At 45.1% G+C, this 72,089-nt stretch overlaps 1 long non-coding RNA gene across 1 annotated transcript; it reads right to left on the bottom strand.

Annotated features, from left to right (window-relative positions):
• Positions 1-27,220: 27,220 nt before the first annotated feature.
• On the bottom strand, positions 27,221-62,831 carry LOC144336635 (uncharacterized). Its single transcript, XR_013408824.1, has 3 exons — positions 62,694-62,831; positions 33,640-33,702; positions 27,221-27,434 (listed from the first exon to the last, which is right to left on the bottom strand). It is a non-coding gene; the product is annotated as an uncharacterized LOC144336635 (long non-coding RNA).
• Between the last annotated feature and the right edge of the window lie 9,258 nt (positions 62,832-72,089).

Here is a 72,089-nt window from a genome sequence, read left to right as displayed (position 1 = left end):
TTTATTTGAGATAGAGTTTCACTCTGTTGCCCAGGCTGGAGTGCAGTGGCACGATCTTGGCTCACTGCAACCTCCACCTCCCGGATTCAAACAATCCTCCCACCTCAGCCTTGCAAGTAGCTAGGACTCCAGGCATGCGCCACCACACCCAGCCCATTTTTTTGTATTTTTAGTAGGGACTGAGTTTCTCCATGTTGACCAGGCTGGTCTCGAACTCCTGACGTCAGGTGATCCACCCACTCCAGCTTCCCAAAGTGCTGTATTCCCAGTACAGGTGTGAGCCACCACACCCAGCTAATTTTTTTTTTTTTTTTTTTTTTTAAGTAGGGACAGGATTTCACTGTGTTGGCCAGGCTGGCCTTGAACTGCTGGCCTCAGGTGATCTGCTCACCTCAGCCTTCCAAAGTGCTGGGATTACAGGCATGAGCCACCATGCCCAGCCAGATTCCTTGGTTTTGATTTGTCTACTTATTTATTTTCTTTTAACCCAATTCCCTTCCCTCTGTAGACAATCACTGCAGTGTGTTTAATGCTTATCTGTTCTTTAGCATGTGTTATTTTCTTTGAGATAGGGTCTTGTTTTGTCGTCCAGCCTCAACCTCCCGGGCTCAAGCAATCCTCCTGCCTCTGCCTCCTGAGTAGTTGGAACTACAGGCACACACCACCACACCTGGCTATTATTATTATTATTATTATTATTCATAGAGACAGATTCTTACTCTATTGCCCAGGCTGGTCTCCAACTCCTGGGCTCAAGTGATCCTCCCAGCTCAGCCTCCCACAGTGCTGGGATTACAGGAATGAGCCACCACATCCAGCCTTGTATGTGTTCTTGACCAGTGTATATTGTTAGTGTGCATGTATTTTAATTGATATAAATGCTAAGTTCCCTATTGCTGTGGGAACATATAATCCATTACTCTGAGTCACTACACATTTTCACATTTTACTTACCTTCCCCATACAGGCTTCCAGTTCCTGCCCCCAACAATTAATATTGTGACCAGCATCCATACTGTGCCTCTTGGGGTCCTCTGTGAGAGCTTCTTGGAGAGACATTTCAAGTGGTAGAATTCCTGGATCATAGAGTATGATGGTTACAATTTTGGGCCACCCAGGCGTCCAGTTCAGGACCAAGGGAGCCTCAGCTGCTGCCAATGGCTCTCAACTGAGTCTTTCTCCAGGGGACTAAGAGAGGTCTTGGCCCTAGGTCCTGGGACTTGCCCCTTTGTATCTGGTGGGGCATGGTAGACAGCTTTGAAGGGTCATCCCAGCTCCAGATTTCCCTGTAAGACAACAGAATAGCTGGGCTGAGCGCAGTGGCTCATGCCTGTAATCCCAGCACTTTGGGAGGCCGAGGCAGGTGGATCACGAGGTCAGGAGGTCGAGACCAGCCTGGCCAATATGATGAAAGCCCATCTCTACTAAAAATACAAAAATTAGCCAGGCATGCAGGTGTGCACCTGTAGTCCCAGCTTCTCGAGAGGCTGAGGCAGGAGAGTCGATTGAATCTGGGAGGCAGAGGTTGCAGTGAGCTAAAGATCATGCCACTGCACTCCAGCCTCGGTGACAGAGCGAGACTTCGTCTAAAAAATAAAAAAGATAATGGAATAGCTGAGGCCTCTGTGGTGAGTGCATTTCAGTTCAACTTCTACCGATTTCACTCCCTTGAATGTTAATTCTGAACATGCTCCCTGGGAAATTTCCTGCATGCACTGCATACTCTGCAACCAACCTGAGTCGCAGATAGTGTATGCACTGAAAGCAGTCATGGCTGCCCTCCAGGGTGGATATGAGATACAGCCAGCACTCCACCAGCCCCACAGAAATGTCCTACCTTCCCTCATCCCTGTGACCACTTGGGATTTTCTAGTAGTCCAGGTTATTTTTTTAACAAATGTTTTAGGCATAAAGTAGTATCTTTATATTTGCAATATATAATGCAAGTATTGTTTCAACTTGCATTTCTTTATTAATGATTTTTGGTCTCTCTTTTTATACTTATTAACTTTTGTAGTTAATAAGTGTAATTTTATAAATTGAACAGAATGGGCGTGGTGGCTCATGCCTGTAATCCCAGCACTTCGAGAGGCCGAGATGGGTGGATCATCTGACGTCAGGAGTTCAAGACCAGCCTTACCAATATGGTGAAACCCCATCTCTACTAAAAATACAAAAATTAGCTGGAAGTGGTGGCTCACGCCTGTAGTGCCAGCTACTTGGGAGGCTGAGAAACGAGAATTGCTTGAACCTGGGAGGCAGAGGTTGCAGTGAGCTGAGATCACACCATTGTATTCCAGCCTAGGCAACAAAGCAAGATTCCACCTAAAAAAAAAAAAAAAAAGTAATAAAATAATTAAAATAAATAAATAAATTGTCTGAACATCTTATTTGGTATTTTCCTTTTGGGGTTATTGTCTAGGTATTAATCTCTTTTCAGTTGAAAATACGGCAAAATAATCTCCCATTCTGTCATTGGTTTATTAACTTTATCTTGCCCTTCATTGAACCAAAGCCTTAATTTTCACGTGATCAAATCTTTTACAGTTTTTTGGTCTATTGTTTTTATTGTTGAAGTTTTGTTTAAAAAGTCATAAAGACTGTATTCTTTTCTAATAATTATATATTTTTACCTTTCAAATTTACACATCACATGTTCACATTTAATCAACTTTGAGCTCACTTGACTGTTATATTAAGCCAAGATCTTGTTTTATATTTCTCTATAGAGTGGTTTAACTTGCCCTAGATCAGTGCCATTATTTGTTTATTAGTCTATTTTTTCTTTGCCAATGCCACACTGTTCATATTGCGTTGACTTTGTAATATGACTTTATATTTGATACAATTTTTTCCTCTTTGATTTTCTTTGTTTAATTAGCTATTTTGTATGTTTACCAAATTTTAGAGCAATTTTAAAATCAATGTACATTTTAGAGTAAACATCTATTTTTTTTCGAATCCCAACTGGAATATTCATTTAGATTGAATTAAATATATAGATTTCGTATAGGAGAGTTGATCTGCTTATATTGTTATCTGTCAGGATTATTGAAGTATTATTTCCGTATCCTTTATATGTTATTGCTATTATAAATGGTATTATATTTTAAAATTATATGTCCTAATTGCTTATAGTTGATAAAAAGAAATACCACTGAATTTTGTAGTTTGATGTTCTATCCAACATTTCTGCTGAATTTAATTTTCCCATATTTATTGAGAGATAATTGACAAAATAACTTTATCGTTCATTACAAGAATTTTTCTGTTGAGTTTGGATTTTTCTGCTTGTGTGCCTGCTTGGCCGATGATCATGTCATCTGAAAATGATGATGGTTTAAAGCATCGTCCAACCCATTCTCTTCTAACCAGCTCTCTTTTAACTACTGACATTGTGGAAAACCCATACTGCATTCTAATATTTTTTTTCCTCTATACCAAAGTAAATAAATTACCTCTTATTTTTACTTTGCAGAAGAGTTGAGTTATAATTAGGTGTTAAAACTTTCTTTAAGAAAAGTGCAGGATGGAAGCAGGATAAATCCAAACATATTAATATATGCCTTTCAGTACTGTTAGTGACTTCCTCCCAGAGTGTTTCTGTTCCATTAACTCTATCCTGGCCACTCAACGTGACATTTACTCCCAGTTAGGACCCTCAGTCTTAGGCAGCCTCCTGGGTTTCCACTTACTTTCTTGTGCTTCTGCCATGACTATGAGAAGGCCATGCTGGGGACAGTGAGCATGAGAGACTGGTGGAGCTGAACGGCCCCAGCCTGGTCCACCAGGCTAGTCTAGCCAACTTGCAGATGCAGTCATGAGCCAGCCCAACCAAAATCAGTGGAACTGCCCAGCCAAGACCCGCCAATCTTCAGGTCATCCCACAGACATGTGATCTGGATAAATGCTATCGTCCTAGGCATTCAGGTGATTGCATTGTGTGGTTACTAGTTTAGTTACACAGCAATTGCCAATTGCAAATTTGTCACATATTAATGCTCTCTTTAGTCACCATACAAGGTAAGAATTCTGCCAATAGGTATTTGTCACTTGTCACGCTGCTGATAAAGACGTACCTGAGACTAGGAAGAAAAAGATGTTCAAATGGACCCACAGTTCCACACGACCGAGGAGGCCTCAGAATCATGGCAGGAAGTGAAAAGCACTTTTTACATGGTGGTGGCAAGAGAAAATGAGGAAGATGCAAAAAGCCGAAACCCCCAACAAAACCATCAGATCTCGTGATACTCACTCACCACCAGGGGAACAGTATGGGGGAAACTGCCCCCATGACTCAAACTATCTCCCACCTAGTCCCTCCCACAACATGTGGGAACTAGGAGAGTACAATTCCAGATGAGATTTGGGTGGGGACACAGAGCCAAACCATATCAAAGGGGAACCCTCTCCTCTACCCCTGCTCACCAAGGCCCGTGCCCATACCCCCAGTGTCTCACCCAGCTTACAGGACACCATTGCCATACACACTGCCAGCACAAGTGAGATACAGTGCTGAGGCTTGTTGGGGTCCCAGTTATTTTCCCCAGATGTGGACATGGTTCAGTTCCCCAGGGGGCCCAGGAAGCCCTAAATAGCTGGCCCTCAAACCCTGCCTTCACAAAAAAGAACCCTGAGTAATCCACATATGTTTGGAAACACAAATGGATGTATGCACTTTGTTTTTTTCACTTGCGATCCTCAAGTGAAAAGAACAATGTGTAGAAGGCTCATATTTTGCAGATTTTTGTTACTAACCATTCTTTCTGCCTAAACTTCGGCAAGTGGGTTTGCTGCAAGGGGTGTTGTTGGCGCCTGTGGCTGCCAGGATGATGAGCCCAGCCGGCGTTCTTGGCTGGGATTTATGATTTTTTAAACTAATTCTTATTGTTGTCCACTTCACAATTTTGCTGCTGCGCTGTAGACCCTAGTATCAATTTTAGTTGAAAATGCAGCAAAAACAAAAAGGTAATGCCACTTCCCGCACTGTTTCAAAAGGTTTTTTAAGTGGAAAAAGGTATTTAGTATTTTTAATAAGCATCTTCAATACTATTGAGTTGGTTTCTTTGTTAATATCACAAGATTAATTATGCTGTCAGACACTTTCAAGGCCTGCTTAACAAAGATTCAGTGATATAATGGTTTGCTTTGCACTGCCTTTTTTCTGCATAGCAATCACAATCAGCATTAGACAATTTAAAACCCTTTCACCAGCCGGAAGTTCTGAAGAGCCTTTTAATCAACAAAAGTAATTTTGCAAACAACTAGATACAGCATTTTTCATATTAACTAACTTGCATTTAAACTCTGCAGGCTTGATTGTTCCTGGATCTTCGATTCCAGGAAACTGGGATATTCCGAAGGCCTAGAATCCAAAAGTGAGGGTCACACACACTCTCTGCCCTGGGTACCCCCCAAACGTTAAGGTCCTGTTACCCCATTCTGCTCGTTAAAAAGATAGCATTGGTACTCAAATGTAATTCATTCATTTTAATTATCCCTTAATATCTATAACTCATCTAATCAGCTACATCCTTTTTTTTTAATATGGTTACCTAGAGAGCTTCATCTTGTTATTTAATAAATACAATTTGTGTTCATGTGTTGAAATTTTATATAGTTTTTAAAATTTTGCTTTTTTTTTTTTTAATGTGTGAATGCCTTGGGTTAGAAAATTCTATTAGCGCCACCTTTGAGATTTTAAAATTCGATTTTTTTGAGATTGACGGTAACTGAGCCGAAGCTGAAGTTCTGTGCTCACAAGGCAGCTGCCCCCTACAAAACTAAAGGTTTTGGGGTTCTGTATGTGAAAGAGCCTTAGCAGGGAGACACATTTTGCTTTGTTTTTTTTTTTTTTTTAATCAAGCACATTTTTTAAATGAAACTAACCTTTCACTGATACCTTTAAAACATTAATTTTTAAAAAAGAGGAAGAAATAAAGGCCCAGCCAGCAGCAGTAATTCGTACCGTTACTGTGTGTAGTAATTAACAACTGCAGCAGTGATTCCCACACCCTAAGTCCTCGTGTGTTTGACACGATTTCAACCCTGGCGAGAAGTGACCCAGGGATCTGGAGCCACAGGACACGAGGAGCAAGTCCTGTCACAAGAAATAACAGGGTCAGGAGACACGACTAATGAAGTCACAGCAACTGGTGCACAGAGCCAATCAGAGGAGGCGCCAATCTGTAAATGAGGATGTAATTAGCAGAAAAAATAACATGCTTTGGTTGAATTCGAGGGGAGCCTGTAATGACTGGATATTGAGAAAGATTCCGAAAGATTAGAGCAAACATTATGCAACAAAGAATACCTAATTAGGGGAAAAAAGTGAATATGCCTTAATTAGAGGGAAATACATGATTGAAAGACGCAAAGTTGTCTTTTAATATGAATGTAGCCACGAAGGTTAGCCTGTGTTTCCTGGTTCGGCATAGCAAGTCACTCTGTGAATTAGTGGGAGCAGCACACTCACCTCTCTTTGCAGTTGGTGCTTTCTGTGGGGAGACACAAAGGAGCTCCTGAGCACCTCTTGCTCCTGTGAGTGGATGACCTGTGGTGCCTACAGCACAGGTAGTTAGTTACCTGCCTTGGCCCCAAAACACTCCTGCCTCCTGAAGCACAGACACCCTCGCATACTTGTCCCGGTGCTTAAAAAGCAGAAAACAAGGCCGGGCGCGGTGGCTTAAGCCTGTAATCCCAGTACTTTGGGAGGCCGAGACGGGCGGATCACGGGGTCAGGAGATCGAGACCACGCTGGCTAACACGGTGAAACCCCGTCTCTACTAAAAAAATACAAAAAACTAGCCGGGCAAGGTGGCGGGCGCCTGTAGTCCCAGCTACTCCGGAGGCTGAGGCAGGAGAATGGCGTAAACCCGGGAGGCGGAGCTTGCAGTGAGCTGAGATCCGGCCACAGCACTCCAGCCTGTGCGACAGAGCGAGATTCCGTCTCAAAAAAAAAAAAAAAAAAAAAAAAAAATTTGTCCATGTGCCAGCATCTAGGCACATAGCTTACCTTGGATGGTTTCCTTTCGGATCTGTAACTGGCAAGGTGTATATTTTGCTGAGAGAATTGAAGCAGAGCCTTCCTCCTTCCAGACCACCCAACCCTAGTAGATCTGTCTTGTCACCCCAACAGGGGCGTTTTCATGATCCACAAAAACGAGGAAAAAAATGCCACCAGGAGCCCTTCCTTCACGATAGTAGACATTTCAAAACTACGAGCAGCTACTAATTTTTTCCCCTAATAGACAAACTACATGTTGTTTTAGTTCCTCTCTTTTTTCCTTTTTGTCAACCTGTTCTTAGTATTGATTTTCATTTATTTTACACGATTCTTAATTGTCATTATTAGCACATCCATGGCGCATCCCTCGGCTTAAATATGCCCTGTCAATTTTGCAGCATATTTATAGATTAATTTAAACGTGTTTGTAAATTTATGACTGCATACCTTTGGTATGTTTGTAACATTAAAATACTTATGGTACAGAATTTTTTAATTAAAACTATTCATCAAAGAAAGTCCAGGTAGCAAGCTTCTCCTTGTTTGCGGTGGGGGATCTGGCAGCTAGAGCCAGAAAATAATAGGTCAATTAAAAAAAATCTAAAGATAGCATTTTCAAAGACCGAAATGTTTAATGAGCATTTGGCAACCGATCCCCCCAAATTAAATTATGAACTTGATTTTTAGTTATGGGCATCAGGGCTACACATGGCAGAAAAAAAGAAGAGGCCAGGGAAGGGAGCCACTCCTGCCTAGGTTTCCTGCCAGCAAGGTTTGCTTCTCAGAGTCTGGTGGGAAGGGCAGCGGGGACCGCATTTTGGAAACTGACACCAGGAAACCGTGGGGAAGACTGCATAGAGTCCCCACACCTCTGGTCTGCCCTACCATGCCAGCTTTGTTTGTACCTCTTAAAACCCACAGCCCCAACTTGGCAGGCTTCTCTTTAGGAGATAGCAAGGAGGTCTCTGAGCTGCTATGAAAACAACCTTTCATATGGCACTCATCAAATAGGGAAAAAGAGTCTCTTCGGTTCTTTGCCCACATGTGCTGCTAATTCCCTTTGCTGAACTGTCAGCTATCAGGAGAAGAGGAAGGCCATCGGAAACAAACAGCACATCTGTGGTTCCCTTAACTGATGCGTCCTCCCCCGATGCTGCTATTACTGGTGCTGTATAAGGTGCAATGCTGAACGGGACCACTGGCCTCAAATTCCGAGGAAGCAAACATGTAATTAACATAATCAAAAAGCCAAGCAGCAGCCCACCATGGGATTATGGGGCACTGGGTTCAAGTCTCAGAAATAACTGGACACTTTGGGGTTCTCAGACAAGGAATGGGTAAAAAGATATGCTCATTTTCCTTCTAGTGGGCCAGGCACGTCAGAGTACGGACTTGATGTTGGCTTGTTGAAATTCATGTCTTCCTATCTTATTCTCTTTTGAATTTGCCTTAATTTTTAGTACTTTCCTCCTATTTTTTTTGGCCAGTTTTTTAAAAAAAATAGCTGGTCGTGGACCGTAGATCCCAGTAATCAATTCTGCATTTCTTATACTTTTAAAATACCATTTCCTAAAAGTAAAAATGGTGTTTTTCATCAGCACCCATATTTTCACATTCTTTTATAAATCCTTTTTCTATTTTCCACTCCCTACAATTTGTAAGTCTACCTTCTTGCTCTGATTATCCCAGATCCCCCCAACCATATGCGAATATTACTTGCAAACATATATGATTTTTTAAAATTAGCAAATTATTTGGGGTACTTCTCACAGATATGGAATGAATAACATTGACTGATGCCCTATTATTATTTTCTAGTTTTAGAATCCTGCTGACTTTTGGGGTGGAAATTTTAGTGATAGAGCTAAATCTCTGTCCTGAAATAAACAATGTAAATAATAAAACATTTTTCAGCCATCTAACACTAAGCAGACCATGTCAAATGTATTTCAAGTCAGATGCTAGAAAAATGGGAGAGTTGTATACATTTACCAGCGGCATCTTGAGTGGGTTGGATGGCTGGATGCAGGGATGCCAGGGGAACCGTCCACTCGGTCTCCTTACCAGGCCTGAGCTATTCCTGGGCATTTCAGGGACAGAGTGGCCTATAGGAAAGTTATTTTGTTCATGTCTTGCCATTCAGTCCCCAATTTATTCCCGATGTGAGCTTTTATCAAAATGTCCCCACTGACGGAGGAGGCAAAGGCAGATAATAATAGAGATAGCTAATGGAGCAGGGTTGCATTGGAATTGGACCAAATCCTCCTTTTGCTCGACTTTGAATGCTAAATGAATCACTCAGATTTATATGGAGGTAGAGGCTCCGCAAGGTCCGCATCAGGGCAAAATAGGGTTACAATTCAATAAAACGCATGGCAATGCTTTATTGACTAATGAACCTACCGTGCCGCCAACTGCTGTATTTTACTGTCGCAGCCCATAACTGCCTGGCAATTACATTGTGAGTGTTTGCTAAAGATGTGTCTGTCTTTTTCCCAGATCTGGAAACAGGTTCAGCAAGAGAAGCTCCGGAAAAGCAGGTCGGACACCTTTCCCAAGTCTTCTGGGGCTAGAAGCCAGGCACAGATAATAACAATGCAAACAGTTGATGCTGCTATTTTTAAATAAGCTGTTATTATTGACTAACAGAGGTTGTCGTGGGTGGGATGACAAAGCCTCCAGTGCCAGAGAGTTGCTGCAAAGACATCCACCAGAGAGCTCGTTAATGAGCAACGGCTAAGTGCAGAGTTAAATGCCTGCCGCCATGCTTTGTGCTCCGTCTTCTGCGGAGGAGAGCTGACTGCTGGCCGGGTGCTCCAGCCATAATCCCTTCAGCCCCTACCATCCTCCAAACATGTTGCCTATGGGCATATCTTGTCATTAGGTAAGGTGGGGAGCCCAGGACATGAGACTTTCCACAGCAGAGAAGGTGGCTGTTTGCCAGTAACCAGGAGTGTTTTTTAATATTGAAAAATACAGTGGCTGCCACTGTAGGTAGCTCTGCTCTCACAACACACAGTCCACATGTGCCCTAATGCATGAACTAGAGCAATTCCGAAGGGACTCTTTGCACACTTGCATGCATGCACACATTGCACACATGCACGCACGCGCACACACACACAGATGGACTAAGTTTCCTCTGAATTGTTCTTTGCCTTAGTGCATTTAAAATGAACTTCAGTTTAGGAAAGTTCAGTGCTTATGGTCCCAGGTCCCTACTATGATGTAAGAGGCACTTGGAGGCCCCAGCAGGGCAGACTCAGCAGAGAGAGCTTCTGTAGTGCTGTGCTCTGAAAGGCTGGGCGAGAGAGGACCAGTGGAGCAGGAGGAGGATGAGCCAGCATCACTCTTAGTCTCGGCTCTACATGTCTGCTTTTGTTTGTTGGTTTGGTTCGTTGGTCAGATTACAGACAGGATCTCATTCTATCACCCAGGGTGGAGTGCAGTGGTGTAATCATGGTTCGCTGAAGCCTTGAACTCCTGGTCTCAAGCAATCCCCTGCCTCAGCCTCCTGAAGTGCCGAGATTGCAGGCACGTGCCACTACGCTTAGCTAATTTTTGTATCTTTTGGTAGAGACAGAGTTTCACTATGTTGCCCAGGCTGGACTCAGACTCCTGGACTTAAGCAATCCTCCCACCTTAGCCTCCCAAAGCGCTGACATTACAGGTGTGGGCTGCTGCACCCATTCAAATGCTGCTTCACATCTACTTGGCACGTATGTAGTGATGTGTTGGGGAGGAAATATGGAAGCTCATGGATTATTTAGAGCAAAGGCTAGTAGCAGAATGATTCAGGAAGTATGGTTGCATCTTTAAACATTTTTTAAAACATCAAAACATACTGAATATATTTGCACATTAGTAAATGTGTACAAATGATCTGGAAAGAGCCACATCAACCTGAGAGTAATGCTTGTTTACATTACATGTGCTAACATAGTGCCAGGCACTGTTCTAAATATTTCACATACATTAACATGCCTATGATCCTTGCAGCAATTTTACAGGGGCAGTTATCATCCGAGTTTTATTTTACAGAATGGAGAGTTGGAGCACAGAGTGGTGAAGTCGCTTGTCCAAGATCACACAGCACAAAGCAGCAGAATGATGACTCCACCCCAGGCCTCTGGGCCCTAGAATCCATCCTGAGAATCCTGCAACATCTGCCTCCGCTTTGGACAAGGTTGTACTTAGATGGGATGAAGTTCATGGCAGTGATGAAAGAGAGTTTCAGCCCGACCTCTATGTCTCAGCTTTTAACTGGTAGATTATAAGCTCTTATTATTTGTGAATTGTATAATGTTATGTTGACAAGGATTATGGAAGCCCAGCCCGAATGCCACCATGTGATGTCAGAGCTGGTGTTTGATTTTATGGTTTGATCAGTTTGGCAAAGCAGTGCAGTCCCAGTTGTTGCAGACTAATGAGAATTGCTGACAGAGACTTGCTATGAATAGGTGATGTGTTCTGTCCAAGGATAGGCCGCCTGGCACACAGTGGCTGGATGTGTGAAGGTTTCACTGTGTTAGGTGAGGGGATCAGCCCATAGTCCACGCCAAGGTGGGCTGGCCAAACAGGACACAGCGCACTGGGTGGCCCTGATTGCCACTCACACACTGTGAACAGCCTTTTGTATCAGAGCAGGACAAATCCATTGTGCTGAATTAATATTGCTGATTTAAATTCCATTGTTTTGTAAACCTTCTATTTAAATGTAATAGTTTTGTGGTTTCGTTTACATTTAATTTGCAAATCTGTTTTGGCTGCCCTTGTAGAAAATCTTTGAGTTTCAGTTGTGTAAAATGGTCAGATGGGAAGAAACTACCAGGGTGTTTCCCTAGCTTATATTTTTCTCCCCCACCTCCCCCAAGGGGCATTTGGCCTCTAAGGCTGCTCATACTCCATCCTCATTTTGCCCACTTGCTTCCCTCCTTGGTGGGCCTGCAAGTCCCCACCTTGATCAGTTTCTCCCCCAGGGTGGGACTGCCCCTGATTTACCTTTGGGTCCCCTCTCCATGTCTGACTGTTTTTTTTTGAAGGCAAGGTCTTGCTCTGTGGCCCTGGCTGGAGTGCCGCAGTGTGATCTTGGCTCACAGATCCGAGAGAGATAATTCAGGTCCACTGCTGCAACCTCTGCCTCTGGGGCTCAGGGGATCCTCCCACTTTGACCCCCCAAGTAGCTGGACTACAGGCACACGCCACCATGCCCAGCTAATTTTTGTATTTTTAGTAGAGATGGGGTTTTGCCATGCTGCCTAGGCTGGTCTCGAACTCCTGAGCTCAAGCGATCCACTCACCTCAGCCTCCCAAAGTGCTGGATTACAGGTGTGAGCGACAACAGCCGGCCTCATGTCTGACTTTTATTAGATCTTAGCTTAGTGTTTTAAAATGCACTTTACAGAGGTAATTTGAAAGCTCGTTTATGCTGAAGAGTTGATGGCTTGTGTTGGAGACAGTATACATTCTTTAAAGAGTATGGCATATTCCACATAAAAAGTCTAAAGGCAGGATTTCAAGTACCATAGAACTTGAGAAATATGGCATCCATCTCTCTATGTATCACATTGACTTTTGGGGTGGTGAAGATGGGGGAGGTCGTTAGCTGTCTACATATTCCTGAGATCTCCAGCTTCTACGGAAAGGGAGTTGTCGGAAAGAGGTCCCAGAGAGGGAACATGGCTTATGGGACATTTGGACATTTGGCTAAAAAGGACCTTTCTGTAGCTAGGTGTCCAGGCTTCTGTGTCTAGGGCATGCCTCTGGCATAGCGGGAAGGTTCAGGCATGCAGCTGTGGTCCAGAGACACACCATACATGCTCTCTGCAACTCTGATTTCCCAGCAACAAAATCAAAGGTTTGAAGATGTGATTTCCAGGGGCTCTCCAGTGTGATATCCAAGAGACTAGAATTTAGGATGATGCCTGGGGAGGGGAGCTGTCCAGTTTCAGTGGCTCAATTCCCTTCTGCCAGCCAGGGCACCCCATCAACAGTGTGTCTGCTAATGAGTTTTCTGCATCTACCAGAAGGAAGGCTGGCCCAACCCCGCCTCATTGCCAAGTCAACTGGGAAACATCTGGCTGTGCAAAGGGGACCATTCACCTCTGCTCACATTCTAAATGCAAAGCCCAGCACTGGGGACATAATGGGAATTTGTGACACTCGGTGGAGAACTTTAGGCCCATAAACCATAGACAGTATGTAGTCGCTCATCTGTGACAGACATAATAGGGATAATTGTCACTTAATAAGTAATCCAAGGCTAATTAAATGTTACTAATATACATTGCAAAGATTCTTTTTTTGCTTCTCACACTATTCAGAATGTCCTGCATAAAAGGGTGCAGGGGATACTCCTGCAGGTAGAACATGAGGAAAACAGTGAACAAATTCTATTGCAATGGGGCTGAGAAAAAAATCTGTCACTCCCTTCTTGGGATCCCTTCAGCACCTTGAGAAAGGAAAATATCCTGGGTCCCCAAAATCACTAAGGAAAACTCAAGCTGGAAACTGCCTGGGGCAAACCTGCCTCTCATTCTATTCAAAGTCACCCCTCTGCTCTGTGGGATAGATGCATATCTGATTTGCTTCCTTTGGAAAGGCTAATCAGAAACTCAAAAGAATGTAAGGGTTTGTGTCCACCTATCTGTGACCTGGAAGCTCGCTCCCCACTTCCAGTCTTCCTGCTTTTGCTTCAAGTTGTCTCGTCTTTCCAGACTGAACCACATGTTTCCCTAAAATGTATAAAACCAAGCTGTGCCCCGACCACCTTGGGTGCGTGTCATCAGGACTTCCTGACGATGTGTCATGGGTGCATCCTCAATGTTGGCCAAATAAGCTTTCTAACTTAACTGAGATCTATCTCAGATTTTCTGGGTTCACCACCTATAAAGGCAGATAGGTCCACAGAGCTTGGGGAGGGCATGGGGAGGAAAGGCCTGGACCTCCCTGCGGACATGCAGTCAGTGCGGCCAAGGTATAAGCCGTGCCTTGCCCACCTCTCTTCCCACATAGTGGTCTCTTTACAGGCAGATGCCATGTACCTGATGGATTCACCCGTACAGCACTAGGTACCCAGCAATTCACTGGAAATTCTGTTGCAAAAACTGAATCCTTTATGTTTGAGATAAATTGACTCTGAGGGAAAGCTCTGCTTGCCCCAGGATGGAAGGGCGTAGTAGCTACACCATCCTTTAGGAAGAAGAGATGCATTCTCCGGCTCCTGAGAAGGCTGGTCCCTGACAGCTTTCAGCTGAATTCCTTCTAAGAATTGACCTCTGCTAGAGAAAGCTGGCTCCCCAAGGTCATACCACTCCCTGGGGGCAGCCCACACCCAATTACTGGTTGAGACAGGATGCAAAGATGGGGCCCTTCCAAAGGTCTTAGTCCATTTTGGCTGCTGTTGAAAAAAAAAAAAATTGTTCAGACTGAGTGGATGCCAAACAATAGAAATTTATTTCTTACGGTTCTGAAGACTGGGAAGTCCAACGCCAAGGTTCTTACAGATTTGCTGTCTGGTGGGAACAGTTTTCCTGGTTTATAGATGACCATCTTCTCCGAATCCTCCCATGGCAGAAGGGATGAGGGAGCTCTCCCGGGCCTCTTTTATTTATGTATCTTACTGTATTTTGTTTATTCTTTTGAGACAGGATCTTGCTCTGTCACCCAGGTTGGAGTGCAGTGGCGCCATCATAGCTCACTGCAGTCTCCATCTCCCCTGCTCAGGAGTTTCTCCCCACTCAGCCTCCTGAGTACTTGGGACTACAGGCATTCACCACCATGCCCAGCTGATATTTTTATTTTTAGTGGAGACAAGGTCTTGCTATGTTGCCCAGGCTGGTCTCGGACTCTCCAGCTCAAGTGATCTTCCTTCCTCAGCCTCCCGAAGTACTGGGAGTACAGGCATGAGCCACTGTACCTGGCCATGGGGCCTCTTATAAGGGCCCTAATCCCACTCATGAGGACTCCACCCTCATGACCTACTCCCCTCCCAAATGCCTCAGTTCCTGGTACCATCACATTGGGGGATAGGATTTCAACACAGAATTTTTAGAGGACATAGATATTCAGTTCAGAGCTGCCTGTGGGACTGGCTGAGGTCTCACGTGTGCCTGAATCCCAGTTCACCTTCTCCCTCTGCTCAGTACTTTCCTCCTTTCATTAAAATGTTGACTCCAGAAATCCCTCTTTTTTTTTTTAATTTTACTTTAAGTTTTGGGATACATGTGCTGAAAGTACAAATTTGTTACATAGGTGTACATGTGCCACGATTTGCTGCACCCATCAACCCATCATCTAGGTTTTAAGTTCCACGTGCATTAGATATTTGTCCTAATGCTCTCCCTCCCCTTGCCCCCCGGCAGGCCCCCTATCCCTGCATCCGTGTGTTCTCATTGTTCAGTTCCCACTTATGAGTGAGAACATAGGGTGTTTGGTTTTCTGTTCCTGTGTTAGTTTGCTGAGGATGATGGTTTCCAGCTTCATCCATGTCCCTGCAAAGGACATGAACTCATTCTTTTTTACGGCTGCACAGTATTCCATTGTGTGTATGTGCCGCATTTTCTTTATCCAGTCTATCATTGATGGGCGTTTGGGTTCAGGGAACCCTCTTAAGGAGATGTCTGCACGTGAATCTACAGTGCAGAGTTTGCTTCCAGGCTCCCCTACCCTATGCCCTAATACAGTGGCCCAGGCATGCAGAGGACCTGGCTGAATGAAAATTCAATCGAGTGCTCCTGCACTCACTTCTCTGCCTGCTGCCACTGTATGGTGGGCTCTGATAAAGCAGGGCCTGGCCCAGGGATTTTTATGAGATGACCTCTGAAGGAGTATCCTTGTGCAAGGCCTATTAAGAGATGGAGGGACAGCCAGGCACTACAGGTGGTATGCACCTGTAGTCCCAGGACTTTGGAAAACTGAAGCAGGAGGATCACTTGAGCCCAGGAGTTCAAGGCTGCAGTGAGCTATGATCCTGCCACTGCACTCCAGCCTGGGCAACAGAGCAAGACCTTGTCTCTAAAATAATAAAAATAGAAAAAGAGATAGAGGGTGCAGGATAGGGCTTGAGAAACACCCCAGCAGGACATGGTCTCAGGGAAAGCCTCACCTTGGATCCACGGGGAGAGGGTTCTGGAGCACAGCCTGCAACTGGTGGCAAGGCCCTGGCCTTTCATCTCAGCCGGTCACTGACTGTGGCTGCCCTGGGAACGGGTGACAGGGACATAACTTCTCAGGCATGGCATCTCTGATAGCAGAGGCGGTTATCCACAGAAGGGGCACCTATGAGCTATGGCCGTACTTGCTGCACTTGGAGGAGGAGGGCACTGGCTGCCAGGAGCCATCTGGAGGGGACCATACTGTTTTCCCCAATGCCGGAGAGCATGTATGTCCCCTATGAACTGTGTCCACCTGGGCCAGCTGACTCATCCACCCATTTCCTGTTTCCACTGCTGAATCTATGTCCGCTTTTCACTCCACAGATTCTTTTTTCAAGAAAGATAACTTTTACATTTGCATGGGGCTTTTGTGTTAAAAGCCCCTTCTCATCACAATCATCTTGTTTCCTGAGCACATGGAGGGAGGTGGGACTGGGATTGCTATTCCATTTCACAACCAGCCAGCACTGAGCCCTAAGAGAGGCAGGGTTCCACCTGAAGCCACCCAGTTAGAGGCAGAGCTGAGCTCAAACCCAACCCTCCAGTGTGTGACCTATAGCCATGGTTCTGGAAGCCAGGCAAAGGCTCCCATAACGCTGCCACCAGGAGAGCTGCCCATGTCATAATTTGTGCAGTGTGCAGCTTGTGCAGTTGTATACCGCAGGCCTCCTCCTGTTCATACTGACTTGAGCTGGGGTCAGACCCCCGTGGTGAGCTGGATGATAAATGCTAGCGTAGGCCGGCCACATGGCATGGGTCTACTGCATCCTTCCCTGCATCCCACTAGCCTTGTTTCCTTCTCACAGCTTCCGTTCCTCAAAACTCCAGCTCTCATTGGTTGTTGGCTTGCCAATGTGGCTCTGGTTTTAACTGGATCTGTCTACTTGAAACTGGCCTGCCACCTAGAAGTCCCCTGCCCTCTGATACTGATCTTAGCTCCCATTCCTGGAAGGACGGTGGTTCAGCTTATCTTTTGCTGCTGGGCCAGAGGTCACTGGCCAGTGTAGGGATTGTTCCACGTGGGAACAATGCAATGAAGGGCGTGGCCAGGACACAGGGCAGGCGTATCTGGTACAAAAATGTGGCCGGTGCCCTTCAGGAGGTCTGTGCATAGGACAGGGTCCATGCCCTCTGTAGTACAGGGAGACCAGAGCATCACCGGTCAAGAACTTTGGGAGAAGATTCTTATGCTGATGGGAGGCTGAATGAAGGCTCCCTCCCATTCCGAATTCTGTGATTCTAGGGCCCAAACTGTACCCCTTAGAAATAAACAGAACAACAACTCACCATCTAGATAACTGGCCCATTTGGCGAAGTCTTTCCAGTCCAGCCATCCAAGAAACAGTCTGCCAACAGGCTGTAGCTAGGATTCTAGCAGGTCTCGGTGATCTACCATGGCCATGAGGGCCAGACACATGGTTTTCTATAGGATTGGAAAGAACAGCCAGGTGCATGTCACCGTCCTCTATAGTGAAGTGGGCTTTAGACTCAGGCTGATGGACCTACGTTGAAAGAGAAGAAGAAAGAAGGTTTTATTTAAAAAAATAAAATAGGGCACTGGATTTTAGGTCAGAAGACCTGCACCATGGCATTGGCCAACTAGGAGGATCTCTCCAAGCTGCTGTTCTTTTGTCTGAAAAAAAAGGGGGGCATGGTGATTCCATCTGGCGTGTCTCCCAGGTGGTTTTGGAAATCAGATTGTGTAGATGTTTGTGGAAGCTGAGTATGCCCATGGGTGCTCGGCACAATTGAGTGTGTGCACGACAGTGACAGAACTCTGGGACTGCACCTGCCCTGACCCTCTCCCGGGTTGGAGTTGAAGGAGGCCCGGGTGTCACCTCTGTCCAACTCCTCACTCTTCATGTGCCCCCAGACCCTCCCTCCTGAGTGCAAGCAGGCGTCCTTCTTGTTGGAGGGAAGCTGCCCCACCACCTCTTAGCTCCACCCGCATCCCTCGGGCTTCCTGGAGTCAGTCATCCTCATTCTGCTTTTTTTCTTTTAAGGTTTGCTTCTCTTCAAATCCCCGCACAGAGTAGGGGGGAGCCCTGCATAGCTTCCACCTCTTTTATATACAGTAGCTTGTTTTATGACTTTGTTTTAAAAACTATTGGCTTAGGGTGCAATAACACAGATGTCTTTGCCTCACAAGAGAACCGTGAATTTCCACTTCTCTCTCCTTGGTGACAGCTACATTACCTTCCATGGATAGTCTTTTCTTTGGCCCTGGAATAGGGAGGAGAAAAAAAACCCGCTGTTTTCTCCTGCAATTGTCCCTTGCAATAGGGCATTCGGATCGATAGAGCTGGCGCCCACTCTCCTTCATGGGGCCTCCTACCAAGTCTTCGGGAGGCAGCCGTGTCAGCAGCCTCCTGGTGGTGGAGGAAGACTTAATGTCCCCATCCCCAAAGGAGTGCTAAAGCCATCGCAGGAGAAATATCTGTTTTCTCGCGTGCGTTCTGCAGGCGCTTCCATAAGTGGTGGCAACCCAGTGGCGGGGAAACTTTGTTGGCTGCCTCACTAAATCTTCACCTGCCCGACCCCGGCCTGACAACTTCTTCACACGCGCGGAGAACAGTCAATGCTCTGTGCAGAGCCGAGAGTTCCATCAGCCGCTCTGCAAATGTTGGAGTCCCGGTTGGATGAGAGGAAGGAGCGGGGAGGCAGATTTACACACACATCACGGCCAGGCGCGGCGAGGAGGAGGCGGCCTGTCTTGTGCTCGCATGCAGAGCTCTTCCCGCTCCTAACATGTCAGGCTGTCAGGCTGCCTCTTCCCCGTGTGGAAGCGGTTAAGGTGTGAGTTTAATTAGCATGGAACAAAATTTCTTACTATCTAATCATAACACCTTGGGTTTTTATGTTACCTGCTCTCCAACGAGCTCAGAGCATTCCAAATAAATGTGCTTCCTCATGGGGTTTCTTTGTACTCCAGACGTGAGGATTGATTGCGCCCCCATTTCACAGAAAGGGAAGTCAATGCAGAGAGCTATTGGTGGCTCACAAACCATGGAGGGACCTTAACGGCAGCCTCCTAACTTAATAGAATTTTTTTTAGTTCTGTGCAGAATCTGTGGGTTTACATTTCTTGGAAAGAAGGGTGATGGAAACCACTTAGGGGTTGCAGCCACCAGGGCCTTCAGATGATGGGTAGGTGACCTTCGTGAATGGAGTGGACCCTGTGTGAGACAACATGGAGTGGCAGGATCTGGGCAAACTGGAGAGGGCCGGCAGCCTGAAAGGGGAAGCTTAGCCCAGGTAATTACTGACATGCAAGAATGCAAACCCAGCCTTGCCAGGCCTTCTAATATTTAGATATACACATTTTGACCAAAATGAAAAGGAGAAGGAGAAGGAGAAGGAGAAGGAGAAGAAGAAGAAGGAGGAGGCGGAGGAGGAGGAGGAGGAGGAGGAGAAGGAGGAGGAGGGGGAGAAACAACAACTATCCCTGGGTCGCTGCTATGTCTCCTTATTGGGCATAGCCCCAAGGCCTCCAGTGTGTGACTTCTAGACTAAAGCCATGTTTAAACTAGATGGGCACGCTGGCCCTTGCTTGGCGGATGAGGGTGGGCTGAAAATGCACTGACTCGGGAATAGTTGGAGGTTATGCTGCTAGGTGAGTGGGAGAAGACATGTCTCTGAATTGCAGAGTGGCAATGGCATAGAGAAAAGGAGGAGGAGCCCAAAGAAGTGGAGGAAAAAGCACTAATGAATGTGATCCACTGAATGACGGGTGAGCTCACGATGGTTCCTGCAGGAGATTCCTGGGTCAAGAGGTTAGAGGACAGACGAGCCCAGAGACCTCCCTGTGGGATACAGGATCCAGAAAGGTGAATGATGAGGTCTCAGCCTAACGCACTCCAGGTAGCAACAGGACGGGCAGGTAGAAATGTCCCGTGTCCTGGACGTGCTCAGGCTTTGGGATTCCAGGTCAGTCCACAAGATAAAAATGTGAGCATAAATAGCTACCATCTCTGTGTTGTCTCGGAATGAAAATGCTCCCCAAATAACAGATAATCCTTTAAAGAAAATACATTTCGCTTTTTATGAAAAACTTATTCCTTGGAAGGCTGGGCATGGTGGCTCACACCTGTAATCCCAACACTTTGGGAGACTGAGGTGGGCAGATTGCTTGAGGACAGGCATTCAAGACTGGCCTGAGCAACACGGCAAAACCCCATCTCTATAAAAAAAAAAAAAAAAAAAAAAAGAAAAAAAATTAGCCAGGCGCGGTGGCATGCACCTATAGTCTCAGCTACTCAGGAGGCTGAGGTGGTAGGGCTGCTTGAGCCCAGGAAGTTGAGGTGTCAGTGAGCTATGATTGCACCACTGTATCCCAGGCTGGATGACAGAGCCAAATCCCATCTCAAAAAAGAAAAGGAAAAAAAAAACTGTTTCAAAAAATAATTTTTAAAAAAGCTGGCTCCCTGGGCTTGCTTTTTATTTCGTTTAACACAAATGACACAGGTGTGTGAATTGCTGTTTGAGAACCTCTGCTCTGGCTCACAAGAAGAAACTGGGTGGAGTTTGGCCGTAGTCACGAGAGGGAAGATGGGAAATTTAGAACGACACAGGAGCCCCCCAGCACCACTCAGCCTGGGGGAGAGAAGCAAAAATCAGGAGGCTAGGTTTTAAGACCTGGAGGGTGTTCTCAGTCAAGGCTAGAAGAAAGAGAGCAGGAGACAAAGAGGAAGGGGTGAGTGTCAGGGTTGCAGGGCAGCATGACGAGCTCAAGTGAGATACATTCAGAGGGCTGAGGTGGCCTGGTTGACTCCATGGGCATCTCGGACTTCCAACTTGATTCAAAATCACTGGAGCCCCACCCTTTTCACTTTAGGAGCCCAGACACAGGCTCCTGCATCCCTACTGAGCATAAAAGCACACATCCGAAATTCCAGGAACAATCACAGCCGCCTCTGGACACCTAGAACAGGCAGGTAAGCTCAGCGAGGCAGCTGCTTGGGGCTGCACCAGTCTCCCTGCTGCCCAGGGACTACCCCAGCAATGGCTCCACACAATCCATAATCCAAGAAGGCTGCTGAGCAGACGCCTTCGGGAACCATTGTCTGTCCCTGCATTGGGCCCTTGTGCTGACGTTGATAAAGCTTCTCCCGACGCTTGGGCAAGAAGCTTTTCCTGGGATGAGGATTAACCACGGCTATTAGTGTTTGTGAGAGGGGAAGTCTCCTCTTCCTTCATCAGAAGTGCGTGCTTCCTGGGGATTATGAGTTAATGTATCTGGAATGGCGTCCGCCTGTCCAGGTTTTGTGGTCTCCTTGGAAGTCATATTCCAGGGCTCCCACGGGCCACCTGGCTGCAGTTCCACTTGGATCAGGGTTTGCCATTAAATGCAATGAGGAGCTCAGGCCATTTATCACAGTGAATCTCGTGCCTGAATCTGGGAGGAAATGGTCAGTGCTCCAAATCAGAGCTGAGTTCCCTGCCAGGAACTAGGTAGGGCCAGCAGTGCTGGATTTCTGGGACGCATTGAGTTGTCTGTTTGCAAAAATGGTACCATTCATCTAGCCTTTCCTTTGTGTGTCGTCCATGAGGCAATGAATTCCACGGATTACACATCCATTAATTCACTCATGAAATGTTCGCTGAACTCTCACTGTGTACCAGGCCTTATTCTAGGTGCTGTCAAGAGATAAGATTCCTGTTTCATACTCCAGGGGAAAAGAGAGACATAAACAAAAGCCTGAGTAACTTGAGAAAGTAATGAATGCTCAAAAGAAAATTTAAAAGAGGTTACTATGATAGACAGATATTTAAAAGAGGGCTACTTTAGACAGAGTGGTGAGGGAAGGGACTGCTCAAGGCGGTGGTATCTAAGTGGATCTGAATCCAGTCAGAGCTGAGGGTCAGCAAGATTATCCCAGGCAGAGATAACAGCAAGTGCCAGGACTCTGGGACTGGAGTAAGCATGGCATATTTGAGAAACAGAAAGTTCACTGTGGCTGAAACCAAGTGAGCAAGGCAGGACCAGTGGACAATGAAGTTGGAAGGGAGAGGCAGAAAAAATGAAGCCTTATAGGCTGTCATGGGGATTTGAGATTATACCTTAGTTGCCAGGGAAACCACTGAAGAGTTTAAGCAGAGATGTGCTGTGTGGGTCAGCATAGGAGAAGTTGTGCTGCAGTAACCAACAACTATATGAATTCATGAACTTAGAACAATTTCTCCATCTTGGCAGGGCAGGGTTGGATGGAGTTGGAAATCTGTTCCTCATGGTTTCATCAGAAATCTCAGATTGACAGGCAATCTGCCTCCTGGAATGTTGTTAGTCCCCATGACATGAAGAAGGGCAGGTCACACTCTTTCAAAGGTATCCACCATGGGAACAACACAGGTAATGTCTGTCCCGTTTCCTTGGCAAACCTAGCCATTCATGCTTGCCTTTCTTCAGGAATACTTGTTGCTGGCACTAATGGCTATTACATAGGGCATGTGTTGGTAGAAGGAGAGCCTAGGGACCCAGCAATAGTCCCTGTCACCCCAGCATTCATGGGCCCGTGTTCCACCATTGAACCACTTAGAAACATCATCCCCTCAATAAGGCCAATCCAGGCGTGGAGTTTGATTGCTGATGTGGTACTAGAAATTGCAGTTGTTGCTCTGACCTTTTTCAAAATAACCGGGAAGGAGCTCCAGGAATGCAGTTTTTTGGGAGTACAAATGCAATACTGCAAAATACAATGACCCCTGAGCTGCTGCTGGCCATCCCCATGCCTGTGAGCACTCAATGCCACCCACCTCTGCAGCAACCTGGGAAAGACACTTCCTGGCTTGGGTGACCCTCACCATAAAAGCACCAGATGTCCCCACCTTCATGGAAAAGCCTGGGATGGCCCAATGACCCAAAGGCCCCCTCCTTTGCTGTTGTTGACTCTAATCTCTGGTGGCTTTAAATCCTGCAAGGCTGTAGCTACTGTGATCTTTACCATGTGGATGTCCCCGCTGCTGGGTCTTCCCTCTGTTTCCCTGATGTCTCCTTCTGCAGCCTTGGCCTGCCTGCAGCGAGTGGCCTCCTTATGAATTACAACCTCCTGACCATGGCAGGTCCTCTGCAGAACTCTGGATGCCACCAGAGCATCAAGGATCATTGTCCTCCAGTGTGACCACTCATTGACTGAACTCCAAAGAGAGTGGTATTTTCCCAGGCAGGACAGGGGCCCTCCACAGTGACCATCAGACACAATTCTGTCCTTCTGCAATGTGACTTCCTGGCTCACCTCAAGTTCTGCTAAGAGGTGCAGGGGTGCCCTGCCTGGACCACCTGCCTTAGGCAATCCCTTTGTCCTCCCGTACATCTTTCTTGACATCCTTACACTACTGCCAGGACAGAAAGCCATTCCCAAGTCTCATCCACAGCCTCTCTCCTGGCCACCCTGAGCAGTATAGACCTGCCCCTCAGGTCGGAATATGCTCGCAGGGTGTTTGTTTCTGGCCTGCCTGGCCGTGCTCTCCCTTTGCTCTCTGGCTATGGCTTTTGTTTTGTTTTATTTTGTTTGGGACCATCTCTCACTCTGTTGCCCAGGCTGGAGTGCAGTGGTGTGATCTCAACTCATTACAACCTCTACCTCTTGGGTTCAAGCAATTCTCCTGCCTCAGCCTCCTGAGGAACTGGGATTACAGGCACACACCACCCCACCTGGCTAATTTTTTGTACTTTTAGTAGAGATGGGGTTTCATCATGTTGGCCAACCTGGTCTCAAACTCCTGACCTCAAGTGATCCACCCACCTAGGCCTCCCAAAGTGCTGGGGTTACAGGCGTGAGCCACCGTGCCTGGTCGCTCTCTGGCCATGGTTTTTGTCTCCTGGACCAAAGGCAGCACTTTGACTCCTCTCTTTCTTGCTTCCTTGTAGCCTGAGGACACTACTGAGCAGTCAGTAAGAACTCACGAAAGCCTCACTGGTTTCAATTGAGTTTTGTGAAAGTGCAAAATTTTCACAAAGTTGGGTCTACAGTGCAGTGTTGATGGGAGAGAAAGATGGTCACCTGCAAGGCATAGGCAAAAAAGGTGCTCTCAGATCAACCCTAGACTGGGAGACAGCATCAGTGGCTCTACTCTTGGCTCCATATGCTGCATGACCCTGAGCCATTCCTTTCCCCTCTCCAGGCCTCTGCTCCCCTTCTGATCAATGAAGAAGAAGGGCTTCTGGGTTGGACATCTGAGTTTGTAGAATGCAGGTTGCTCAAGTAGAATATATAAACATGGCCAAAGAAAAATGAAAAAATGCTAACCTCACTAAACTCACTAATGATCAAGGAAATGTAAATCAAAACCACAATGTGATATCACCTCACTCCTGCAAGAATGGCCATAATCAAACAGCAAGAAATAATAGATGTTGGCATGGATACAGTGAACAGGGAACACTTCTACCCTGCTGGTGGGAATGTAAACTAGTACAGCCACTATGGAAAATAGTGTGGAGATTCCTTAAAGAACTAGAAGTAGAACTGCCATTTGATCCAGCAATCCCACTAGTGGGTAACTACCCAGAGGAAAAGAAGTCATTATACGAAAAAGATACTTGCACGTACATGTTTGTTTATAACAGCACAATTCTCAATCGCAAAATGTAGAACTAACACAAATGCCCAAAAATTTTTAACAAGTGGATAAAGAAACTAACCTGTGGTACACATGTATGATGGAATACTACTCAGTCATAAAAAGGAATGAATCAATGACATTTGCAGCAACCTGGATGTGATTGGAGACTAGTATTCTGAGTAAAGTAACTCAGGAATGGAAAACCAAACATCGTGTGTTCTCACTCATAAGTGAAAGCTAAGATATGAGGATGCAAAGGAATAAGAACAACACAATGGACTTCAGGGACTCAGGGGGAAAGGGTGGGATGGAGGTGAAGGATAAAAGACTATAAATTGGGTGCAGTGTATACTGCTTGGGTGATGGGTGCACAGATCACTATTAAAGAACTTACTCAGGTAACCAAACACCACCTGTTCCCCCAATAACCTATGGAAATACAATGAAAAGAAAAAAAAGTAGAATAGCCTTAAATTTGACACTTGACTCTCTCCTAAGCCAGGCAAGATCAATGTGTTGGGGGTTACAGAAGGCATGACTAGAAGAATTCACATGGGTTGCAGTCTTCATTCCTTACTCCCGTTTCCCATCAAGCCAAATAGTTCTCTGGCTACCATGGCTGATGCCACTCTGATCACCTTCACCGTCAACCCTATGTGGTGGCCGCTGGGAGGGGCTGCATAGACCTCCTTTCGGAACTCATTCTCCTCTCTGCTGGGAGAGCCCCTGACAGACAGCCCTCAGCTGCCAGCCCCTTTCAGGATTGCCTTGGCTGAAGACCACTGCCTCACCCAAGCTCTACGGCTGTCCCAGGCAATGGCACCTAGTGTCGATTGATGGGGACAGGGTGTGTAGAGGCCCAGTCAGCACTCTCTCCCTTGAGCTGGGCAGCTCTGAAGGCTCATCCCATCTTCAGGACTCTCTGCCGGGCTGGTTGCAGCGTTTGGTAGAGACTTCATGGCAGCCTGACTTCCTCCTCCGCTCAATCCTATTTCCTTCCTTGTCATAGATGGGATCTCAGGAGCACTCATTAGCAAACTCCTGCACACTAATCTCCTTCCCCAGAGTCTACTTCCCAGGAAACCCAGCCTCTGTGCCCCACAAGTGGCCTGCAAAGAGAGAAGAGACTGGGCAAGGGAAGAGAGGTGAGAAGAATCACACACACACACACAGGATAGGCACCGCCGCCGCTTCCTTCCTTCCACCTCCCCAGCCATCCTGGCCAGCATTCCAGCCCTGACTTCGCTCCAGGGAAAGCCCTCGGGCATGAGTTCTGCTCTCCAGTGCTGTCTGCAAGCTTGGGTTCAGATGAGCAGGTCTGCTCTTCCTGAGTTTTACAAGCGGTTGAGTAAACAGCCTTTACTTGGATCAGGCATGTGGCATCTTAAACAAAGGCATGTATCTGCTCTTTTTATCTAATATGGATTATGTGATCTGACAGTGCCAGGGTGGACACCAGGGTTCATTCCCACTGCATCCAGCAGCCTTGTGGCCCTGAGGCCCAGAAAGGTGACAGGACAGCCAGAGATCTCAGCCTGTTGGCCAGGACTGCGTCCTTTTCCTTCACAGCTTTTCCCCCTGCAACCCCCGAACCTCTTATAGACCATCTTTTCAGTTTCTTTTGGCTTCTCTGGTCCTGAAGATGCAGAGAGGCCTTGTCTACTTGTCAGAAGTGTTTCCTGAGTACCCGCTTGGAGTCAGGCACTGTGCTGGACACAGAAGATTCAAAGAAGACCGGAAACATTGTCCCGGTGTTGACGCACACGATCCTATGCAGAGACAGATGAACCAGCTGAGAGGGAGGCCACTGAGAAGTGACTGGAGACCCAGAGGAGGGGACTCCCACCAAGTAGGGGTACATCGCACCAATGCTGGGGGCAGCAAAGCCTTCTGGAGAAGGTAGCATTTGGGCTGGGCCTGGAAGGAGAGTGAGTTTCCTGGGAGTTCACCAACTGTCCTGAGTTGCCAAAAGCCCCAGGGGCTCTTTCAAGTGCTGCTAATCAAGGCTTGCTGATCTGGGTCTCTCCTGGGCAAAGCAGCATCCCCTTATGCCTAGACCTAAGCCCTTCACCTGACACCTGTCCTGGCTTCATTTTAGCCATATCCAGAAACCTGCCGTCAGGTGAGCTCTTGGGGCCAGAGAGGAGAATGGATCTGCGGCAGCTGCTGAGAGTCGAGGGAGCCACAAGGGCCCAACATATTCATGAGGAAAGATCTCTGCCCTTCTATTGGGAGGCCCCGAAGGTCCAGTCTTGGAACTCAAACTCCAGATAAGACTCCCTGGTAAAGACAGAGTGTGGGTGCCCTGTTTCAGACAGCAAGAAGAGGGGCTGGGCAGGGCTTTTACCTGGGGTTCAACAACCCCACCTTGGCCAGAGCCTCCCAGCCGACCATCTCAGAGGCTACAAGCAAATCTCAAATCTCCCTTCTACCCTGGGCCTCCGCATCTCAACTGTAAAACGAAAGCCTTGATCCAGAAAAGCTTCCTGTTTGTTTTGTTTTGTTTTTTTTATTTTGATGTAGAGCCTGTTTCAGTAAACAATGCATAGCGCATTTAGTGTTCCCCACCCTATGTCCAGCAGTGGGGATGAAAGGGTGCTCCAGTTCCAGTCTTCGTCCCTGTGGGGCTTATGCTGATTCATTCATTTCTCCATTCTCTCTTCCACTCATCAGTTCCCTCCACAGTTGTCTGACACGTGCCAGGCTCTGTTCTAGGAGTCGAGGATACAGTGGTGAGCAAAATGTGCAGGTCCCCACCTTCACATGCCGATAGAGTGAGGAAGAAACTCAGAGAACAAACAAATGAAGTGAAATCTCCATGCCCTTCCTCCCCCAACCCCAAGAGTCGCTGCAGGAGCTAATGAGGACGCTATCTCCGCACTCCCCAAGGAGGCCAGATGCTTTAATTGAACTTAACTTTCTCTTAAGTTTAATAGGAAAAAATAGTTTGTTTTTAATTATAAAGAGATAATGAATCCTGAATACGCCTCTTCAAAGAATGCTGCCCTTCCCCACAGATACTGATCTGTTCTGACCCCTGTTTTAGACTCATGTTGGTAAATGGACAACGATTCCGTGCTATCAAGGAGAAACCAAGGCAGTCAGGCAGGGAACTCCCCCATGGCTGACGTCTTGTTGGATATGCTGCCAAAGCCCATCTCTGGGCAGCTTTGGAAGTGGGGGGTGGGGGAATAACCCCCACCCTTCACTTTTGAGCTGGTCTCTTCCTTTCCACTTTGAGCTGGTCTCTTTCTTTCCACTCTGATGCCCTGTCTGTCCCTGGGGAAGTCAGGGAAGGGTGGGGCCATGTGTAGGGAATCTTGAAGTGATGTGGTCAGTTCAACGAAGTGGGTGGTCTGGACTGGCGCAGCTAATGAACATTTTTGTCTTGTTTGGTTTCTCCGTGCTTCTGTTTATTTTTGCCTAATAGAACAGGCTGACTTTTGATGCCGTCCAACAACTGACTTTCTCTCTTTTTCCATCCAGACTTACTTTGCCCTGGACTGGAAATTATTTCTGTTTTTTTCCCTCTACAGGTTCTAGGGTTTCAGGAACTGCTCAACTGAAAATAATTCTAGCTGAGAGGACTTCTCCAGAATACCAGGGGTGGGTTCCAACATGTGCGAGGGGCGGTAGCCCTAGGGCACAGCCCAGCTGGGCCTGTTGCAGGGCCAAGCATCTGCTAGGAGATTGAAATCACCAGTTACTTAGAGTCGTGCAGAAGAAATAACCCTAGGTGCTTGTAAGTTTTAATTTGGGAATATAGAGATATTTTCATTGACCCAGATGTCATAGAAAATTAGATAAAATCCAAAAGATGTGTAGATAATAAATTTAATTCCAAACTTTAGAGTCTAAGACACAGACTGATTTTCAGGCAAAGAAATGAAAAGGTATCTCCAGGTCTGTCCCTGTGGATACTGATGACTAAGACATCTGACCAACTCGACTGGCACCTCCAGAGAAACTATTTGGGCAAGGCATGGTGCTTGGCAGGGCTCCAGCAATGAACACAACAAAGCTTCAACCCGACACAGAGTACTGTCTTCTTGGAGTGGGGCCTGATGTGGCACAGACATGTCATCAAGGCCATGTGATGTGAGCTGCCACGTCCGGCTGTCATGCTAGTAACAGAAACCCAGGCCCCAATCTCTGGGTTGGGAGGTTGGGAGCTGGGGACAGACATTAGGGAGGGCTACAGAGAGGAAGCAACAGTGAAGCTTAAACCTGAGGAGTAAAACGGTAGACAGCAGTGTTCTAGGTAGAGGAAATATCACGGACAAAGGCCTGGAGATAAGAGAAAAATCAGAACTTCAGGAAACTGAATGAATTCAATGTTTCTGGATTAGAACCTGTGATGTGGGTGGGCAAATGAGGACCCACCCTAGGCTGATGTGTCGTCATAAAGGTTCTTGTAAACTGTGTCAAGGATGACACTGTTGCAGTCTGCAGCAGTGTCTCAGCGTGCAAGTGACAAGATCAAATTTTGCTTGAGCCCAGGAGTTCAAGACCAGCCTGGGCATCATAGCGAGACCCTGTCTTTACAAAAAAATTTTAAAAATTATCCAGGCATGGTGGGGCATACCTGTAGTCCTAGCTACTCAGAAGGCTGAGGTGGGAGAATTGCTTGAGCCTAGGAGGTCAAGCCTGCAGTGAGCCATGATTGCACTACTGCACTCCAGCCTGGGCAACAGAGCAATACTCTATTTCAAAATAAATAAATAAATAAATAAAATTGCATTGAGTAAAAGGATGCTGGCTGCAGTGTGGAATATGTTGGGTATAGTGAAGGCTGGCAAGATGGAAGCTGTTGTATTAATCAAATGAGAGAGAGTGGTGGTGGTGGATCAGGGTCATGGCAGTGGGAACGGCAAGAATGGACAGATGGGGGAATCAGTATAATTTGGTGATTGATTAGACAATGGCTGTATTGGAGAGGAAGAAACCCAGGATGACCTCTTGTCATTCATCCCTAGAAAAGAACCGAAGTCCATTGAAGACGGGAGAGAGATGGCAGGTTAGCTTTGGAGATACTCATGAGATATCCAAGAGTAGATGCCCAAAAAGTTTAGGCCTAAAGTTATTTGAAGCCCAAAAGAGAGGCCAAGCTTGCCTATAGAGTATGTAGGGTAAAGAGAAAAAATACAATAAAACCCCAAGGAAATGACATATTGTATGGAAAGAGAGAGAGGGAGAGAGAGAGAGGAGATCATGAGAAGTAAGTCTCTGAAGGAGCCCAAAAAGAAATGGCCAGAAAAAGGTAGCAAAGAAAGAACCCAGGGAGGCTGTGGTGTCTCATAAATCAAATTTTTAAGAGGCAGTTATGCCCTCTTGATCACAGAAAAATAAAACAGGTTAGCTGAAAATTGAAAAGCGTTATCTGTCCGCAAGCATTTAAGCAGTCTTGGTGAGAGTTGGAGGGCTCCAAAGTCAAACAGCAGTATGTTAAAGAGGGAATGGAGCTATGAGAAATGGGTCCAGCAAGAGATGATAACTCTTTAGAAACTTGCTGGTTGTGAGAACAAAAAGGTCTTTAGGACTGTAGGAGATCTCTTTCTTCATAAGGATGGGAGATGTTTAAGTATGCTTAATTGTTGGAAGGAATAAGCAAAGAGAGAGAAAAAGTGAGAGATGATACAATCTAGAAGAAAGCTGGGCACGGTGGCTCACGCCTGTAATCCCAGCACTTTGGGAGGCCCAGACAGGTGGATCATCTGAGGATGGGAGTTCAAGACTAGCCTGGGCAACATGATGAAGCTTCGACTCTACTACAAATACAAAAATCAGCTGGGTGTGGTGGTGCATTCCCATAATCCCAGCTACTTGGGAGGCTGAGGCAGGAGAATCGCTTGAACCCAGGAAGTGGACTTAGCAGTGAGCTGAGATCACGCCACTGCACTCCAGCCTGGGTAACAGAGTGAGATTCTCTCTCTCTCTCTCTCTCTCTCTCTCTCTCTCTCTCTCTCTCTCCATACAATATGTCATTTCCTTGGAGTTTTATTGTATTTTTTCTCTTTACCCTACATACTCTGTAGGCATATCTATATCTATATCTATATCTATATCTATATCTATATCTATATGGAGAGAGAGAGAGAGAGTTCTCATGATTCCTGGTGAATGGCAATAATCCCCATATATATATGAAGGAATAAATCCACCCAGCCATGGTACTCAGGAGGCAGGAATGGGAAGACTGGAGCAGAGGGAAATTGAGAGGCCCTACCTCCAACACCAGGGTACAGGATTTCTGCTGAGAGGGGAGAGAAGGAGGAAGATGAGGGAGGTAGGTAGGGGTAGGAGACCTACTTCCAACATGGGGACAGGCTTCTCGCAAAGAGGGCAGAGAAGGAGAAGGGTAAAGGAGGGAGGTGGCAGTAGGAAAAACATTGGGGAGTTTTGGGATAATCACTCAGAGGATTGATTGTCCTGGGGAGAAATCTCGCAGGAGTGGTCATCAGTGCAGAAGACTCATCAGCACCTAAAGAACTTGTGTTTGTGGTGCCTCCAGTTTGCAAACTTTGCAAAGTTTGTGTGATGTTTCTCTAGAGGTCCTTGCCAATTCAGAGTGAAAATAGAGGTGGGGGATGAAGAGACTGCTTCAGGAATAAGAATTTGCCTGGGTGAGGCATAAACAAGCAAAAGAGAAGTGTCATAGAGGAGACTCGGGTGTATGAGAATGGTTGAAACAGAAGACCATGGAGAAGAGATGGAGAAACAAAGGGAGAAGGCACTGCTCAGAAGGAAAATAGTATTGGCATCTGTATTAGTTCGTTTTCACACTGCTGTAAAGAAATACCCAAGACTGGGTAATTTATAAAGGAAAGAGGTGATAGGGTTTGGGTGTGTTTCTACTCAAATCTCGTCTTGAACTGTAGTTCCCATAATCCCCACATGTCATGGGAGGGACTCAATGGGAGGTAATTGAATCATGGGGGCAGTTACCTCCATGCTGTTCTTGTGATAGTGAGTGAGTTCTCATGAGATCTGATGGTTGTATAACCATCTTTACTCTCTTCACTCTGCACTTCTCCTTGCTGCAACCATGCGAAGAACGACATGTTTGCTTCCCCTTCTGCCATTATTGTAAGTCTCCTGAGACCTCCCAAGCCCTGCAGAACTGTAAGTCAATTAAACCTTTTTTCTTAATAAATTTTCCAGTCTCGGGTATGTCCTTATGGCAGCATGAGAACAGACTAATACAAGAGGCCTAATCGACTCACAGTTCCATATGGCTGGGGAGGCCTCAGGAAACTTACAATCATGGCAGAAGGTAAAGGGGGGAGCAAGGCACCTTCTTCACAAGGCAGCAAGAGAGACAGCAAGTGAGTGAAGAGGGAAGAGCCCCTTATAAAACCATCAGATCTGGTGAGAGCTCCCTCACTATCATGAGAACAGCATGGGAGAAACCTCCCACATGATCCAATTACCTCCCTCCAGGTCCCTCCCTTGACACCTTGGGATGACAGGTCAAAATTTGGGTGAGACTACAAACCATATCAGCATCTGAGACCCAGAAGTCTCAAAAAAATAGAAGTAAATGTACAAAAATCAGTAAATCTTTAAGGGAGCTAGGATAAGACATTGGATCTGAGAATGAGATGGTTCTAGTAATTAAGACTTGAGAGAGTTGTAGTTTTGGGGAGAAGGTATGGTGCACCTAGGGACGCAGGCGGTCCAGCACCTGGTTGGCTGGCTAAAGTAGGGTGAGGTCACTGAGATGGGCAAGTGGATCAGCCATCTGTAACGCAACAGTGATGGGCTACAGATCGTCCTTGTTAAAGCTGAGTTCACCCTTCATAATGACAATATTTGGTGATAAAGGAGGATGTTGACCCAGTTCTCATGATTCCTGGTGAATGACAAAAGTGCCCAGGAAATTGGTAAATGCTGGGGATCACAAGAAGTAGAGGGTAGCAGAGCCAGATGGTGCTAATCTAAAAGGTGCGGAGGCAGAAGTAGAAATACTTCTCAAAAGCCTTGGGATACAAAGAAGATACAAACTCCTGATCCTGACATGCCACCCTTGAGGGCTGCAGGGAAAGTTTCTTCCTAAAGTGTATCACCAAGACCACAGCATTCACTGTGACAGAACAGGGACATTGAAGATATAAGGTGTATTTAAGGAGGTTTGTTTAGCAAGAAACGTGGCTTCCATAGATCAATTTAGAAGGGAGAGGAGCACAAGGTATGTGCTCAGAGAAAAGCAAGCTCTGTATAACATAGGAATAGAAGATGACTAGAGGTCAAAGACAGCAGGAAGGGGAGGACAGTGAAGTCAGCCTGTATTGGAGAGATACTAGTGAGTGGAGGAAGAGCACCCTTGCCCTCAAGGGCCAGCCAGCAGGCGGCAGGATTCATTGATCCATTGGATTCTACCAAGTGTTGGAAACACTTATTGAATCCATCCCTATTGTCTTCAGAGGCATCTAACCTGATATGCCCCACTCCTGTGGGGGCCCTCAGGACCAGCCAGGTGTCCATACCTATGGTGGGCCTGGTGCTGGTCTCAGAATTTCAAAACTCCCACTACTGCTTCTTCTGTGAAGCTCCTACTTCATTAGTGTCAATCTTAGTCTCTCCTGGAAAATTCATTCCACCTCACATAATGAATAAATGATTCTTTTCTTAAATTAGGATTCAACGGAGTAATTGTAAAATTGGTATTTTGCTCAAAAATCCTTTCTTGGAGCTTACAAAAATGACATTAGAGAGAAACTTTCTCAGCGGTGATTTTTATAAAATGTAGCATATTAAACTGTATTTAAATACATTGAACATATATAAATTATCACAAGCAAAAAAAAAAAAAGACAATTATTATGTTTCCAAAAGATTTCAGTGGATTTCACATGAGCAAGACCTAATGACTCTGTCTATTAAAACGACTAATGTTTAGAAAACTGTTTTGTGTACCTTAGGACAGGACATCTCAGCTCTCAGGAAACAGACCAGCCTGCAGGACACACATTCCATGTCCTGGGTGTTGAGAATTGAAAAACAAACAGACAAACACACAAACAAAACACAGTTTTAAAATTATAACAGCTTTTCTAAAATTTACATAATTTTCAAGGGCATAGACCCTAATTTATTGAATCTTTTTGCTCCTAAACTAGTATCCAGTGCATAATAGTCCTGCCAATGTACTTGATAAACTGAACTAAACTCAATTCTCAAGTAGCCAAATTGGAATTCAGTGCAAAAAAGTCATTAGAGTAACTCTTGGGAAAAGGGTGACTTAAGACCAGTATGGATACATAAAATCTGCTTATGGCTATGGTTAAGAATGAAAGGCTTTTTCACTTTCCTCCATATCCACCATGGGGACATCCTGGAGTACCTTGAGAGGGGCTTATCTTGAGATAGATAGCATTTTCCACACTCTCCCTCTGCTCTCTCCCTCTGACCCTCTTGTTCATGCATTGGGCTCATGCCATGCTGCTGCATGCAAAGTACACTGATAATGGATGAATGGATTGATGGACAGACGGATGGATGGATGGATGGATGGATGGATGGATGGATGGATGGATGGATGGATGAATGAGTAAATGGATGGATGAATGAGTGGATGGATGGGTGGATGGGTAGATGGATGGATGGATGAATGGATAGATGGATGGGTGGATAGATGGATGGGTGGATGGATGGGTGGATGGATGAATGAGTAAATGGATGGATCAATGAGTGGATGGATGGGTGGATGGGTAGATGGATGGATGGACAGTTGGATGGATGGGGGGATGGATGAATGGGTGCATGGATGGGTGGATGGGTGGATGGATGGATGGACAGTTGGATGGGTGGATGAATGGATAGATGGCTTGGTGGATAAATTGGTGGATGGATGAAAGGATGAATTGGTGGATGGGTGCACGGATGGATGGAAGGATGGATGTGTAGTAAATGAAAGGAAAGAAGAAATTCACCCCTGAAATACTCTCACTCCTAGGTTCAACATCAGTCTGTAATAACCAAGAGAACATGCTGATAGGTCCCTGAGAGGCGGTACCCCAATGGGAAGCCACCACCACCAACTCCCTACTGGTCCCAGGCTAGAAAGACACGGACTTGTCAGTACAACGGATCCAGGATGAGAAGGAAGAAGTGCCTTCCCCTTCTGCATCCACAGTATGGATGCAGAGAACACAGATTTGTTTGGCAAATCTTAGAGTCTAGAACTGAAACCCACGTGGTGAAGCCTTCCAGTGGTACCAATCTTCCTATTGCTCCCTCCTTGCCAGAGGTGATAAGTATTGAATTTAAGGCCCACCAATAGGTCTTCTGGCAGGCTGAATGAGGAATAAAGTCTGAGAACCCATGACTCTTCTTGGTAGTCCTGGTTAAAAGCCCACACTCCTCAGATGACCCAGACACAGTGGATAATAAGTCAAGTTGGAAAGGTTGAGGAGGATGAGATTCCAGAATCCATGTCTCTTCCTCCCACCCTATGTGTTCACCTCCCATTCTTCCTCCTGTTTTTCTCTCTCCCCTAAGTCTCATTATTTTTTTTTTTTTGAGACAGGGTCTCACTGTGTTGTCCAGACTGGAGTGCAGTGGCATGATCTTGACTCACTGCAACCTTTGCCCCCAGGTTCAAGTGATTTTCCCACCTCAGCCTCCCCGGGTAGCTGGCAGTACAACAGGTGCATGCCACCATACCCGGCTAATTTTTGTATTTTTTTTATAGAGATGGGGTTTCACTATGTTGGTCAGACTGGTCTCGAATTCCTGACCTCAAGTGATCCGCCCACCTCGGCCTCCAAATTGTTGGGATTACAGGCGTGAGCTACCATACCTGGCCCCCGCTAAACCTCTCACTCAAAAGGGGAAGTGCCTTGGTCTGACCCTGTTGGAACCTCTGATCTCTCTCCCTTCCCCTGCCTTCCTTAACACCTCCTCCACCTCCTCCGTCAGCCAGAACTTGTGCAAATGACACTTGGAGTTCCACCTTCCCTGGCACGTCGGATGAGGAAATGACTGGAAACCTGACAGTCTATCACTACCAGGGAGTGACAATTTAAAAAAAAAAAAACGATTCAAGTTATGAGTGTAAGTTTAAAAATGTAACTAAAAGCCTTCATCAAAGTTTAAAGAGCTTCTTGCGCTTTTAGCATTTGCTTATTCTGATTTATTGACAATGACACACCTAGGAACAGTCATCTCTGCTGAGGCAGTGAAGTAATGGACTGTAGGGGGAGAGAGAAAAAGAGAGAGAGGGGGAAAAAGGGAAAAAAAAAGGGAAGGTGCAGCTCACAGAAGAGAGGCCGCTGATTACAGCCCACTAATTTGTTATGCACTCCGGCAAATCAGCGGTGATTCATATGACAAATAAGGAGAAAAAATTAACAGCTGTCATGTTGTGATGTGTTAATTTCCTGACAGTCTCTGCACTGAAGCCAATTACTGATTTAAGGGCAGGGAGAGAGAGCCCTGTTCAAGCTTCTAATTAGGCTTCTTCAAGACTAAAAGGATAAAAGCAAAAATAAGAGCAAGAGAATGAGGCAGGTAGCTGGGCTCCAGGAAGCTCACATGCTTTTAAAGCCCCAGTTAAATAGCTTTAAGCTTAAGTGTGTTTAAGATAAGAATTTAGAAACATTTATTCACTTTTATCCCTGACCTGGTGGTTTAGGCTTTTGTGGACTAATTGGGAGCTGAGCAGGGCCCAGGGCTCTTGTTGCCCTCTTTCTGCACGAGTCCAGCCTCTCAGATGTAATCTACTAATAATACCTTTGTTTAGCCGTGTCAACAACCATTCATCACCGTGGTAGACAAAGGGCAGTGGGCCCTCCACCAGCTTCCTACTCAAGGATCCTGCTGAATGCTGGACCTCCATTGTACTAACTTGTCCTGTGGCACTGGCCCCAAAAGAAGGCTGGCGGTGAGAGGAAGTTATTGGGGTCTGGCTGCTCAGACATCTAGGAAGCCTCCACATAGACTCAAAGGAAAGGAGAACTCATACGCTGTTGGTTTGACTTTGGTTTCTTCCAACATACTGTCATGCCTGATCCCAGTTACCTTATTTGTCATGTCCACTGATCCAGCTATCCAGAGTAGGAATGGATCTTTTCTAGGGACCTGAAAGGTCTTTCATGGGAAGAGTTAAGGGGTGCTGGCTGCTGAGAGAATCATTCTTGCCCATTCTAGACACACTGGGGATTCAACAAAGTTATCCATAGTAGGAGCTCCTCTCTAGCCATCATCATCGGTCAGAAAAATGGGACTTCAAGAGATCATGTGCCTCTGAGTATGACCAGCTACACAGATAGTGGTTCTTGTTTTGATCTGTTTTCCAAGAAAGGCAGTTCCCTTCCCATCTGTGCCCTTAATTCTTTCCTAGGGCTTTTTAAAAGGCTATTTGTAAATTTACTGGTTACTACTCAAAAGCAGTAGTCATGGATTGGTGCTGTGGTCACAGGAGCACAGGAGCCCTTCCTCAGAGGATTCCCGGGAAGGGCTTCTTCCTCAGATGGAAAGAAGCCTTATTTCCCAATGCTCATGGGTTTTTCCTTGTAGGTGGGGGAAATCCATCAGGATTCTTTGATTGCCTGTGACAACAGAGAGACAGAGAGAGAGAGAGAAGTAGGAGAAGAAGAAAGAGAAGAAGAAGAGGAGGAAGGAGAAGAAGGTGAGGAGGAAGAAGAAGAAGGAGGAGGAGGAAGAAGAGATGAAGGAGGAGGAGGGAGGTGGAGGGAGGAGGAGGACAAGGAGGGAGATAAAACCAAGGCTAAGTGGCCACAGTGAAGAGAGAATTTCTTGGCTCACGAACTAAAGAATCCAAGAAGATCTTGCTTGGGGGTCAGAACTTCAGGTAGGAATCCTGAGGCTTGAAATCACTGCCTTAGCCTCTTATCTCAACCTCCTTGGTGTGGGTCACATTTTCACATGGGCTTTCCACCAGCTAATGACCAACCAGAAACACACTCCACAGGTCCATGTCTGCTCGGAAAGAGAGAACAAGGTCTTTCTCTGTTAGTCACCCCATTAGAAGCCCTGAGGTGACACTCTGGTTGACAGGATGAGATTCATTAGGGAATCAACTACTGACTAAGTTAGACCTTGATATCATTGGAATGTTTTGCACCCTTCTTATCTCAGGCTGAAATGAGATCCCCAGTGTTGGAGGTAGGGCCTGGTGGGAGATGTTTCGGTCCCATGGATCCCTCATCAATGGCTTGGTGCCCTCCCCATGGTAATGAGTGAGTCCTCACTCCTATTAGTTCACATGGGAGCTGGTTGTTTAAAAGAGCCTAGCATGTCTCTTGCTCCCTCTTGCCATGTGACCTGCCTGCCCCCCTCCACCTTCTGCAATGAGTAAAATCTTCTAGAGGCCTCTCCAGAAGAAATTCATGGTGCCATGCTTGTACAGCCTGTGGAACCATGAGCCGAATAAACCTCTTTTCTTTGTAAACTACCCAGCCTCAGATATTCCTTTATAGCAATGCAGAACAGATTAATACAGACTTGAATCCTAGGTCCACCATGGAGCTAAGAGAAGAGCACACTCAGACAGGAGCATGAGGAAAAGATGAATTTCCAAAGGAAATCTGGGGATGATCCATAAAGAAGAAGGAAACCATAAATGTGCCTCAGAGTGAATCAGTGGACACAAAAGAGAGCCTTGCAGAGAGCTTCTAGGTCAATTCTTATGTTTCTGGATTCCCTTCAGCTTCCTAATATTTAAATATATTTAAGGTGATGTTAGCTAATTTTTCAGAAATTTGCAGGCTGGGGAGGAGGGAAGAGCAAGGGGTAGGGGCAGAAGCCCATTGGTGGTCACATTTGCAGCCAGCTCCTATTTTTGTAACAGTGACCCTAGAATTCAGATGCAGAGCAGGGCTCATTTATTGCAGGGCTTTCTTTCAATAGAGATTTATCACATGTCTGGGAGTCAAACAGGCCCCTAACCTGGAGGCATTTGCACGGCCCCTGGTGATGCAGCCCTGCTCTGGGACCTGTGCAGCCCCAGCTGAGGTCACGCCAACCCTCTGCCCCAGAGAATTGCTGCCTCTTGCTGCCCGAGTGTCTGGGTCCAGGGTAAGCACATCATTACTACAATTAAAGAATCACTCATGCGTTGACCGGTAAGGGGAAAATAGGTCCCTAGAGCCCCAGCCTCCTCTGGATGGCTTCCTCCTTTTAGGCAGGTGGTCTGATTAAAAGGCTTCAATAGTTTATTTCATTAGGAGTCACTGTTGGTATTGTCTGAGACAACAAGAATCCTTCGACATTGATTTTGTTGGTGACTGCAACCCTAAACTGGAAGGGATGGCTAAAAGGTAATTCACTCTATAAGCTTTGCTCAATACTGACCCATTATCAATTGAGTTGAAATATGTCAGCACGGTGAGATACGGAGCATATTATCTTTTTTAGGAAGGTTCACTGAGTGAATAACACACATGCATTTACCTATCTAAGTGCTGTCCAACAGACTTATGATCCATTGATTTATATAGCACCCTTCATCTGCATCAAGATGCTCTCCAAGAGAATGCCATGGCTGAGGAGAATTCTGTGCTGGCCTTGGGGAGAAGAGGCCACCTCCAGGGTGGGCAGTTTCCACTTTGTCAACCCTTCTGAGCTTGAAGAAACACTTCCCCTGTCAGGGAAACCATGCTGGCCAACTGGGGTTCCTTCTATGGGGTGGAGATGATGGACTGAGCTGAGTTCCGTCAGAGTGGTGGAAGAAGCAGCCAACCAGCTTTGGTCTGGGAAGGCATCAAGATAATTCTGACCTAAAGAGGAAGACAAGTTTGGTCGGGTGCAGTGGCTCACACCTGTAATCCCAGCAATTTGGGAGGCCGAGGAAGGTGGATCACTTGAGGCCAGGAGCTGGAAACCAGCCTGGCCAACACGGCGAAACCCCATCTCTACCAAAAATAAAAAAAATTAGCTGGGCGTGGTGGTGTATGCCTGCAATCCCAGCTACTTGGGAAGCTGAGGCACGAGGATTGTTTGAACCCAGGAAGTGGAGGTTGCGGTGAGCTGAGATCACGCCACTGCACTCCGGCCTATGTGACAGAGTGAGACCAAAAAAAAAAAAAAAAAAAAAAAAGAAGGAGAAGGAGAAGAAAGGGTAGACAGATACGGAATTGAAACAAAAAAGGCAGATGAGAATCCCAGGAGGAAGGCAAAGATGCTTGACAAAAACACAGAGGGAATTCTGGTTTTGATGAAAGCAAGAGTGTTTTTGCAGGCTGAAAATCTAGGCCTGGGATGGGTAATAAAGATAAAGAGAACAACATGAGAAATTCCAGGGTATGAGATCTGAGGCCCTAAAAATCCAGAAAATGGACTGAGCCCTCCATTCCACTGCTCGCCGTGTTGCACACCTGTTTGGCTTCCAGAACTCTTCCAGTGTCTTTGAGAAGGACTTGGAGAGACGCTGCCTCTGTTTCCATGGCCCTGCCTCTTCTCTCCTTCTGTCTCTAGCTCTCGCTCTCTCCACAGGTTCCCCTGTCTGCCTTAATCTTTCTTCCCTTCTCCTCCCTTTCTCACTGTTTCAGGTCCCTTTTACCATAACCCATTCTGACTATTTTAATCTCTGATGGGTTTTAATTACTACTCAAGGATTGTAGGATATTTGTGGGAGTGAGAGAGGTCCTCAAAGGAAACAAAACCCAAACAGACTGCACGAGCAGTATGATCCGATGGGCCAGGCAAAAGTCAAGTTTAGAGTCTGCTCACTCCGAAGGTTGACCAGGTCCCTCCTGCCCTTCTGCCTCCTCTTTTCCATGCACAACCATCCTTGCACTGATGTCCATTGGCCAATGAAGAAGATGCTTCCATCGCGGTGGTCTTGGTGACAATTGTGGGACCTTGACATAGTCCATGCATGAAAACCCTTTTCTTCTTGGCTGCTTCTTTTCCATCCAACAAAAGGTATTTTTCTTTCATCTTCCTCCTCCATAGGTACCTGTAGATATTTTTCAGTGCTGTGATTTAGCACCAGAGTTAGGGGGCTGTTGCATTTAAAAGGCATCATTTTCTGATGAGCATGTGGCCTTATCAGCTCCTCTCTCCCTGCGTGGCTGAGTGTTATCAGTGCACGCTGGGAAGCACTTGTGTTAGGGAAGCGAGCCTCAGCTGAGAGGTGCTGTGTTACTACAAAGCTTTCAGGTGATGGAGTGGCTGGTGCAGAGAGACACATCAAGATAGCAGGAATCCGGAGAATGTTCTCTGTAAGATTAAGCAGCAAGAACAGTTCAAACCAGAGACCCACTGTCTAAATGTGTAGGGAGGGGAGAAATAGTAAGGTCTGTGGTCCTTAGAAATAAAAGAGTCAGAGTTCTCTCATTGACATGGAAGTGCCTGGAAAGGATTCTGCATTTTACAGGTGTGCAAACTGAGCTTTCATGACTTTCTGCCAGGTACCAAGCCTGTCTGGGCTCTTGGCTGGAGAACCTGCCAGACTTGCAGGTGACCTGAAGGAACTGTACACCCAACAAAGGATTAACATCTAGAATCCACAAGGAGCTCAAACAAATCGGCAAGAGGAAAACGAATAATCCCATTATGAAGTGGGTGAACGACATGAGTAGACATTTCTCAAAAGATGACATACAAATGGCAACAAAGATGAAAACATGTTCAACATTGCTAGTCATCAGGGAAATGCAAGTTAGAACCATAATGAGATACCACTTTGCCCTGGTCAGAATGGCCATGTTTTAAAAGGAGGAAAAAAAAAAAAAAAAGACGTGGGGGTGGATGTGGTGAAAAGGAATCGCTCAGACACTGCTGATGGGAATGTAAATTAGTACAACTTCTATGGAAACACAGTATGGAGATTTCTCAAAGAACTAAAAGTAGAGTTACCATTTGATCCAGCCATCCCATGCTGGGCGTCTACCGAAAGGAAAAGCAATCATTATATAAATAAGACACCATCAGGTGTATGTCGATTGCAGCACAATTCACGATGGCAAAGATATGGGCCCAACCTAACTGTTCCTCAGTGGATGGGTGGATAAGGAAAACGTGGATCTGTACCGTGAATTACTACTCAGGTATCTAGTCCTCTTCCAAAGAAGTGCCATGGCGGGAGGGAGGGTAACACTGAGAGAGCGGAAGGATCTGACAGGGGTGCAGAGGCTCGTTACTCTCCAAGTCCCCATGGGCTCAGAGAAAAACAGGTCAAATCCCAGCACTGTAAGAAACTCCCCTCCCCCAAGTTCCACTGGAACCCATTTCAAATTCTGAGTCTGGCAAATCTCAACTGCCAGAAAGGGTTTATGAAGGAAAGGCAGGGCAGGAGACAGAGCATTTGGTGAGGTTGCAATTGATTTAGGCTGTGTACACAACAAAAGCATCTGATTCCAAGCTCTCGTGAGGGAGTTTCTGACCTGGATCACAGAGACTTGTGTTGATCCAGACATGAGCCCCAGCTAATCCTAGCAGATCATAAAATGGTAGGTAAAATGCCGGTGGTGTGAGAAATAGGCACTTCCTGGGGGAAGTGGGTCGGGGCATAGATTTCATCCCATTCTTAAAAGAGATGGTGACCCCAAAGAGCTGAGGATGTGTCTTCTCACTGCTTCTGAACTGGGCTCTAAAGTCAGACAGACCTGGCTCCAACCTCTGCTCTTGCATGTGAAACCTATACAACCAGAGGCACTTATTTGTCCTCCATGAGCCACAGTTTCATAAAAACTATAAAGAGAGGTAACAGTACTGCTACCTCAAGAAACTGCTGTTAGGATCAAAGAAGGCATTGCACGTGAAATGATTCCCCCAGTGCCTGGTGCACGGTAACCTCCAGTTGGCACATGTCTGTGGCAACAGTGCTGGTGGAAGTGGTGGAAGCTGCAGGGCTCTAGCCCTAAGCCTGATCATAACTCAAAAGCCCCTTCTTTCAGGATTGTTGCCTCATCTGTAAAATAGGTACAGTAGTCCCAACCTGCTGCCTCATAGGGATGCTATGATGATAATAAGAAACAGTGGGTAGAAAAGAATGTAAGGCTAGAACAATGATACATGTAGCCTTTCCCCACCGCACAGTTTATTGGGGTGGTTGTTCCCCTGACCCCATTACCAAGCATGGGGGCTGGGTCAGCCTATGCCAGAGGAGGACTGGTGAGCTGGCAGAGGATCTGTAACCCTGATCACCAGGTGGTTTCCCAGAGCCCATAGCTCCAGATCTTCACCTTTTATACAAGCTCAAGGGTAGCTGGGGGCGGGGAGAATTGCCTTTTAATTTAATAGGGAAAATAATTCGCGTGCTTATAATGAAATGCGACAAGCAGAACATAACAAGTAAATACAATACAAACTACGTTGCAAGCCTCTAAGGTAACAGAAAATAACTAGTTTTAGTTGCTTTTTTATCTATTATGAGGAATGTCAAGCATTTGACAACAGAGTATTTAATAAAAAATACTATAATTTGTGTTTAAGCGATAGCAATAGATATTACATTTATTTTATTTCTATCCAAGGAGACAGGTTTGGGATTTCTTAAAGGAATTAGGAAATACAAAGTGAGAGGTTTAATGGGCCTGAGATGCACAGGCCGTGGGCTAGGGCTCCCTGGGGCTTGCATGTGGGGACACAGCCAGCTGGAGGGCTGTGTGACCAGCACGTGCATCCTCAGTGGAGAGCTAAGGGAGAGATGTGACCACATATGCCAGGGAAAATACTGAGGGACCAACTGGGGGCTGTATTGGGTATCTTCACATGTGGTCCCTAGGGGCCCCCAGAAGGTCTCAGTACTGCTGGGGAGAGGGACCATGACACATTTAGAGAGCAAATAAAACTCTAGGCAAACCTCATTAGCAAACCCCAGAAAAGATACAGTGTTGTTCTAGCTTTATTGGTGATAGTAAAAAATCCACAATGCACATGCCCATCAAAAAGGGATCGGGGGTCGGGCGTGGTGGCTCACGTCTGTAATCTTTGGGAACTTTGGGAGGCTGAGGCAGGTGGATCATGAGGTCAGGACTTCAAGACCAGCCTGGCTAATATGGTGAAACTCCATCTCTACTAAAAATACAAAAATCAACTGGGCATGGTGGTGCGTGCCTGTAGTCCCAGATACTCAGGAGGCTGAGGCAGAAGAATTGCTTGAACCTGGGAGGCGGAGGTTGCAGTGAGCCGAGATCATGCCACTGCACTCCAGCCTGGGCAACAGAGTGAGACTCTGTCTAAAAATAAATAATTAATTAATTATAAAGGAGATCAGGTAAACAAAATTATATATCCCTCAGAGGATGGGATTTGGTAAATCCTGCACCTGGATTTACAGGTGCAGGTGGGAGTCGACCTCTGTATTAGTTCATTTTCATGCTGCTAATAAAGACATACCCAAGACTGGGTAATTTGTTAAGGAAAGAGGTTTAATGAACTCACAGTTCCACATGGCTGAGGAGGCCTCACAATCATGGTGGAAGGTGAAAGAGGAGCAAAGGCACATCTTACATGGTGGCAGGCAGGAGAGTGTGTGCAGGGGAACTCCCCTTTATAAAACCATCAGATCTCGTGAGACTTACTAGCAAGAGAATAGCACAGGAAAAACCCACCCCCATGATTCAGCTGTCTCCCACCAGGTCTCACCCATGACATGTAGGGATTATGGGAACTACAATTCAATATGAGATTTGGAGGCGGGGACACAGCCAAACCACATCAACCTAAAAAATGCAATGGTGATGGAAAAAAGCAGAAGTGATTTATGTTGATCTAAACACATGCATGTAACCAAACAACATATGTAATTTACAAACGTGTGTGTGTGTGTGTGTGTGTGTGTGTGTGTGTGTGTGTGTAAACATAGATTAGAAGGATTTGGAGGAAAAGTCACAATAATGCTTCCTTCTGGAAGAAGAGAACGGAAGGGGATCAGGAAGAGATGTGTAGAGACCTTAAGAGTATAATGAAGCCAGCTTCCTGGATGGGACTCAGAATTCCTTGATTTTCTTTGTAAACATCTGCAAGAAATACAGGAAATTTTGATTTTTGGTTAATTTTGAATGTTGGGCATTTAGATATTTCCCTTTTCTCTGTGTTTTTGGTACTTTTTCCCCAAAAGAGCAAGCAAGGTGAACATTCAGAGAGCAATATGATCAGGGTGACTTCTTGGGGCCAGGAAAGGGTCTGGGAATGGGGTCAGTGACATAGAAGGTTAGGCACCCTGTCTCACCTTAATTTCATTACTACAGAGAAGAAGGTTGGATTTAGATGTCTCCAGGGTGCATCTAGCTCTGGTGTGCTCACCTGCATCAACCAGCTGAAAAATCCTTTTGGAGCTTAGGAAGGAGAAGTCAGGCAGAGGAGCTGCTGAAATGATCAGAGCTTGACTCGAAGCCAAGAAAGGCTTGGACAGAGACAGAGAAAGCGTATGGGCAGGACGGTGATGCATGGGTGCCCCAGGAGGAGGGGGCAGCAGTAAGACTGGGTTATGGGAGGGTTAGAGGAGGGCCACCGGGTCATTGAGCAGAGTGAGGATTTGGAGGGTCAGTGTCTCAATGTGTGTACTGGCCAGAACGTGTCTCTAGAGCCTGTGAGAGCTCAGACCCCTTTGAGTGGAGCCAGTATCATGCACCCAGTATCACCACAGTGAAATGTCAGCCCAATGGCCAGATTCCAAGTTTTCAAGAGAAGCCCAAATCTCTTCCTTCTATGAAAGCTTTTAATTTTTAGATGTTAGCTCAACTTATTTTTGTAACCCTTTTGGAGCACAGCACACAGATCTGGGGGCTGCATAGAGCCTCTAGAGATGGTCATGGGTTCTTGGACTCTGAGAACTTTCCATCTGTAGATTTGATAGGAAGAAAGCCCCTAGGTGGTCCCACCCTTCCTGCAACTAAATCTTATGGTGGCTGAGCCACTTCCCAGGCATGTGAACTCAGCCAAGTCTTTCAAACTCTCAGAGCCTCAGTTTCCTTAGGGAGTCGTTGGACCTAACTCATGGACTGCTGGGAAGATTAAACAATATCCCATACACATGGGAACATGTTCAGAACATTGTGAAGTGCTGTTCACACACAGAGCATTAATGCCACCATTCGTGTTGGGTGTTGTGAGTTTTTATAAGCAAAGGATCTGCGTCAAATCCATTCAGTATCCTTGTGTCTTAACAACAAATGGTCAAATGTGCCTAACAATTTCTCTTGCGTGGCTCCATGCAGACGATGCTAGCATTTGGGCTCTTTTAAGAAGTTGTTTCTGGTGTGGTCAGACATGACCCTTAAATAAGCGGGAGTTTCCTGGGATTTCCTGCTGGATCTGGTGCCCAATCACCATCAGGTAGCGGCACTGAGAAAGGAGCTCCCTTATCTTGCTCCAAGTCTCATCTCCAGGAGCCCCACTTGGTACTGCTGCACCTGCAGCTGTTCTCAGCTGGCTGGGACCGCACCACAGAAGAGAGATCAACACTGACCTCCCACCTCCCAAGAAGACCACAATGGCGAGAGGCCTGCAAAGGCTGCCACCGGAGAGGCACCCTGGAGGATGTTTGAGGAGAACATGCTCCCTGTCCTCGGGTGAACAGAGGGCATTGTGTGTGAGGGAGACGTAGTTCTGGTATTCCATAGGATCCCAAGTGGGAGGAGTAGGACGCTTGAGTTGCGCAAATCAGAGTTGCATGTATAAAGTGGGCAGTTTTGCAAATGGAGAGCTGCCTCTCACTGGAGGAGTTCCAGGCAAGGCGAGTGGCCCCGGAAGAGGTATCAGTTACCATCTGAAGTGTAATCTGGCCACACACCCTGGGGAAAGGCTCCTTCTAGCGTAGGCTTCCAAGATACTCCAGCAACCAAGCATCACAAGCATCCCTGTGGAGCACAGACTGGGGCCTCTTCTGCAACCCAAGCTGGCTGATCCTCAGAGCAGGACAGACCCCGCCATATCCATGGCCGATCCCATAGCCCACCCCCCACCCCAGGGTCTGTCCAGGTAGCCTGTGGCATAGCCAGAGCAATTAATAACTTTGGCACCTGGATGAGAGGCCCTGGCAGGTTTCTCCCATTCTCCATTTCCCTTCCCAGTCCCTGTGAATAAATTAATCCCCTAATACATAATTAACTTGGAGTTGAAAGGTGAAGTCAAACTTAACCAATTTACTGTTCTGGAGCTGGTTTAGTTCGGATCATGTGATTTTAATTCTTTCCGTATGACCAGGTGATGGTGAAGGAGGCAGGGGGAGAGGAGAATGCACAGATTAATTTCATTCCTTAACCTCCCTAATGTGCCTGCTTGCTTGCATCGTGTTGCAGACAGCAGATCATCACATGATTTATGGGACTGACCGCTGCCTGCATCTCTCAGGCTAATGACACACACACTAGAGTCATTGATTTGTATGAGTAGCCCCCACTCTTCATTTATCACAATTTAATGTAAGAGTTTGCAATGCAGAAAAAAAAATTCACATGGGAAACATGGACCCATAGGCCCCGCCGCTAACCAGTTATGAATCATTTGCTGCCTTTTAATATATAGACTCTTCTATTCTGGAAAATGCCCCGTAAGGTCATATTCTTCTCCTGAACATCCCGACAATTAAAGTCCCCAAGAAGCTGTTTGAAGATGCATGGCCCACCAGCACCTTTGTTAGCTCACGCTCTCTTGTAATGCATGCTATCGATTTGCGTCTGAACTCTCCGGAACCCTTCATAAGCCATAACCTGCAAAAGTTTCCGAGGGCAGCACTGTGCAAGCTGAGTGTGTGATGCCCAGGAGCTCCAGGCACGAGCCAGCCAGGCCGCATGTGGACATGGGGCCTGGCCCCTTCCCCACACAAGCACTGGGGCCAGCCCAAAGGGGCTTGTAGCTCTGAGGGTCAGATCAACTCCCCCACATTAAGGGCATTTACTTTCTGATTATAAAAAGTGACAAAAGCTAAGAAGTTGGAAGATTTCGACAAGGAACTAAAGACATGATGAGCAACAATACTGGGAGAGCCTGTATTTTTCAAACTGGGGAGAAGGCATCCCGAGCTAACACCTTTGGAACACTCAAAGCCTCAGAACAGCCCAGCACATCTTCCTGGAGGGACACTTTTAGTCCATACATTGGGAAGAAAAATATATAAATGTTAATTAAAATATACATAGCCCTGTTATATAATGAAATGGAAAACACATTTTTTCAAGATGAAACCTAAGCCTTCAAAATAATGCGCTTATTCAGGATCCTTGACTATTCCCAGAGCTGGCTTGACTGTGGAGGGGTGATCTGTGCTCTAGGGTATTAAGGGGGGAAGGTTGGGAAGCATAGTTCTTGTAAACTAGGGTCACAGACAAAGAGGCCTAAAGAGCAAAGCAGGCCAGGTGAGGACCCAAGCAGGCAGCACCTAGGAGCCCATCTGCTGGGGTGAGCATGGCTCAGCTCTGGTTGGAGAACTATAGGCCCAGTGTGGCCTCGCTTCCTAATTTTCCAGTGATGTATAAAATCCTGATTTTTTTAAATGAAAAAAAAAACCGTATATTTTTAAACTAAGGTAGTGGAAAGAACACAGTTTAGCCCAAACTGAATGCTGGAATCCGTGAGCAAGTCGCACCCTGTAGTGTGATCCGCTCATCGCATGCATTCTCCCTTCCTTAGGAAGTACCTCTCATGCCACAGTCAGGAGCAGACTTGTTGCAAGCTGTAAAGATCTTTGGAAAGCAGTATTATTACCCCCAGCAGCAATAGAAAGAGCATTTTCTCGGGCAGGGCACGGTGGCTCTCACCTGTAATCCCAGCACTTTGGGAGGCCAAGGCAGGCGGATCACTTGAGGTCAGGAATTCGAGATCAGCCTGGCCAACATGGTGAAACCCTGTCTCTACTAAAAATACAAAAATTAGCCTGGAGTGGTAATGCGTGCCTGGAATCCCAGCTGTTCTGGAGGCTGAGGCAGGAGAATCACTTGAACTCGAGAGGCAGAGGTTGCAGTGAGCTGAGATCGTGCCACTGCACTCCAGCCTGGGCCATAGAGTGAGACCCTGTCTCAAAACAAAAACAAAACAAAAAAATAAAAACAAATAAACAAAAAAACAAAAAGCATTTTTGTGGATCCCAGAACAGATTGCAGGTCAGGTTCAATCCCGAGGTTAGGAATCCCAACTTAGAAGCTCTGGGTTTGGAGTAAGGAGAAAATAGTTGTCTATTCACCATATTTTAAAAAAATCAGTGGGTATAAAAGTTTGGTTATGCTAGATGAGTAAATTATGGAGATTTGCTGTACAACATAGCGCCTATGGTTAGCAATATTGTTCACTCAAAATTTGTTAAGAGGGTGGATCTCATGTTAAGGATTCTTATCACAGATCAGGCACAGTAGCTCATGATGTAATCCCAGCACTGTGGGGGGCCAGGGTGGGTGAATCATTTGACCCCAGGAGTTTGAGACCAGCTTGGGCAACTTGGAGAGACCCCATCCCTACAAAAACTACAAAAAAAAAATTAGCTGGGCATGGGGGCTCATGCCTGTAGTCCCAGCTAATCAGGAGGCTGGAGTGGGAGGATGGCTTGAGTCTAGGAGACAGAGTCTGCAGTGAGTTGAGATCACGCTCTGCACTCTAACCTGGGCAACAGAGCGAGACCCTGTCTCAGAACAAACAAACAAGCAAAGAGTTCTTACCATAAAGAAAAAGGCATCATGGCAACTCCAGGAGATGTTAAGTGCACCTATTATCTTGATTTTGGGGATGATATCACAGGTGTTTGCATATTTCAAACTCATCAAATTGTACACATTAAACATGGGCACAGGGAGGGGAACATCACACACTGCGGTCTGTTGGGAGGTTGGGGGAAAAGAGAGGGAGAGCGTTAGGACAAATACCTAATGCATGTGGGGCTTGAAACCTAGATGATGGGTCGATGGGTGCCGCAAACCACCATGGCACATGTATACCTATGTAACAAACCTGCATGTTCTGCACATGTATCCCAGAACTTAAAGTAAACTTTTTTTAAAGCACTTTTTTTGTGTATTCATTATATTTCAATAAAACTGTAAAAATTGCTATCTAATTATAATATAGTTGATACTATTTTTTAAAAATAAAAGATAATTTATAATAACTGCCCCCCAAAAAAAAACAAACAAAAAAATCCAAACACTATCACACTAAGGCTATTTATCACTTCTTGAATGAATTATTTTCTTAAAATAATCATTCTGAAGATGTCATCTGGGTTCATTTAGTATTTTCTTTTTTTTTTTTTTTTTTTTTTTTTTTTTTTGAGACGGAGTCTTGCTCTGTCACCCAGGCTGGAGTGCAGTGGCCGGATCTCAGCTCACTGCAAGCTCCGCCTCCCGGGTTCACGCCATTCTGCCTCAGCCTCCCGAGTAGCTGGGACTACAGGCGCCTGCCACCTCGCCCGGCTATTTTTTTGTATTTTTTTAGTAGAGACGGGGTTTCACCGTGTTAGCCGGGATCGTCTCTCGATCTCCTGACCTCGTGATCTGCCCATCTCGGCCTCCCATTTAGTATTTTCATACCATCATGTTTATTTTGTAGAAATGTCTACCTATAATCCCCCATTGTTTTTCCAGAAGCACCTCACCCTCAGATTTTAGGGAAAGGGGGAAGTAGAAAGAAATTCTGAAATAATGACCTGGTCTCTGCCTGATAAACTCTGGCACTCTAATAGGTGGGATATACGTATAGAAATCCACACCAGGGATTGCAGGGCCTGTGATGCATCCACCTTTGTACCAAGCCCTGTGCTGCCTCTGGGGTGATGGAGCAGGTGATCTGAAACATCTCGAATGAATGGGAGGCTTCACCCCTGACTGGAGCAGTCAGCTGCTGGGTGCTGAATTATGAATCAGAAAGTGAGGGCAGCACAGTCCTGACCAAAGTGATGTCAGGGATGGAGAAGATGCCCTTTCCAGATGTCCAGCGGGGAGGGTTCACTGGTGGGTAGAGGTGGGTCAGAGAAGGAGCCCAGGGGAAAAACAGCAGCGTCGCTGGCTCCAGGCTGTCACTCTGGCTGGTGAGCCCACTCTAGTGCCTCATCTGTTACTGGAGACAGTAATGCCTACCCCGTCCTCCCACCCATGTCTGTCTTGAGGCTTTTTGTAGGATTGGTTTGGTTTTTCATTGATTGGTTTATACATTCATTCATTCATTCATTCATTCATTCATTCATTCATTCAATAAATACATATAGATACTTCCTATGGGCCAGGCCCTGTGCCAGCAACCTGGGGGTAGAGGGCGAACAGGATAAGCAGGATTTTTGCCCTTATGCTCTAGAGTGGAGGCAGAGCGTGTATTACTAAGAAAACACATCAGATCATTTCAGACGGAGGGAGTGGAACCTTACAGTGGGCGGTCAGGGAAGTTCTCTAAAGAGGTGACATGTGAATTGAGACCTCAATGGCAAGAAGCGTGTGAGGCCCCGCAAGAAGTGCATTTTTAGTAGAGCTAACGAATGTGCAAAGGCCCTAGGGCAGCAATGAGTCTGACACAATTGGGGAACAGCAATCCATCCAATGTGTCCGGAGCTGAGCCTCGCTCATCTGAAGTCACCCTCAGGGCAGAATGGGATGAGGTAGTCGGGGGCAGGGAGCAGAGAGGCAGCCAGGGACACAGCCAACGCTGACCCCTGTTCACAGCATCTGGGCTTGAGGGGGCAGTTGACAGAGACTAGGTGCTGCCCTCTAGAAATCCACAGGCTGAGGGGAGAGGTGCATCCCAGAGTTGTCAGATGGCAAGATGAGGTCTCTGCAGGATATCTGGGGGACAAGAGGCTTTTGAAGGAAGACGATGAATTTGCAGAGAAGCAGAGGATGGGAACTGCATGTCCAAGACATGGCCTGGAAAGTCTAGGGAACCAAGTCAGCTGTTGGTGTGGCCAGACCTGCAGATGGATGCACAGGAGGGGCTGCGGGTAGGAGAGAAGGCCAGGAGGGAGTGGTAACAGATGAGGCAGAGAAACAGAAGAGTGAGCAGAAGGACTCAAGCCCGATCTGCGAGGCTCCCCATCAGGGCTGAGCTAGTAGCCACAGTGGCCCATGGTTTCCAGAGTGGCCAGGCAGAGAGCCCCAAGGATCCTTTATCAGACAGAGGATAGCTACCTAGAGACCTCCTGGACCTCGACTTTCCACCCAGAACAGGAAACTTTAACATCCCCAACAATGCAGACAGCTGGGCCAGCACCACGACAAAAGCCAGGTGAGTACTGGCCCACGGCTGACCCTGGCCTATAGATCTGTGTGTTCTGCAAAAGCAGGTAGGATCTCATTGTCAGCAGCTGTCACACTTGCACTACCTCACCACCACCTCCAGGCCAAAAGCCAGTCTCCAGGCACCTGGGTGGGCTCCTTGAGTGTGCCACTGCTTTTTTTTTTTTTTTTTTTTTTTTCTGAGATGGAGTCTTGCACTGTCCTTCAGGCTGGAGTGCAGTGGTGTGATCTTGGCTCACTGCAACCTCTGCCTCCTGAGTTCAAGCAATTCTCATGCCTCAGTCTCCTGAGTCGCTGGGATCTCAGACATGCACCACCACGACCGGCTAATTTTCATATTTTTAGTAGAGATGGGATTTCACTGTTGGTCAGGTTGGTCTCGAACTCCTGACCTCACGTGATCCACCCGCCTCAGCCTCCCAAAGTGCTGGGATTACAGGCATGAACCACCGTGCCCAGCCTAACCACTACCTTTTCCTAAAACTGTTGCTGTATGCCATCGGCTCATTTCGTCCTATTAATTTGTAAGGTAAACACAGTTATCACTATTTCATGCAAGCAAGCAGGCTCAGAAATGCTAACTGGCTTGTTCCAGGTTTCACAGTTAAAAGGTAATGGAGCTGGTGTTACAGGACTCATGTATTTGGGGTGCGCAAGGCAGTTTTAGGGGCTAGAAAGATACTATGATTTATCCTACGTTTTCCTGAAAGGAGAGCTGGAGCCCAGGGTATGTGGAGGTGGCCCCCTTGGGAGATGGCTCTATGGAACAGGGGTAAGGCACTAAAGGAGATAAAATCATTCTACTCAGTATTTATTCAAAGGAAAGAATATTTGTATGTCAAAGGGATACCTGGATCCCCATATTCACTGCGGCACTATTCACAATTGCAAAAATATGAAATTAACCTAAGTGTCCACTCATGAATGAATGGGTAAAGGAATAGTATTCAGCCAGTAACAATAATGAAATCCTGTTCTTTGCTGCAACGTGGATGGAACTGGAGGTCATTCTGTTAAGTGAAATAAGCCAGGTACAGAAAGACAAATATCACATGTTCTCACTCATATATGGGAGCTAAAAAGTTGATCGCATGGCAGTAGAGGGTAGAATGATAGTCACCAGAGGCTGAGAAGGGTGTGGGGGCTGTGGGCAGGGCAATGAAGAGAGGTCAGTAAATGGGTACAAACATACAGTCAGAAGAAATAAGTTCCAGCATTTGATAGCGCAGTAAGGTGACTATAATTAACAAGAATATATTGTGTATTTCAAAATAGCTAGAAGAAAAGATTAGCAATGTTCCTAACACAAAGAAATGATAAAGATGCAAGGTGATGGCTGTGCTAATTACCCTGATTTGATCATTACACATTGTATGCCTGTATTAGAGTATCACATGTACCTCATAAATATGTGCAATTATTATGTATCAATAAAAATAAATAAATTCCATTTTAATTAAAAAAAAAAAAAGCAGAAAGGAGAGAAGGCTGATTCAAGAGAAGCCCAACCAGATGTCCTGAGGGCAGGAAGCAGGAATGTGGGTTGGGGCCTGGGTGGGGATATTTAGATCAACTTGCACAGTACAGGAGAAAAAGGCTGGCCAGAGACTTAAAGCTGAGGCACAAAGTAGCAAATGACGTAGATTCCATGATGAGAAAATTACCCCTCGACATTTTTCATTCCATCCTGAGGCTCTCTGTTCAGTGATGCCTATCTCAGAGCTGGGGCATGGGACTGAATTTAGCTACAATTTACAAATAATGTTTAATCATTGTATTTATTGAACTGTTGTTTCCTATTTATGTCTAATAATGGGGGCTTCCCATTGGTGATCATTGTAGAATGTTTCTTTTAACAACACAGGTCCAGCATGGTACCTCAGGCCTGTAATCCCAGCGCTTTGGGAGGCTGAGGCTGGAAGATTGCTTGAGCCCAGGAATTCGAGGCTGCAGTGAGCTATGATGGCGCCACTGGACTCCAGCCTGGGCGACAGAGTTAAGACCCTGTCTCAGAACAAAACACTAACAAAAAATACCACACTTGGTTCTGTAAAAGAGGTAAGTGGACGTAATGAAAATATAATTAGTGGGGAGTAGAGGGCCCAGAGATATGGTGGATGTGGTAAAAACAGACCCAGGAACAGCGAGAAAGCAAGTGAAGGCTGTGGCTCCATCCTGCACTCATTGCTCCCTGCAGACACCCTGATCCTGAGTGCAAGCCTGGTCCTGTTTTCCAATCAGGCCGTCTCCTCCAAACAAGGGCTGCTTGTATTAATGATGGTGACAGCAACAACGACTACAGTAATAACAATAAGCATCATAACAGAAATTATCATGTCCGATTGAAGTCTCTTGTTTGCCAAATGCTCTCACATCCATTATGGCATCTGAAGGGGACCTCTGCGTCTGTACCTTCTGCAGAGGCCATTTGGGCCAGGGGAGCCCTGGACAACCAGGCTGGACTCAGTGAACAGCTATGAATTGACTGATTGATTGATTGATTATAAACACTTATAAGAGGCCATGGGCGGAAGGCAGCCTTCCACGAGTTCTGTTTGCTCATTAGAAACTAGTGACTGTAAGGGTACTTTTGCCTTTACCTAATTAATGTACATCTACTGCTCTGGACTGACAGCCTCATGAGGGCAGGGTCTCTTCCTGGTCCCAGTATACAGCAGGGGCTCAGCAAATGCTGAAGCACGAATATTACCGCTTTTAAAGAGGATTTCTTCCTTCCACGATGTCTTGTGAGGATGCTGAGTGAAGGAGAGGGACTCCGAGCTGCAGGAGTTCCTTCCCTGATAGCCAGGCCCTGGTGCCTGGCAGATTGTCGAGCATGTTAAATGCACCCATGATGACGACAAAGCTCTGGACAGCTTAAATCACTGCCAAAAACTGAGACCTTGGTTGTGTGTCATGATTGTCTTATTATTATTGTCAAGTCACATTGTGAAATAAACTCATTTAACCAGCACGAATTCAGCAAAATGCAGTTGTAGAGGGAGAAGAGCAGAGAAAAATTTTCACATCCCACCCTCCCTTCTCTGATGACATCTCTTTGCTAAATTGTGCACCCTTCATCCGGTCCTTGGAGGTTTGTCCATGGAGGTCACCTCCAATGAGGCTTTGGTCCTGCCCACAAGCTCCATCAAGTTTGGCATTCTGAACTTGTGGGTGTGGAGGGGCCACTCTGTGGGTCCTGCTTCATCCTGGGTTTCCCTCTGACCTGGAGCCTGTGTGCATGGACACACCACCCAGCCAGTGTAACTCAGAGGCTGGCCCAGGCAATCAGACCCTGTCTCCTCTCCCATTCCTTCTACAGCCATTGGTGGATCCCATAAAACCTACTGGGGCTGTGCTGCCTCTTTGCACTTGGCCTGGAAACAGAGCCCTCACCCTTCTGGTTTCCCTTCCTTCACTCCTCCCAGCTTTAACTCAGACTGTTTTCCAGTCTGGCAGCCCACACTCCTGGGCCCTTCGTCGTCTCTCTCTCTCCTGAATCTGTCCTTTGAGAATTGCCCCTGCTGTAGGGCCTCGGCTTCTGGAAAGTTACAGTCAGAAAAGGCTCCTTTCTTTGCCTGCTTTCTGCTGCTATATTCTGCCCAGGGCCTATGAGATAGAAATAAAATGAACTGAAGGATACATGAAAAGGAGGAAGAAAAGGGAAGATTGGATAATATTTTAGAATATTATCCCACTACTCTTCTTAGCTATAATGCATTATCTCATTAAGTTTCATTTTTACTCCCATTTTATAGATTAGGAAACCGAGGGTTGGTGGGGCTAAGTGGCTTCCACAGGGTTATGATTAGTGTATTACAGGCCATTATTTACACCCAGGTGTGTCTGAACCCAGAGCTTACTTCACAAGTGCAGTAGCCTATCCATCCCTCCAGAAGAAAGCTAGCAGCTCAGGAGAAGAGGCAGCCAGCTGGGTCAGGAAGTAAGAAAATAAGGTAGCTCTGAAGCCCCCAATCTCCAGCAGGCATCCTACATGGTGTCTGCAGACAAAAACCACTCACCACTTAAGTTCAACACTTGAAGTTTGCAGAAACAAATTTCCTTAGTAACCTAGTCTTTGTGATTTGAGGAGCTCACATAAAGTACAACTGATTTTTAGTTTAATTTCCTTCTTGGAAAAGAATCAGTTATGTCTGTTGGTGTTGACACAGATGGGCATCCTTGTTTTGCTGCTGTGGTTCATTTTGACATCTGCTATTGTTTCCTGGTGTCACAGAGGGCCAGACTATGAGTAGCAAGCAATGAGTTTGCTCAGAGCTGGGAAACTGTTCACTTTTAGCTCTCTACTCCTGACAACCTTTTTCTGGTGTTCGGCCTACAAGGGAGACTGTGTCCCCTTGCTTCATGTGTGCCAGCTATGGTGGGGCATGTATATCATGCTTTATTTTACTTATTCCTCATATCAAGCTTGTTATTTTACAGACAACTTTACCATGACACTGAGGAACCGATATGTAAAGTGATTTGCCTAAGATTACATAGTGAGTAAGTAAAAAAGCCAGGATTTGATCCTGTTCTCTATGATTAGAGGCCAGCCCATTTTCTTAGTTTGGAACTTCACATTAAAAGTTAATAATAAAAGTAATTAAATATATAAGAACAATAGCAAAAAGCAAGGAAAGAAATGCAAGTATACTGTTCTAAGATTCTTATAAAGTATGTTAAGTGGCATGATATTATTTGAAAGTAAATTGATAAGTTAAAAAAGGTATGATGTAAACTTTAGAAAACTAAAATACAAAATGGTAGTGGAAATAAAAGGTAGTTAAAAAAAATAACTAATCCAAAAGAAGACAGAAAAAAAAGAACAAATGGGAAAATTGAAAAACAAACAGCAAGGTGATAAATTTAATCATATTAAAAATTACACTAAATGTAAATGGTTTAAATATTTTGATTAAAAAATGTCAGCTTGGATATAAAAACAAGACTTATCTAAAAGAAATGCATTTTAAATATAGGGCCCAGAGAAGACAAAAGAAAAAGAATGCTGACGTGTTCTTCAACAGATAAGTGAATAAACAAACTGCAGTATAGCTATCCAATGGAATAACCCTACTCAGCAATAAAAAGAAATGGGCTATTGATTTACACAAAATGAAAAAATCTTAAGTGTATTTTGCTAAATGAAAGAAGTCAGACACAAAGTTTACTTATTTTCTGATTCTATTTATATAATATTATAGAAAAGACAAAATTATGGGTACAGAAAACATATCAGGGATTGCCAGGAGTTAGGGAGTGGGGAGGGGTTGACTATAATGAGATACAGAAGAAAATGTTTAGAATGGATGAAACCATTCTGTATGATTCTTGGGTGGTAGATGGTACTGTTTTTGTATATCAAAATCCACATAACTGTACACTACAAAGAAAACTGTACAGTATGTAAATTTCTTTAGGAAGTCAACCAGGGTATCGAAAGATCCCAGGATGGAATGTAGACCTTGACAAATGAATCTAACTCTGTTACAAATATGACATAATGTCACCACTGGGATGAAGAAAAAAGGTGCTGACCTGAGTAAAAACAACAACAAAAAACTATATATAAACACAGTACCTTAGGCAGTAAATTTGTTTCTCACAGGGATATAATTTAGCAATTATGAAACTACTGTACATATAAAAATTAGTAATTTATAAAAAAAAGGAAGCCAAGTTTCTCACTGTTAGAGAAAGAAATTACAAATAAACAAGGGGTTGGGAAAAGGGACAAATGTTCGAATAATTTTATACAATAAACATTGTATATCTGTGTATATACAGGTATATCTATTTATATATGCATATTTAAATATAAAATTATAGGTATGTGGGTGTATGTGTATACACACACCTATAACTCTACAACTTTACATATAAATACTCCCTCCCCTCCAGGAAGTATAACTTAATTCCTTAATTCTGGGAACTTGGTGACTCACTTTCAATGAATACAGTATGAAAAAAACATAGTAACTTTACAGTGAAGAGACCTGGCAGACTTAACAAAACGATCAAAGTTAACATCTGTAGTGTCATTTTTATCATTTCCACCCCTAAAAGATGTGATGAGGACACTTCATGTTCTATAATCCCAGTATAAGAGAATATGTCCGACAAACCCAAATTGAGAAACAGTCTACAAAATACCTGGCTAGTACTTTTTAGATGCATAAAGGCAATGACAAACAATAAAAATACCGAGAAATCTTCATGAACCAGAGGAGACTAAGGAGACATGATAACTAAATACACATGTGGACTCTTGGATAGAATCCTGGAACATGAAAGGAAATTAGTAGCAAACCTGGGGAAATCCAAGTAAAGAATGTGCTTTAGTTCATGGTAATTCACCAATGTTAATTTCTTAATGTTGACAAATGTACCATAGTTGTTTAAGATGTTAACATTAGGGAGAGATGAGTGACAGTTATGCAGGGAATCTCAGTACTATCTTTGCAGTCTTCTGTAAATCCAAAATTATTCAAAAATTTTAAGTAAAAGGATGAAAAAATCTACACCATATAAACACTAATCAAAACTAAGCTGGGGGTAGCTATATTAGTATCAGAGAAATATACTTCAAAGAAAATAAAATTGCCAGTGATAATGAAGTACATTTCATAAGGATAAAGGGATCAATTTATCAAGAAGTTATAACACACCTAAATGCTAAATGCATATACACTTCATAAAGCTTTAAATTACATTAAAACAAAAACTGAAAGAACTGAAAAGAGAAATGGAAAAAATCAGCGATCATTTTTCGAGATTACAACATTCATCTCTCAGTAACTGAAAGAATATACAGACAAAAAGCAACAAAGATACAGAAGATTTGAATACCACAATCACAGTGGTGTGCTAGAACTAGCTTGCACTGGCTAGTGAAAGCAATTTGTATACTTCTCTTCCCAACTCCACATTTGGTGACAGCACATTGTTAGCTTAAAATCAGCCATGATAAGAATGCATATACCACAGAAGGTATCAAATATTATATATCAGGACTTTTTCTTTCCAGATATTCAGTTAAGCATTTACCAGAACACCACTGTCCATTAACCAAAACTGAGTGACATTTAGGGACATTTAGAGAAAACCCTAAAATAGTAGAATGCACATTTTTTCAAGTCTATATGGGTCATTCACTAAGGTAGCTCATATTCTGGGTCATAAAACAAGTTTAAATAAAGTTTGGCTGGGCGCGGTGGCTCACGCCTGTAATCCCAGCACTTTGGGAGGCCGAGACGGGCGGATCACGAGGTCAGGAGATCGAGACCATCCTGGCTAGCACAGTGAAACCCCGTCTCTACTAAAAAATACAAAAAAACTAGCCGGGCGAGGTGGCGGGCGCCTGTAGTCCCAGCTACTCGGGAGGCTGAGGCAGGAGAATGGCGTGAACCTGGGAGGCAGAGCTTGCAGTGAGCTGAGATCCGGCCACTGTACTCCAGCCTGGGCGACAGAGCGAGACTCCGTCTCAAAAAAAAAAAAATAAATAAATAAAAAATAAAGTTTTAAAACTTTAAGAAATAAGAAGTATATTCTCTGACCATAATGGAAATAACCCAGAAATCAATAACAGAAAGGTATCTGGAAAAACCACAAACATTTGAAAATTAAAAACATACTTCTAAAAATGCATGAGTGAAAAAAGAAATCACAGGAAAAATAATACAACATATGACCTGGAAATAGTATGAACTGAATTTTAAAAAATCAAAACGTGTGGGTTATAGATAAAGTGATAATTAAGGAAGTTTGCTATATTTAAAGCTTACATTAGAAAGGAGAAAAAACTAAACTCAGTGATTGAATTTTTACTTGAAGAAATTAGAAAGCAAAGAGCCACTGAAACCCAAAGTGAACAGAAAGAAAGAACATAATAAAGATTGGATGTTAATAAAATAGAAAAGAGATAATTGAGTAAATCTATGAAAACAAAATTTGGTTCTTCAAAGTATCAATAAATGAAGAAATTTTTACAAAGACTAATTAATAGAAAAGAAGGGGAAAAAGGAACACAGCAATTACCAATATTAGGAGTTAAAGAACAGACATCACTTAATATCCCACAGACACTGAAAAGATAATGAGACATGAGAAATAACTTTGCATCAGCAAATTCAATAACTTGTAAGAAATTGTCAAATTTCTTGAGAGATACAAATTATCAAAGCACACTTAAGGAGTAAATAACCAGAATAGCCTTTTATCTATTAAAGAAATTGAATTCATCATTTGAAAACTTTTGACAAAGAAAATCTCAGGCCTAGTTTACTTGAATGATGAATTCTAATGTCTATTTATAAAATAAACAGTATCAGTTCTACACAAACACTCTAGAAATTACAGGAGAAGAAATATATCCTCAATCATTTTACATAGCCAGCCTTAATCTGATATGAAAATAACACAAAGACATTACTATAAAACAGAACTACACATTAACGCTTCTTATAAATATTCATCCAAAAACCCCTAACACATTTTAACAAATTAAATCCAGAAAAATACAAATAAAATAATATATCATGACTAAATGGGCTTATCTAAGGAACGGCAGACTAGTTTAACATTCAAAAGTTAATCAGTGCAATTTACCTTATTAATAAACTAAAAACCACAAACATTTACAATAAATTCTGCTGTAACACTTGTTTTGAAATGTGAATTTATTTCAATGCAATTCACATGTTAAGAACAATTTGAATTTTGTGTTTTCTCATGCACAATTTTGCTATCAAGAAAAACTAGATGAATGCAAAAAACTGCACTGAGCTGAAATCAGCTATATAGTAATATGTGGAAAACAGTAGTACCATTTTTATTAGGTTCTCATCTTTTCTTTTCTTGTGTGTGTCACTGATAAAGTTTTTTAGTGTGGTGCCTGTCACCCCAATTTTTCCATAGGCACTGAGGTTTTTCTTGCAAGATTTTAAATAGTATAGCAGGAACTAATTGCAATAGTAGATACTGAAAAAGCACTGGACAAAATTGAGCAACAATTCGTGAATAAAAACTGTTAGCAAACTAAGAATATAGGGAATTTCTTCAACTAGATTAAGAGTATCTGTGAAAAACCTACAGCTAAGTTCATATTTAATGATGAAAGATTAAATCTTACCCTAAGATTGGGAAAAAGGCAAGGAAGCCTGCTTTTACCACTTTGATTAAAATTTACAGTAGAGGTCCTGTATAGGACAATAAGTCAAGAAAAACAAATAAAAGACACACAGATTATATGATAATCTATGGAGGAAATCCAAGAAATCTATAAAATAAGATAGAATTAATAAGTTGATTTAGCAATGTAGCAGAATATATGGTCTAGACACAAAAATATACAACATGGGAGAGTGGGGATCATTAATGGGTACAAAAATTAGTCAGAAACAATGAATAAGACCTAGTATTTGATAGCACAACAGTGTGACTACAGTAAACAAAACTTTGATTGTACATTTAAAAATAACTGAAAAATATAAGTGGATTGTTTGTAACACAAAGGATAAATACTTGAGGGAATGGATACACCATTTTCTGTGATGTGATGATTATGAACTGCATACCTGTATCAAAATATCTCATGTACTCCATAAATAACCACACCTACTATGTACCCACAAAAATTAAAAATTAAAAAAGTATTAAAAATTAAAATGTGTGACAAATTTTTATAAAGCAAATTTTTAAAATCCCTTTTGTAATAGTATCAAAAATATTAAACAGGAATAAAATAAGCAATGTGCAAGACATATTCTGAAAACTACAAATTATTACTGAGATAAAATAGAAAAAACTTACATACATTGAGACGTATAGCATGCTGAAATAACCATATATGCACATGGAAAATATAAACCTCATTTCTAAGCTCACATTATACATAAAACTTAACATTTCTAGAAGAAAATAGATTAAAAAAATCCTGTGATCTTGGCCTAGGTAAAAATTGCTTACATAAGACACCAAAAAACACAAACCATAAAAGATTAAAACTAATAAATGACTTATCAAAATTAGAACTTTTAGTCTTTGAAAGACATAGCTAAGAAAATGAAAAGAGAAGCCACAAACTATGAGAATATATTTGCTAGAAATATTTGAAAAAGGAGATATACCCAGAATGTATAAGGAACTCGCACAACTCAAATATAAGAAGATAATCGATATAAATGGGCAAAAGATTTGAACTGGCCTTTCACCAAAGAAAATATTATGGATGTCAATTAGGGACATGAACAACATCATTAGTTTCTAAGGAAATGCAAATACTACCACAATGAGACACTGCTATACATACACAAGAATGGTAAAATTAGAAAGACTGACAATATCAAGTGTTGGTGAGGATGTGGAGCAATTGGAATGTTAAACATTACTGGCAGGAATACAGCCACTTTAAAAAATAGAAAGTTTCCTATAATGTAAATATCTATTTATCATATGGGCCAAAAATCTCACTCCTAGATATTTGTCTAAGATAAGTGAGAACATGATAACACAAAAACTTATACCTAAATGTTCATAGCAGCTTTATTCAGAATGGCCTTAAGTTGGAAACTACTTGCATGTCTACAACTGGAGCATTGACAAACCATTTTATGGTATATCCCTACAGTGGAATACTACTCTGCAATATAAAGAAAAACACACAGCAAATCAAACACACTACAAAATCAAACTGATCAAACACACAACAAAATGCCTAACTCTTAAAACATCACGCCAAGTAAAAGAAGCCAGACATAAGAAAGAAGCCAGTACATATTATATAATTACACTTAGGCGAAATTCTAGAAAAAGAAAAACTATAGTAACTGAGTGATCAATACTCACTAGAAGCTGTAGGAGACTGAAAGCAAAGGGCCAGGGGCATGAAAAAACTTTTTGGGGTGATGCATTCTAAATCCTGATTATTGTGGTGGTTCTGAGGTAGGAGGTAGGACTCAACTCCGAAGGTGGGGCTTGAACACTGGACCAAATTGAGAACTAGCTGAAACAGGGGAGGGGTGGAAGCAGCTTTCCTTGAGACGTGCCTACCATTGTGCCATGTCAGGTTGCCATTGTCATGGCAACACTCCATGGGAACATCCTGCCCCTTTCCATGGCAATGACCCAGTGACCTGGAAGTTGCCACTCTTTTCCTAGAAATTTCTGCATAATCTGCCACTTAATTTGCATGTAATTAAAAGTGGGTATAAATGTGTCTGCAGAGGTGCCTCTGAGTTGCACCTCTAGGCACACGGTCTGTGGGGTGGCCCTGCTTTGCAAGGAACAGTCCCTCTGCTGCTGTGCACGGCCACTTCCATAGAAGCTGCTGTCTAACACCACTGGCTCCCCGTTGAATTCTTTCCTGGGCAAAACCAAGAAATTTCCCAGGCTAAGCCCCAGTTTTGGGGCTTTCCTGCCGGCATCATTTCCACAACGGTACACATTTTCCAAAACTTAACAAACGGTTGGTACACTTAAAACAGATTGCCTATATTTCATGTAAATTATACTTCAATAAAAATAAGTTTTAAACATGGATGATGGGTGTTAGGGAAGCCTTGGGACAAGAAAGTGGACTTGGGCCAAGGACCTCCTGGAACATCTGTCTAAACAGATGTTTTCTGTGAAGGGTAATGAGGATCCTCTTTAAGGAAAGCTGTCTGGGCAGAGAGGTCGGGTCATACATGGCTTCAGGCAGTGAAATGAGTGCTGGGTTTTTCCAGATGAGCTGGGTTTAACCACAGCTCCTCTCTTACAAAAGACATGAGGGTTGCCAAACTCCTCGTCTTCCCTGAGCCTTGTGTTTTGTGTCCCAGCTTGTATCATGTGTATTGAGTTCACCCTGCTCTGCTCACAGACAGCTGTGCTCACCATATAAGTTGAGACAGGTTGAAAAAGCTCTACAAACTTCAGAATTCTGTGCACGCATGAAAGGAGACACAAGGAAGCTAGGGTCCAAAGTGGCAGGATGGGTTTTAGGTTTTAAAATTGTGTGAGTGCACACAGTTTTAAAATTGCTGTTTGCATTGGTCAAGAAGGGAAAAGAGAGTGTCCTTTCTTTCCACTGGGTATTTTGACCACTTATCTTGAGGCTTCAGTGGGTTTGTTTAGATTTAAAGATATGTTGTCTGGGACCCTCCAGATGAAAGAGAACATGTATGGAGGCCCTTACGGGCCAAACTAGATAATGTCATTATCCTATAAACAGGTGATAACGGCAGAGCCAGGCTCATCTCAAACTAATCCAGTTCTAATCCCTTCAAGGGTCTGGAAAGATGTCAGAGAATAAAAGGCCACTGCCACTTAGCAAGCTGTATCTTGTGAGTGGATTTGTCACCCTTCAGGCCTGAGCATCTGTCTGGTTGTCTAGACATGACAGGCGTGGTGGGCTGTAGGGAGAGAGTAGGAGGCACTCCCTTTTCACATGACTGAGGCTGAAGCAGTCCTGTGCTCCCCCTCCTAGGTTTCCAAGAAAGATAACTGCTGATGGCCCCTTAACCACAAAGACTACAGCAATAAAAACTACTCACAAATACCGAGCCCACATCATGGTCTTGTGTACTTATTTTTGTTTTAGAAATGATTAAATAGAGGCTGAGAGACAGGAAGCAATGTCCAAGATCACAGAGCAAGAGAGAAGCACAGCCAGATTCCAGCTTAGGGAGTCTGATCCTACAGCTTCTGCAACCGCTGTCTCTCAGGAAGCAGAGACCTCCCCTGCCCACTTCCCTGTTCCAGGCTCCTGCAGGCCATGGGGCACTGGATCGGCTCGTTTCTCTGAGCTTTGGTTCCCTGACTCTAAATGACGATAAATAGGGTAGGAAAAGATTAAGTGGGATAATGGATGTCAAGCACCTCTGAAGGTATGTGGCCCTTACTAAATCACTCAAACATGTCAGATTCCATTTTCTTTCCCGAATACCTTTAACAAGCAATTCTCTAGCCCTGGGGATAGACAGCGAGTGTGGACCTCTGAAAATGTTTCAGCAAAAGATCACGAAGGGGAGCTGCCCTCCTTGCTGGGGAGACGCGGCCAAGGCCGCTGCCAATGGAGTTTGTGGACGTGAAACTGGGTCTCCACCCCAGGGTGGAGAGGCCCTCGCTCTGCCCCGGCTGGGATCTCCGTGTGGACAAGCCCTAGTCATTGATGCGGATGGAAGTTCCGTCTGTATTCCTGTTAGGAAGGACTGTCTACAGCATCGAGGCTGCCACGCCCCGGAGGCCTGGGAAAAAGGAGAGCCTGCTCTCAGCTCCGGCTTGCGGGTCCCGGAATGACAGCCTTCAGACTGCAGTCAGTCCTCAAAGCCGGCGATTATGGAGGGATCTTCCTGGTGGCCTCTGTGCAGCAGCAGCTCCGGAGCGCTCCTGGGATAAAAGGGAAGCTTGCTTTATCCTCTCTTGACAGGTTCCTCGGCAGTGCTCAGAACAGAGATGGAGTGACCAGAGCTCTGGGCAAATGCCGTGGTCTGGTGGGGAGGGGGGAGCAGCAGGTCCTCCCACCCCAACGCACGGCCTCTGGCCACAGCCCGGCCCCCATCGCTTGGTTCCACCACACTAACCACCAATTCCACGGTCTGCAGTTATGTTCAGTAACTACAAGATGAACATCATCTCAATTAACAGAGTACCTTTAGGGCGTCTCTCCGCCAACTATTCCGGCACGATTGTCCACCCTGTCATCAGGGCCTAATCAACTAATGATGGCTGAAAATGAGGGAGGCAATCCCAATAAATTCGAAGGAAAGTCATTTTTCTCTTTTAATGCCCCTCTCCCTCCTTCTTCCTTCTTCCCACGGCACAATGCAGTAAATTAATGTCACGGTGGTTATTACAGTACCGCTGCTATGGCAAGTATTCAAGCGACGATCCTGGAATATTTTACCTCAGCATTTATTTGTCCATAAAATAAAACAGGATTTATGGCATGACTCTCCAGTTTGAGGGTTGCATGGACAGCAGCTGGGGCCCATCCTTATCTCCTCCACAGGTAAAGATGTAGGAGCCGGAGGAAAGGGGTCCCTCAGAGCCTGAGGCTGAGAAGGGCATGTCCCTCGTGGGGGGCCCACTGGCTGCTCCAGCTGGAAAAGGCTTCAGTTACAAAGGCAGGGTAGCTTTGAGATGGGGGATTTGGGTGCATGAGCGGGAGACAGGTGGTTTTTGACAAACAGCCTGGTCCCCTACTTTTGACACCCCGATACCCTTCCTGCAGGCACCCAGGAAGCCAGGGCTGCGACTCAAGTGTGCCCGTCAGGTACTGGCCCCTGGGGGCCCCCAGGACGCTGTGATTGTTTCTGTTGTCCCCTGCAATCTGTTTGGGGGGACCGAGCATTGACGAAGGCTGCAGCATCCAGGGTTGGAGGGAAGCAAGGTTCTGCTGAACAAAACACCGAAGTACAGTTCATTAAACCACGTCTGCCTGCACAAAACTCTTCCTGGGAAGGGAGAGAGACTCCACCTTGGAGGATACACTGTGAAATTATAATTCATTGATTCGGAAGCCAATCATTTCGTATTTTGACTGCTGGCTTAGGAATATTCATATTTTCCACCGCATTTAAATTTCCCTGTGCCATTAAAATCTCCGAGCTCTATAATTAGGCCTCTCCTGATAGATATGGATGAGGTCTGTGTTCCGGGGAGAGCAAGCAGGAGCCTCTGGGAAGCAGGGCTTTGCGGAGTGGGCTTCCCCTCTAGGCACTGCGCTCATTCTCTCCCCTCCCCAGCGGGAACCCTTCCACGCTGCCCACCGTCCACAGGGACCCTGACTGAGGGTCTCTGCAAACAGCCTGCACCCACTGCCTGCTGCCCTATCCCCTCCTGTGCTAGGGGGGGATTGCGGGGGCACACAGTCTCTGCAATGTTTACTCACTTAAACATAATTTGCATTCCAAAAGCTGTATTCTCGACTCAGATGATATTTATGAAATGAAGTCCTGCTGGTTGCGCAACCAAAACAGATGTGGCTGGCTCCTCCGCGACGTGTATACCAAACCGTGCTCCTGCTCAAAACCAACTAAATAAATAAATAAAGAGGCGTCTTCTCCAGAGGTAAATATTGTTTTATGAAATGAAATATAGCGCCGAAGCCATTCCTGTCTTGTCCTTGTCAACACGGCCCTGGAGCTGGAGTCCTGGAGCCCCGCCTGTTCGAGTCCCACACACTGATGCCTGTGACCAGATGCACTCTGCGCATGGCCAAAGCCACCAAGGCCGCCCGTCCTGGCCCCCGTCTCACCAGTCAGGTTTCTGCTGAGACGGACGGAAATACCGGGTCATGAAGATGGAAAACCAATACAGAATGGGGGAAAATAAAGAATTGCTTAGAATGAATTCTGCACGTAATTACTTGCGTTTTTGCTAACTACTGTATAAACAACACTTTTAACAAGGCAAATTGGAATCTTGAAGACAATTCTGCTTAGGGATATAGCTTCAATTTATTATACGAGGATAACTCAAAACTTTGTTTCTGCTGCGTTGCAGTCAATTTCCACGGCACACACATTTCGAATGTGTGATTAATCATATGAGTGCACCGGTTGCCAATAAATACCAAAACTCTAAAACTCTTAACAACTTCTCATTTTTTGTGGTCATTCCAAATAGCTAAACAGCCTGAGCCTGTCAATGTGCACCAGGATCAATGCTCTGGGGTCTCTACAGAAGATTGATTTTGCTCTCAGAGGATTTCATTTCGCTCATCAACAAAAATACTTGCCTCCCTAAATAATCTGATCCCAGGCCTGGCTTCAGCGTAGTGTCCTACCTACAGCTGCCACCATTTCCTGCACTGTCAGCCAGCCAGCCAGCCATAAAGGGCTTAGTGTGTGCTAGAATCTCACCACTTCGTGGCCAAAAATAGGACACTTTTGGTCAATGGCCACTACAAAAAAAAAAAAATAAACAGAAAAGAAATAGAGGGAAAAAAATAAGTCAAAATAGCTTAGGTAATTTGAACAATGAAGCATCAGTTTAAAACGAAGAAATTACAGGAGAAAGGCAATAAATGCTATCCTAACTTAAGCCTCTATCATATTAATGTTTTCATTTCTGGGTCTCTATTTTCTTTTTCTAGGTTTTGATCAATCTTCATTTCTTATGCATAGTTTCTGGTGAGCAGCTCAAATGTAGTTTTCAGCATGCCTAGAACTGCTACTGGTTAATAATAGTATATATATACACATATATATACACACACACACTATTATTATAATAATAGTATATATATACACACACACACACATATATGCTATTTGTTTGGTATTTAACCCTGAAGATAAGGCTCCCTAATGGTGGAGGACAAGGATGAAAAAAACACAGTGGCATGTCAAATGCACCCTGAAGAACAGTGAAGTAACTGGGAAAAAAAATTAGGTGTTTCTACCTAGTGTCTACAAGGAGCTTAAAGTGGTTGCTTTACCTACTAATTAGCTGGGTCTTTTGCTAAGGGGCCCAAGCCATTCCTCATTCAACATACAAAGCCTGTTTTGAAAGAAACCTTTCTTCTAAGGGAGGAATTCCTCAATCCATGGCCCCCGCCCAATGTTGATCAAGCCCCTACCTTCTCATTAAAACAGCTTGCAAAAAGACCTAGAATGCCTACACCTCAGACCAGACTTCATAAACATCAGAGCAGCGCTGAATGCCAAACACCTTTCTAAGGGGGGGAAAAAAAAAGAATAAGGTGAGATCGCTTCATTCTTCTGCAACCTAAAAATAAACGGAAGGGCTTCTCCCTGCTTCAGGGAGTGCATATGGATTTCTTGCTGACATTCGATTCTCTGAACTGAATGTCACACTCGCTGAGAACAGTTAAAAAAAAATAATAATGCTAGACTGTTATCATTATTAGAAGGGCAAGAAGAATGAAATATCATGATTATCATTAGGAAACCCTGTAAAACATATTTGTACATTATCTTGGGGCAAATACAAGTGTCATGTGTTACCAATTGTTAGGCAAAGAACGTGGTAATATATTGTTCCCCTCCGGCCCTCTGCACAGCTCAGCACAGGGCAGAAATGATGTGCACGGTGTGTGCCAGCATCCAGACCATGCCGGCACGGTGCCTGGGGGGCAGAGGGCTGCCCCAGGACTTGTAACACAAGGAAACAGTTGAACCGCGGGATAGATGCAGTAGCGGCAAAGGAAGGTATTCCGAGGCCAGGCTGGCCACCTAGAAAGGTGGACCAGACCTTCCCTGTGGGAAATAGTCCTGGGCCCCCTGTTCACCAGGATTTGCACAGGGCCCAGCAGCCGGAATGCGAGGGCTAGCTCAGCATGTAGGGATTTGATTTCGCACTCAGGAGGCCTGAGTTTCCCAGGAAGAAACTGATTTGCCTTTTCTCTTCTGAGACATTACATGTCAGAAAAGAGGCTTAGGAGCAAAGTTGGTTTGGAGAAAAACATTCCAAAGAGCCTTACTCTATGAACCCTAGGCAAGTCTGCAAATGAAGGGTGTTTTGTCCAGTTTTATTTATTTTTTGATACTTTAGCATCAAAAGCCTTTCTGAGAATGTGAACAAAAATGGTTCTGTCATAGGTGCACATATTTCACGTCACTGTTGTGGGCTCACAATCCCCCTTCTCGTTCATCCAGCAGCCCTTTGAGGCCCCAGGTTTCCCACTTAGAAACCTTTGGTCCAATAGCCACAACATGGAATCAACCTAAATGCCCATCCTCAGTAGACTGGATAAAGAAAATGTGATACATATACACCAGGAAAGCCATGCAGTCATAAAAAGAATGAGATGATGTCCTTTGCAGGGACATGAATGGAACTGGAGGCCATTATCCATGGCAAAGTAACACAGGAAGAGAAAACCAAACCCCACATGTTCCACTTATAAGTGAGAGCTAAATGATGAGAACATGTGGACACATAGAGGAGAACAACGCACACCTGGGCTTATTGAAGAGTGGGATGTGGGAGGAGGGAGAGGATCAGAGAAAACAACTAATGGATACTAGGCTTAATATCTGGGTGACAAAATAATCTGTACAACAAACCCCCATTACACAAGCTCACCTATGTAGCAAACCTGCACATGTACCCCTGAACTTAAAATAAAAGTCAAAAATAAAATAAAAGTCAAAAATAAAATAAAAAAATAAAATAGACAAAAAGAGACAACTTTGGTCCTTGCGTTCTAGAGGGGGCTTTCCAGTCTCTGGCTTCCCTCTGGAAGCATTCCTGGGAGCATCTCTGGAGCTCTCTGCTCCATGTTGAACATCGACTCAACAGCCCCCTGGATGCCCAGGAAGGAAGGGAGCTCTCCTAGTCCAGGGACCCAGTCAAGGCCCCTCATGAGTCCAAGGTGGGTGTCTACTGTTCCCAGTACCCTCTCTGCACCTGGTGGTTGGACAGAGGGTCTGAAGTGGTTAGGAAGCCCCAGGACAGCACTCTTGGTGCAGCCACAGAGAAGGAGCAACCTCTGCCTAGGGACAAGAGGACATTGCTTGGAAAATGCATGCCCACAGTCTCTGGGACTCCTGGATGCTGCAGCTGGGACCACCTTCCAAAGGCTCGGCATCTCTCGGATTCGGGTTTGCCTAGAGAAGCAACACTGTCTCTGGGCCATGAAGGAGCTGGACACCTTTGTCTTTGCAGATCAGAGCTCACCTAAGGCTTCCTGGGTGCTCTGCTCCTGGAGACAGCCTAGGGGACAAGTCACTGTGTGCCTCTGAAGCGAGCCCTCTCTCCCCAGGCAGCCTCCCTCATCCCCTACCCGACTGCGAGAGAAGACGGTCTACTCAGAGAAGCCTGGGCTTGCCGCCTCCCTGTGTGCCGTGACATTTTGTAAGTAAGCCTCTTTGTCCTCAAAGGAATGATGCACTAATGATAGCATTTCGAGCAACTTGGCTGGAGGCAAGGAAGGTAATTTGGGACAGGAGTCCCAACTCACACCAAGTCTGAGACATCTAAACATAATACAGTCACCTGCTAATGGTTCTATCCCTTACAGGAAACTAGAATCCTAGAATAGTGATAGGAGCCTCTTGCCTAAGCTCCTTGTGGGAAAATCGAGGCCCTGGGTGGGAGAGAGAGCGGGGATGAAAAGCTTAAAGGAGGTTCAGACAGACTCTAGGCCTGGACTCTGATCCCTCCTGGGTGGCATCTTTCCATTTGGCTTTGCACCCTCTGAGCCCCAACCTTGTGTGAAAATCAGCCCTCTGGGTCTGGGTGCCTGATGGTCCAGGGCATGGATTTGAGCTGCTTAAACTCCAGTGCAAAGCTCATCTCTGCCTGTGGCTTTGCTGGCTTCCTTTTGCAGGCTCTGAGCACCAGACTGTCCAAAGTCACTTCTCAAAGTGTGGTTCCACCCTCACACACCTGTCCAGGCCTCCTGAATCACAATCCGCATTTCCACAAGATTGCCGGGTGCTCTGCACGTGTGCTAGAGTGTGGGGAGTGGTGGTCTCAAGTTTCTCTTTTGTCTTCACTCCCAGGACACTTGGAGCCGAGTCTCACATGAGGAGGAATTGGCTCGTCTCAGATCTTTTGATTTTTCTCTCTTCTGGTTTTAGCTCTCATTTTTCAAATGGAGTGTTTAATTTCCTGAGCAGTTACAAGCCAGGCAGGTAGGATATGAAGAGGTAGATAGTCAGTTCAGCTGCAGGCAGCCTGCCTAGACGTTGTCTGCCCTGAGCCCCTTCCCAAAGCCATGGGCTCCCGTAGCCCTGAACACACTCCCACTGCCCCCGACAAGTCTGAGACATCTAAACATAACGCAGCCACCTGCTAATGGTTCTGTCCTCTATGGGAAACTAGAATCCTAGAATAAGGACAGGAGCCTCTTGCCTAAGCGTCTGGGGGGAAAACTGAGGCCCTGGGTTGGAAAGGGAGAGAGGGGGTGAAAGGCTTGTAGGAGGTTCAGGCAGAGTCTAGATCTGGACTCTGATCCCTCCTACCGCTCCCCATATGGACCCACACTGACCACCAAGGACCCCCAGCGGTCCCCATGGACTCCCCATAGACTCACTCCAGAGCCCATATTTCCGCAGCCTCCAAAGCTCTTCCACAGACCCCAAGCATGTCCCTCAGCCTCCAGTGGACCCGTAGGCCACCCACTGCACATGGGTGACCCTGAATAAGCTGCTGTCTTTAGGGGAGAAGCCCATTCCCAGCTGGCGCTGTGAGCACCCTCCTTTCTCTTTGCATTTTAGACCCCTTCTCCCCCGACTTGCCCACTCGTTCTGTGTACAATGCTAAGTTGTGAAAAATGCGTGATGGCATTAA

This window comes from Macaca mulatta, chromosome 19, assembly GCF_049350105.2.
Source record: "Macaca mulatta isolate MMU2019108-1 chromosome 19, T2T-MMU8v2.0, whole genome shotgun sequence".
Taxonomy (NCBI): Eukaryota; Metazoa; Chordata; class Mammalia; order Primates; family Cercopithecidae; genus Macaca; species Macaca mulatta.
The sequence above is the reverse complement of the archived record's forward strand: the minus strand, read 5'-3'. Positions and strand labels throughout refer to the sequence as shown.